The sequence below is a fragment of the Pyricularia pennisetigena genome, chromosome 1 (assembly GCF_004337985.1).
Source record: "Pyricularia pennisetigena strain Br36 chromosome 1, whole genome shotgun sequence".
Lineage (NCBI taxonomy): Eukaryota > Fungi > Ascomycota > Sordariomycetes > Magnaporthales > Pyriculariaceae > Pyricularia > Pyricularia pennisetigena.
Window position 1 is genome coordinate 1,098,661 of NC_043740.1, and position 72,089 is coordinate 1,170,749.

Here is a 72,089-nt window from a genome sequence, read left to right on the forward strand (position 1 = left end):
AAATAAAATTTATAAAAAAAGAACTTATATAAAGCTTTTAACAAATTGATCAAAGAATGTATCAAGTACAAATTTTTTCATTTTACCAATATTTGCGTAAATTATTCAATTTTTTAACAAATTGTTAATTTATATACGAATTTTAATAAAACTTTTATTTTTATCGATAATTGAATGCACTTTGCAGTATTAGGTCTACTAGAGTATAAAAACTGTAAGTTGAATTAAAGCTAATGTTATATACCATTATTTAAAGCAAGAATTAAATATAATGAAAAATTACAAATTTTACTTAATATTTTAATATCTTTCCCAATGCAGTGGTTATAAAGACGCGGCCGGCATTCAAATAATTAACAAACTCCAATGAATTTAACGCAAAGTACTTTATATTTTTATAATTTTTATTTATTCTTTTATTCGAATATTCAATTGCATACTATGGGTACACTATTTTCTTTTACCATTATAATGCGAAAATAATGTATATACCCGCTATAAACGGCAGAAGACCACAAATTATCGTTATATTAATAAAATAATAATTAGCGATATCGCAATATTAGGTATATTATTAAAAATACCGTTATAAACGGCGAAATGCGACAAATTATCGTTGGTGGTACCGCCATGAACGGCGAAATGCGACAAGATGTCCTCAGACTAGAACGAGCGCGATCTTTTCGGCCAATATAATTGGTCGAAAAGCCATGTGGCTGAAAGGTACATGGAGCGCTCGGTCCCCACTGCGAAGCAGGGGGGGCTAGTCTGAGCACTGAGACTAGCGTTTAATACCGTTATTAGCAGCGATTTGATTTATTCTCTTATCTGTTATAATGGCCGAATTGGTTACCACCTGCCCTTAATCCGTTTATGGCGGTACTGTTTTTTTCAATTTTTTTTTTCGATTTCCGATTTGCTTTAATATCATTTTTAAATTTTGACCAAATTTTATACTTTTTGCACGTGGAGGGTCGTATATATATATATATATATATATATATATATACCGTTATAATAGACTTTGGTGTATGTACTGCATTATATAAGCAGTTAAATAAACGGATAGGTAAAGTAAACAGATTTCTATATGTAATTTACAATAGAAACTCGTTTATATTTTTACCAATTTTAATGATAATAAAACCAAAGTTACAAGGATTGAATGATGTATATAAAGAAACGCTCACGCGAAAGCGATTCTATAATATTCGCTTTGAAAAATCTTCTATATAAAAAAATGCTAAATATATATTTTTCATCGAGTTTTTGCTTTATTTGGATAATTTTATATTATCTTGTTCCGCGGCCAACCTTAATGCATTTTGCACGTGTGGGATGGTGTATATATATATATATATATATATATATATATACATATAACACAATACTCCAATTTGGTAATTATATCGAGTCATATAAGCTGTTAAATAGGCTGATAGGTAAAATATATGTAATTGTATATATAATTTACAATTGAAACGCTTTTATATTTTTACCAATTTTTATAATAATAAACCCAAAATTCCAGGGACTGAATGAAATAAATATAGGAACGTCAACGTGAGATCTGACTTGTAATACCCGTTTATTTTATTTTTTTACAAAAGGAGATGTTAAATTTGTGCTTTTTTTCATTTTTTGCTTTTTTTTATTGAATAAAGTTTTAAAAAATAAAGTTGATGAACGATTATATAAAGGCCCATAACAGAATGAGAGTAATAAAACTTCATCCCATTTTAGAGTTATTTGCGAAAATTATTTAGTTTTTCGACAAACTAATAAAAAATATAAAGATATTAATAAAAGCTTTGTTTTAAACGTTAATTGCATGCACTCTGTAGTTTCAAATCCGCTTAAACATAAATAATGATACTTGCTTTAAAATCAATTTTGTATATTATTATTCAAAACAATAATTAAATATAATAATAAGATACGAGTTTTACTAAATACTGAAATTTCTTTCCAAATAAATTAGAAATGGGGACGCGGTTCTCAATACCGAATTTCTTAAGCTCCAATCAATAAAACGCAGGTTATTCTATATTTTTATGATTTTATTTTATATTTTATTCGTATATTTATTTGCATACCGTAATTACACTGTTTTTTTGCCATTATATTTTAAATATAATGTGTTAATTATACCGCTGTTCAATTGGTTACGCGTATAGAAAATGCAAATTATTGCATTTAACGAGCGGTCGCAGGGCGTTTTCAAGGCTTTTTTGTAATATAATGTATATACCCGTTATAAACGGCGAAATGCGACAAGACGTCCTCAGACTGGAACGAGCGCGATCTTTTCGGCCAATATAATTGGTCGAAAAACCATGTGGCTGAAAGGTATATGGAGCGTTCGGTCCCCACTGCGAAGCAGGGGGGTCTAGTCTCAGCACTGAGACTACTGTGATAAGTAGTCTAATCTTTATGAATAGGCTTTCAAGCCATTGTGCTTCACGCAGGGTTTCCGTTAAGGCATCGGTTTCGGTTTTTGGAGTGGTTAAAACTATAATATTAACCTTTTTGCATTTCCGCGTTGTTGGGCCCCCAAAAAGGGTAAACAAATATCCGTAAATGGATTTTGAATTTTCCCTAATCCCGGCAAAATCGCTATTACTAAAATCCAGTAATTTAAGGTTTTTAAAACCCTTTATTAAAAAATCGGGTGGTAATTCGGTTTTAAATACTTTGTTTCCGTAATAAATAAATAACGATTTAATAGCCGCTAAATAACATAATAAATTTTTAACTGCCGTTATATGGATTATAATAGTTTTTGTTAAAAAACGTGAAAACCATTAAACCGCAAAACCGATATCCGAGCCCGTTAATACTATTAAATATATAATGGTGACGATAATACGCCGTAATAATTTGATTTTTAGCGCATTTACGGGTTTAACCCCGCAATATTTTATCAAACCCGGTTATAAGGGAATAAATATAGGTATGCAATTAATTAATCCGAACGTTATTAATATTTCCTTTATATATTTATTTCATTGGAGCCAAATTAGGCGTTCAAACCTATTTTTCTTATTTGAGCGCCTAAACAATAGGTTGCAAGGCCCCTATCTTCCAACGCGTATACCTTCTTAAAACGGGTTTTTAAATCCTAAATATATTGTAATTTAGGATTTATTAGCAGGTAATCGTTTACAAAGGTAACGATAAAATGTTTGGATTTAACGTTATAAAAACCCCGGGATTAGCGATTAATGGTTTAATACCTTTTTTTAAAAAATGGGGTTTTAAGCTTATTTTACCATTTTTTGGACCCAGTTTCAAGCCGTATAGCGTTTTTTCCAACTGTATAACCTGCAATGTTTTCGGATTATAACCCATTTCCATTAAAATTTTAGCGGTGTTAGGGTTATAAAATTTGGTCTGTTCGTTAAAACCGTTTAGAATTTTCAAATATATTTTCGTCGGTAAAATCACTATTTCAAAACGCACCGATAAAATGGATTTGTTTTAGTTCCCAATTTTATGCATTAGTTATAACTAGAAATATACGCCAGGTAAATGGTATGTTAATATTAGCCATAATTATAATATAATCTAGGCCTTTAACCTCTAAAAAGGCCCTAATAATAAACCTAGTTTTATATTTTATAAGCTTATTATTTTCATCCTTTTTTAAATTTAAATACCGGCCGGGTAAAAACGAGTTTACGGCCTGCAGGTGATTTAGTTTTAAAGATAAAACGGAAGGTTCTTGCACTAACGATCTGGTCGAGTTTAAACGCTAAAACAGTTAACCGTTAAGCATTTTTAGGGTTATTCTGGGCCTGTTGGTAATTATTTGGTTTACCGTTTCTAATGGATTCTTTTTTATTTTTTTTGGTTTAAAAATAAAAATAATGCACGTAACTTATATCTATTAGATCTGGGTTTTCGAATTGCGAATTTAATTCCATATTTTGTATTTTAAATGCTAGAAACACCGCAATTTCCGTTATTTTAGGTACTGGATTAGGTACCGCTACCGTTATAGGTTTTAGGGGGTAAATCATAGGTTATAGAGACTTGGCGGGCACTGTATTTTCAAGGTTTGGATGCCTTATAACGGGTGGTGACTGCCTTGTAATGGGTGGTAAATACCCTATTCTTTCAGGGTTTTTGAGAGGATAATTATGCGCTGGAACGTTGTCAATTTTGCTTTCAAATTCAAAATTAAAATCCCCCTATGAATTTGTATTTTCCCCTTTTAAAATTTGTAACGTTTCCCCTGGAATGGCCAAATTTTCAGCTGTTATACCTTTTATTATTTTTACGGTAAATGTTTTATATACGGCCCGTTTAACGTGTGCGTAAACCAACGTTGTAAAATTTAATAAATAGTTTAAAAGTTTTACCGATTTGGTGCGGGGAGCCAATTTAATAAATATTTGGCGTTTTCCTAGCGGTATAATAGCCTGGTATACAATATCAATAACCCCATAATGCCCTAAATTGGGTTTGTGCGGTAATCCAAATTGTAGTTCGAAATAAAATTCCTCGAAAGGTGTTACATCCCTATTAATTACCGCTATACGGTTAATTAAACTAACTATAGTAGGTAGTATATAAAACTATAAATATAATGGTAAGCCCGCCGTTATACTGGTAAACCGGAATTTATCCAATGTAACTTTAATGGACCGTTCCGTTAGTCCGTTTTGGCCGTGGTTATAGGGATTCGAAATGCTAAAATTAATATTTTTGCTTGTAAACCAATTTTAAAGGTTTGAATTAACCTCGTACCCCCCATTAAAGTGAAACTTTAGGGGGTAACGCCCGTACGTAGCTTTTAAGACCTTAAAAAAGCTCTTAATAACCATTGAAACTGTAAGTCCAGCTTTATTTCGTAGTGGGATCGACCACCGAAAACGTGATTTTCGGTCCATTGATAATAAAAATACGGGTTTTTTATTGTAAGGATTAGGCCTAAAGGTTATTATATTACCTTTTATAAAATCGAAAGTATTAGGGGGTGTAGGGAATCCGATTTTATTTAGACGCTTAATAAAAATGGCTTTAACGCAAATAATATAGGTAACTACCCTAATTTTGTCGAAATTAAGTAAACCTTTTGTAATTTTCGCGGTTTTTTTTTGGCAATAATAACCCTATATGCCTTAAACGCCTATACCATAACAGGGTTTTTTGGGCCCAGATTTCGTTATAATTACCTGTAATTCCGTTTTTTTGAGGGTTAACCAGCCGTCCGTAGTTCGTTTTAACCTTAAGAAAGGTAATTTACAGGGCCCTGCTTTAAATCCGGTGATCAAAAAGGTTTTAATAACGGATTGTTTGTATGGGAAACCCCCTTTTTCGGAAATAGTCCTTTTTATATTAGGTTGCATAAAAACATTGCCTAGCGGCGTACCGGGTTTACGGGGCCCAATCTTACGTGGACTTTTAGGGCTTTTACCGCTAAGTTTTTGCGTTATAGGTGAATTCACGGTTATTTCCGTATTTTGTTCGGGATTTAGCTTTTCCGTTACCGTATTTTCTTCCGGTTCCGAATCGGTGTAAATTTTATAATCCTCGTAATTTTCGGGATTTATATTATTTAGTTTTATTTCCAGCGGGGTTGCGTAACCCTTTATAACCTCCTGTAAGGCCATGCTAGAAGCGGTGCTACATTTACCTATTATACAGGCGTAATTCGAAATAACGTTCTATCGAATCAGGATATCGCACCCTTTAACCTTTAAATAAAACGAATGTTTAACGGTATTTAGGCGTCCCTACGTTTTGCGATTTTTATGGTACAGGGTATTTTTTGGTAATACGCCCCCTATATTATAATGTATAAGGCTATTAACAATATTTATTCCAAACGAGGGGATATATAGAACGTTGTTTAACGTGATTTTTCTAGATTTGTTAGTTTTTTAGCCGTAACGGACCTGTATTTTCACAGTTCCGGTGCCTGCAGGCCTAATAGGGCCATTTCCGGTACCGATTTTGACTGCAGAGCCGGGGGTATAATCGGTAAAGAATTGCTTATTTGCAAAGATATGGTGCGTATTATTTGTATCGTATAGGATAAGGTAACCTAATTTCCAAAATCTAGGCTTTTTCTTCGCCGCGTCCAGGTTTCGTTTTAACCCTAAAATTAGCTGTTAAAACTTGAGGTTTTAGCGTTTTACCGGTATTATCGGGTTCCGAATCCGATACTGAACGTAATTTTATAATTCCGTTAATAGCGGAATTAACCTCCTATTCCAGGGGGTTATACGCAGCGTATTCGTTAACGTTATTTAGACTCGAACCCGTAAATAATTCGAAATTTATAAAAATTATGGACGTTCCGACGGTTAATTCGCTGGAAGAGGACTTAGTATTTGTTGCAGAAATAGAATTGTTAATTATATGCTTTATTTGGCATATAATGGGTCCACTTTTATTTGTATATAAGCCACAATAGATAGTGCCGAAATGGGGCTGTTGGGGCTGTCGGATTTTCTATTATATTTCATGTGTTGCAGGAGTTGCGATTTAAAGTTAGCCAGTGGGGTTTTACCCTGTACCGGGGTTAACACCCACCCTGCACTAACGAGTTAGCTACCCTATACCGGGTTAAAATTTTTACTAAATTAGCAAATTAGTGCGAACCTAGAGATGGTTTATATGGAAATATGGGTGTTTTTTCAACAACGGATACAAAATAATTTTGTCGGAAAATCGTATGCGGTACCGGAACCCTTTGCGGGGTGCGGACCCCCACTTCGATGTCGAAAAATATGTAAGGGAGACAAAACAAAATCTCCCCAACTAATAAATCAAATTTATTAATCCTAAAATTAGGAAACCATTTTAGTGAATTTAATGCATTTAAACCCTGTAATAACAGGCTTTTATAATGCAATTAGCACCACGCCGCCCTTAAGTTAATATTGAAACCCCTATTAGCACCTCATGTTGTTAACAAGTTTTAAGCCCGGAGAGGTTTTGGTTTGTGCATGAAAATGCATTTTGCATCGCTGGAAAGCCTGAAGTTTAGGTTTTATTTTGGTTATTATCGCATCCTTACAGCACGTATATTAACGAAAATATTGCTGTTTTTTGTGCGAAACTGTTGGTTTTAGGCGCTAATATAGCACCTAACCCCCCTGTATTTACAATGGGGATCGCTCAAAATTAGCGTTTGACTTAGGCCTTTTCAGCTACTGCAGCGATCGCTTGCATTGCAAATCCAAAATTTTTGGTGTGGTTTTTGTGGATCGTGCACGCCATTGTAATTGGTTCAAATTTTAGATAGGGTTCACGCTAGCGAGTCAGGGCCAAAAACCCCTGTATTCGCTCGTAATAACCCACAAAATTCTAATGCGTTTAATAGGGTTTACAATAGCCCACAAACCCATTAGCGGAAATCACGTTAATTGGTTCGTTACCCCGCACGATACCCTTTAGTTTACCCTGCACCCATTTAACGAATTGAATTCGTTACGTGCACCTGGATTGGTACAAATACCAGGGCACCCATTAATTGGGGATTTCAGGGATTCCAACCCTGTATTTTCATGGATTTTAACCACTGAAAATAGCAATAAACCCTATAATTGGTAATTACAGGCCTATACCCGTTAAAAGGCAAACGGTATAGCAAATCCTAAATTAAATAAGGTATTTACCCTTAGGTAATTAGGTAAGTTGATTATAGCTATAAATTAGCGAATTGCAATTACAGTTTAAGTTACCCTTGAATGGAAAACAGCCCTATATCGGGCCTTCCAGGCCCAATTCCAACAAATAGCGGGCCTAAACCCAGCCCAAACGAAGTTTTAACCGCTAAATTACAGGCCCAAAACCTGCAATTAAAAGCGTTAATTACGCAAATGGATTAATTGCAAAGGACAATTTAACAATTAATTGCCCTATTAACCCTGAAAAGCGGTAATTCCATTAATTTTAATGGTAGTTCGGAAAGCAAACCCGTTACCGCACCCCTTGATCCACCTGGTAACCTAATTTTAAGTGACGGGATAAATAAAGAATTATCGAAACGGGTATTTTCCTTCCCCGAAAATTGTAAATTAGTAGGGGTTAGCAACTACGATTTGTGGAAACAGGCGTTAATAGTATAATTTAGGGTTATAAAAACAGCGGAATTTATTTTTCATTTTAAAATTGGCTATACCCTACCGGAATACGAGCAATTAATCCTATTATTGTTTATAAAAGACAGTTTAACCAAGGAACCTTTGAAATTCATTACATGGTATTCCAGCCCTGTAACGGCTTATAAGACCCTGGAAAATAGCTATTCCGTTGCACCCGAAATTAGCCGTAATTCATTATATCGGGAATTCCACGTCTTAAGTTTTTCAAATTTAGAGGAATAATATTTGAGTTTAACAACCGTTTTAATTTATTAATAGATAAATTAGCGAATATTAACGTGCACACTAACCCCGTAAACGTACGAAATTAGTATTTACGGGCCCTGGAGGGAATATTCCCTATTTGGACCGAACGCCAACGCAATACCTAACGGGTTTTGCAAGCAATAGGCCAAAATTCGGAAAAGTTAAATTTGCAATACTTTATGGCGGATTTTTCATCCGAAAATTCAATTTCAGGTTTTACAACGGCTAAAACCGCTAATTATAGGTTTAAAGGCAGAAAAACGGGTAAAAATAACGCTAAAAAAGGCGCTAAAAAGGATAATAATGGGTAGGAAAACACGTTTAAATTACGAAAAAAAAGTAAAAACTTTAATTCGGATTTTGTTTCTACAAAAGATACTAAATCATCCAACTCCAGCGAATTAACCGCTGGAACGTCCATAATTTCTATAGATTTCGAATTTTTTACGGGTTCGATTCCAGGTGACGTTAACGAAGGCGCAGCGTATAACGCCTTGGAATAAAAGGTTAATTCCGCTATTAGCGGAATTATAAAATTACGTTCGGATTCGGATTCGGAAACCGATACCGGTAAAACGCTAAAACCACAGGTTTTAGCAGTTAATTTTAGGGTTAAAACGAAGTTTGGACGCGGCGTAAAAGGGACACCTAAACCATGGAAACTAGGTTACCCTATCCTGTACGATATATGTAATACGCACCATATTTTTGCAAATAAGCAATTTTTTACCGATTATACCCCCGGTTCTACAGTCGAAATCGGTACAAGAGGTGGCCCTGTTAGGCTTTTAGGTACCGGAACTGTAAAAATACAGGTCCGTTACGGCCAAAAAGCTGACGAATTTAGAAAGGTTACGTTAAATAACGTTTTATATATTCCCTCGTTTGGAATAAATATCGTCAATGGTTTTATACACTATAATAAAGGGGGGGTATTATTAAAAAATACCTTGTACGATAAGAATCGCAAGGCGTGGGGACGCTTAAATACCGTTAAACATTCGTTTTGCTTAAAGGTTAAAAGGTGCGATATCCTTGTTCGAAATAACGTTATTTCGAATTACGCCTGTATAATAGGTAAATATAGCAACGATTTTAACATAGTTTTACAAGGGGTTATAAAAGGCTACGCAGCCCCGTTGGAAGTAAAATTAAATAATATAAATCCCGAAATTACGAAAATTATAGAATTCACACCAATTCGGAACCGGAAGAAAATACGGTAACGGAAAAGTTAAATCCCGAACAAAATACGGAAATAGCCGTAAATTCACCTGTAACGCAGAAATTTAGCGGTAAAAACCCTGAAAATCCACGTAAAATTGGGCCCCGTAGGCCCGGCATACCGCTAAATAACACTTTTATGCAGTTTAATATAAAACGGACTATTTCCGAAAAAAGGGGGTTTCCCATATAAGAAATCCGTTGTTAAAACCTCTTTTATTATCGGATTTAAAACGGGCCCCTGTAATTTACCTCCTTTAAAACCTAAAACGGATTACGCACGGTTAATTAACCCCTAAAAAAGACGAAATTACAGGTAATTGTGACGAAATCCAGGCCCAAAAAACCCTGTTATGGGACAGACGTTTGGGGTATATAGGGTTATTATTGCTAAAAAAAACCGTTAAAATTACAAAAAGTTTACCTAATTTCGACAAAATTGGGACAATTACCTATATTGCTTATATTAAAGCCATTTCTGGTAGGCGTACAAATAAACTCGCACTCCTTATACCCCCTAATATTTTCGATTTTATAAAGGGTAATATAGTGACCCTTAAACCTAATCCTTACAATAAAAAACCCGTATTTTTATTATTAGTGGACCGAAAATTACGTTTTCGGTGGTTTATCCCATTAAAAAAGAAAACCGGACCTACGGTTTTAATGGTTATTAAAGGTTTTTTTAGGGTTTTAAAGGTTACGTACGGGCGTTACCTTTTAAATTTTTATTTCGATAGGGGGTACGAGGTTAATGTAAACCTTTAATATTGGTTTATAAGCAAACGTGTTAATTTTAGCATTTCGAATCCTTATAACCACGGCCAAAACGGATTAACGCAACGGTCCGTTGGGGTTATTTAGGATAAGCTTCGGTTTACCGTTATAGCGGCGGGTTTATTATTATATTTACAATGTTTTTATTACTTGCCGTGATTAATTTAATTAACCGTACAGCGGTAATTAATAGGGATTTAACACCCTACGAAAATATTATTATGAATTCCAACCTGGATTACCGCATAAACCCAGTTTAGGGTATTTTCGGGTTATTAATATTGTATATTAGGTTATTATACCGTTGGAAAAACGCCAAAAACTTAATAAATTGGTTTCCGGCACTGAAACGGTAAAACTTTTAACCCATTTATCAAATTTTATAACGTTGGTTTACGTACCCGTTAAACGGGCCATATATATAACCTTAACCGTAAAAATTATAAAAGGTATAACCGCTGAAAATTTGGTTATTTCAGGGGAAACGCTACAAATTTCAAAGGGAGAAAATACAGATTTAAAGGGAGATTTTAATTTTAAATTTGAAACAAAAATTAACAGCGTTCCAACGGATAACTATCCCCTAAAAAACCCCAAAAATACAGGGCATTTACCACCTGTTACAGGGCAGCTACCACCCGTTACAGGGTATTTAAACCCTGAAAATACGGTGCCCGCCAGGTATGTATAACCTACCGTTCGCCCCCCAAAACTTATAACGGTAGCAGTATTTAATCCAAAACCTAAAACAACGGAGGTTCCGGTGTTTTCAACACTTAAAATACAAAATATAAAATTAAATTCGCAGTTCGAAAACCCAAATCTAATAAATACAAATTACGTGCATTATTTTTGTTTTCAAACCAAAAAGAAAATAAAGAAAAAACCCATTAAAAATGGTCAACCAAATAATTACCAATAGGCCTTGACTAGCCCTGAGAGTACCAAATAGCTAGCTGTTTTAACGTTCAAATTCGACCAAATCGTTACTGCAAAAACCTTCCGTTTCATCCCAAAAATTAAAATGCCTACAGGCCGTAAATTCGTTTTTACCCGGCCGGTATTTAAATTAAAAAAGGATAAAAGTATTAAGCCTATAAAATATAAAGCTAGGTTTGTTATTTAGGGCTTTTTACAGGTCGAAAACCTAAATTATATCGAAATTTTTGCTAACACTAGTTTACCACCTACCTGGCGTATACTAATTAATTATAACTAATGCACAAAATTGGGAAATAAAACAAATCGATTTTATCGGTGCGTTTTTAAATAGTGACCTTACCGACGTAAATATATATTTGCAAATTCCAAACGGTTTTAACGAATGGGCAAGAAAATGTAACTTTACCACCGCTAAAACTTTAGTGGAAATGGGTTATAACCGGACAAAATTGCAGGTTATACAGTTGGAAAAGGCGTTATATAGTTTGAAACAGGGTTTAAAAAAATGGCAAAACAAATTTAAAACCCTATTTTTTAAAAAAGGTTTTAAACCATTAATCTCTAATCCCGCTGTTTTTTATAACGTTAAATCCAAATATTCTATCGTTATTTTCGTAAACGACTACCTGTTAATAGGTCCTAAATTGCAATGTATTTAGGATTTAAAAGCCCGTTTTAATAAGGTATACGCGTTGGAAAATAGGGGCCCTGCAACCTATTTTTCAGGCGTTTAAATTATAAAGGATAGGCCTAAACGCTTATTTCGGCTCCATTAAAGTCAGTATATAAAGGAAATATTAACAACGTTCGGATTTACTAATTGCAAATTGGTATTTATTCCCTTATAACCGGGTGTGCTAAAATATAGCGGGGGTAAGCCCGTAAATCCGCTGGAAGTCAAATTATTACACCGTGTTATTGGCATTTTTATATATTTAATGCTATTAACGCGCCCGGATATCGGTTTTACGGTTTAGTGGTTTTTACGTTTTTTAACAACAGCCATTGAAATCCATTTAACGGTAGTTAAAAACCTATTACGTTATTTAGCGGGTATTAAATCCTTATTTATTTATTACGGAAATAAAGTATTTAAAGCCGAATTACCACCCAATTTATTAATAGGGGGTTTTAAAGGCCTAAAATTACTGGGTTTTAGTAATAGCGATTTTACCGGGGCTAAGGAAAGTTTAAAATCCATTTACGGATATTTGTATACCCTATTTGGGGGCCTTATAACGTGGAAATGCAAAAAAGCTAGTATTATAGCTTTAAACATTCCAAAAGCCGAAACCGATACCTTAGCGGAAACCCTTCGTGAAGCACAGTGGTTTAAAAGCTTATTTATAAAGATTGGACTACCTATAAAAGGTTTTATTGCAATATTTGGAAATAATACAGGTTTTATAGCTAACGCACATAACCCTACGCACCATTAACGTATTAAATATACGTTATTAAAATTTCACTACGTACGGGAGTTAGTTACAAAAAGATTAGTGACCTTAAAGTACCTGGAATTCAAACAAATGCCCGGTAATGGCCTAATAAAATCTTTAACGTTTCCAATTTATAAGGTTTTTTTAAAGCTTATAGGGTTTAAACCCTTAAAAGTTTAGTTTTTACCTAGTGAATTTTAGGGCATTTAATTAGTTCGTTAGCTAATTACCCATTACATTTCCTTTGTTTGCAAATATTGGGTTTTTGTTAGCCCAATACCGGGCGTATTACCCGAATTTACCCTGTACAGGTTGATTAATAAGCGTTTAATACCGAACTTATACCAGAAGTTGAATTAAAATTGAAAAAGCTCGTATTTTGGGCGATTTACGCATTCGAAATACCTTATATAATATGCCTAATTTGGACTGTTACCAACGAATAGCCAAATTAGCTACCTGATTTTGTAGTTAATTCCGTGGGTTAATATTATGTAAGTCAGGGGTTCGAATCCGGGGCTTGTCACAATTTTGGGGGTTTTTTCCAATTCGGGGGTTCGTCCATTTCGGGGGTTACAGGTCGGTACATAGGGTTTAATTATCCTGGGGGTTTATATGGGGAGTTCGAGTCGGGTTGGGACATAAGGGGGATTTTTTTTTTTAGGGTTTTATTTTTTTATATATTTGTTTTTTCTGATTTTATGTGAGTAGTAGCAAAAAAGAGGGGGTGTTAATTATATAGGTTATTAAGCATGTAATGGGTCCACTTCTGTTTGTATATAAGCCACAATAAATAGTGCCGAAATGGGGTTTTTGAGGTTGTTAGATTTTCTATTATATTTTGTATGTTGCAGGAGTTGCGATTTAAGGTTAGCGAGTGGGGTTTCACCCTATACCGCGTTTAATACCCACCCTGCATTTACGAATTAACTACCCTGTACCGGGTTGAAAATTTCACCAAATTAGCAAATTAGTGCGAACCCAGAGATGGTTTGTATGGAAATGAGGGTGTTTTTTCAACAACGCATATAAAATAGTTTTTCGGAAAATCGTGTGCGGTACCGGAACGTTTTCTGGCGTGCGGGCCCCCATTTCGATGTCGGAGAGTATATAAGGGAGACAAAGCAAAATTTCCCCCACCAATGAATTAAATTTATTAATCCAAAAAATAGTGAACAATATAGTGCATTTGAACCCTGTAATTACAGGCTTTTACGACGCAACTAGCACCACGTCGCACTTAGGCTAATGCCTAACCCCCTGTTAGCAACCCATATTGTTAACAATTTCAAAATTAAAACGAAGCCTGGACGCGGCGTAGAAGGGACCTTTAACCCTTGGAAATTAAATTACCCTATCCTATACAATACAGGTAACACGCGCTATATTTTTGCAAATAAGCAGTTTCTTACCGATTGTACCCCCGGTTTTACAGTTAGAATCGGTACAGGAGCTGGCCCTGTCAGGCCTGTAAATACCGGAACTGTAAAAATATAAATCCGTTACGGCCAAAAAACTGACAAATTAAAAGAAATTACGTTAAATAACGTTGTATATATCCCCTTGTTTGGAATAAATATCATTATTGGTTTTATACAGTATAATATAGGCGACATATTATTAGAAAATACCCTGTACGATCAAAATTGCAAAGTGTAGGGACGTTTAAATACCGTTAAACATTCGTTTTGTTTAAAAGTTAAAAAATGCGATATCCTTATTCGAAATAACGCTATTTGGAATTACGCCTATATTATAAGTAAACATAATACCGCTTTTAGCATGGCTTGAAGAGCGATTACAAAAAGCTACGCAGCCCCGCTGGAAATAAAATTAAATGATATAAGCCCTAAAGGGGATCATAAAATTTACACCGATTCGGAACCGGAAGAAGATACGGTAACGGAAAAACTAATTCCCGATCAAAATACGGAAATAACCGTAAATTCACCTGTAACGCAAAAATTTAGCGGTAAAAACCCTGAAACCCCACGTAAAATTGAGCCCCGTAGGCCCGGCACACCGCTAGGTAACCCTTTTATACAACCTAATATAAAAGGGACTATTTCCGAAAAAAAGGGGGTTTCCCATATAAAAAATGCGTTGTTGAACCTCCTTTATTATCGGATTTAAAGCAGGCCCCTATAAAATACCTCCTTTTAAGGTTTAAACGGACTACGGACGACTGTTTAACCCCTGAAGAAGACGGAATTACAGGTAATTGTAACGAAATCCAGGCCCAAAAAGCCCTGTTATAGCACAGGCGTTTGGGGCATATAGGGTATTACTGCTAAAAAAACCGCTAAAATTACATAAAATTTACCTAATTTCGACAAAATTAGGGCAATTATTTATATTACTTACGTTAAAGCCATTTTTATTAGGCGTACAAACAAAATCGCACTTTTTACACCCCCCAATTTTCTCGATTTTATAAAAGGTGATACAGTAACTTTAAAATTTAACTTTTACAATAAAAACCCCGTATATTTGTTATTAGTGGACCGAAAATCACGTTTTCGGTGGTCGCTCCTATTAAAAAATAACATCGGACCTACGGTTTTAATGGTTATTAAAGGTCTTTTTAAGGTTTTAAAAGCTACGTACGGGCGCTACCTTTTAAATTTTTATTTCGATGGGGGGCACGAGGCTAATATAAACCTTTGAAATTGGTTTACAAGCAAAAATATTGATTTTAGCATTTCAAATCCCTATAACCACGGCCAAAACGGACTAACGGAACGGTCCATTAAAGTTATTCCGGATAAATTTCGGGTTACCATTGTAGCGGCGGCTTTACCATTATATTTATAATATTACTTACTATTTACCGTATTAAATTTAATTAACCGTACAACGGTAATTAATAGGGATTTAATACCCTACGAGGAATATTATTGTCAATTCCAACCTGGATTACCGCACAAACCCAGTTTAGGGCATTTTCGGGTTATTAATATTATATACTAGGTTATTATACCGTTGGAAAAACGCCAAAAATCTAATAAATTGGTTTCCCGCATTGAAACGGTAAAACTTTCAACCCATTTATCAAATTTTATAACGTTGGTTTACGTACCCGCTAAACGGGCCGTATATAAAACCTTTACCGTAAAAATTATAAAGGGTATAACCGCTGAAAATTTGGTTATTTCAGGGGAAACGCTACAAATTTCAAAGGGAGAAAATACAGATTTAAAGGGAGATTTTAATTTTAAATTTGAAACAAAAATTAACAGCGTTCCAACGGATAACTATCCCCTAAAAAACCCCAAAAATACAGGGCATTTACCACCTGTTACAGGGCAGCTACCACCCGTTACAGGGTATTTAAACCCTGAAAATACGGTGCCCGCCAGGTATGTATAACCTACTGTTCGCCCCCCAACACCTATAATGGTAGCGGTGCCTAATCTAATACCTAAAACAACGGAAGTTCCGGTGTTTTCAGCATTTAAAATATAAAATATAAAGTTAAATTCGCAATTCGAAAACCCAAGTTTAATGGAAATAGATTACGTGCATTATCTTTATTTTTAAACTAAAAAGAAAATAAAGAAAAACCCACTAAAAACGGTGAACCAAATAACTACTAACAGGCCTTAAATAACCCTGAAGATATTAAATAACTAACTACTGTAGCGTTTAAATTTGACCAGATCATTAAGCAAAAACCTTCCCTTTTATCCCTAAAATTAAAATACCTCCAAGCCGTAAACTTTTTTTCACCCGGCCGGTATTTAAATTAAAAAAAGATAAAAATAACAAAGCTATAAAATATAAAGCTAAGTTCATTGTTAAAAGTTTTTTACAGGTCGAAGGCCTAAATTATATCGAAATCTTTGCTAACATTAATGTTCCACCTACCTGGCGTATATTCTTACCTATAGCTAATACACAAAATTGGGAAATAAAACAAATCGATTTTATCGATGCGTCTTTTAATAGTAACCTTACCGACGTAAATATATATTTGCAAATTTCAAACGATTTTAACGAATGGGCCAAAATTGGTAACCTTACCACCGCTAGAACTTTAGTGGAAATGGGTTATAATCCGAAAGAATTGCAGGTTATATAAAACGCTATTTTCAACGATATTTTCTTTTTTCAATATTTTGCGTAATTGTGGAATAATAAAGGAGTGTCGGTCGAAAAAAGGCCAAAAATACCGCCATAAACGGCGAAAATCGACAAGTTGTCCTCAAACCTGAACCAAAACGTTCTTTGGATGGACCCACAGGTACATTGCAAAACCGCAATTGAGCCACGAAGTGGAGCGAAGTGGATCAATTGTGGAGTTCTGTGCTTTAGGGATGAGCCCTGAGACTACCGCGGGCTCCCATCAACCCGCCAAAAAATCCCGTGGGCAATTACGGGCCCCTGCCAAAAACCTGTAGGCTGGTGGGCCGGGCTAGGTTAAACCAGTTTTCGGGTTTTGGAATGTTTTAATTATAGTATATTTGCTATATTGGATAAATCAATTAATGATTATAGGATATATGTTATTAGTCCTAAATACTATATAACTTTTAATATTTATTTATTATAGCATTTCCCGGACCACGTATAATTATATAATCCCCTTTTAACGTAACCTCGTTTCTATCGGTCGGTAATTTCCTTGGGCAAATACCGTTAGGAGTGGTGTAACCCTACCTAATTTCCCTAATACGGGCCCAACCCTTTGGTTATAATAACGTGTTTAATCACGTAATTTCGGGATACGAGAGAAAAGTTTTAATACATTTATGCGGATGCGAAAATGATTACAAATTCAAATAAATGCTTATATAAAAATACTGTTATTTTATTGTATTTCTTTCCGAATTGCAGCAATTCTATAATCTCTATTAGTATTATGTTTATTAATATATAATGCAATTTTTCGTCGGCTATACAGATAATTATATTTTTATTATTACCAGTAAAAGCTTTTGCGATATTAAACTTGGTATTATATTACAAATACAATTATAATAATCATTCTTTAACATTTTTTAAACTCTTTAAACCCATTTCCTTGCACCACATTTAAAATTCCTCCAATTTGTTTACTTTATAATCCGAAACTTTTCTATCGTTTATTATCGACTATTAATATTTAGAAATAAAACTTTTATTATCTTTTATTACCATTGTTTTCGTTGGAACCCAGGCTTAATGCTGGTATGTTATTATCATTATTATTTTATCTACAATTTGATGCTTTTAAAAGCAATGTAGTAAATGTTTTATAAATTATAAACTGAACAGCTATTATACCAAGGCTTTTTGCCGCAAAATTGGTTTACTAACAATTGAAAGGCTTATTAAGCTACTGCTAAAAAGGTGTTAATATTATAAAGGAATGGATGGAAATACGTTTATTATTATAAATTTAATCTTGCTACAAGATATTAATTGTTTTTTATAGGTTTGTGCAAAAGCAGGGGTAAAAGGTGGGAGTTGCAACGATTAATTGACTTCTAAGGCATAATATTTATAACTAATATGCCGCGTACTTAGGCCAAAAACCATTTTTTATTACCGTATATATGTACGTGGGCTTTTACCAACGTATTTATTCGCGGGTAATAATAGGTAATGATATATTTTTGCTAAATAACTTGTTAAAATAAACTTATTTCATCTTTTAAACGATTTCTGATTGCCACGGCCAGGCATACATTGGAAAAACGCAATACGTTAGGCCCTATCAACGAAAATTTTAACTTTAAAAAAAACAAATTATAATTAACGACGCGTTAAAAAGGGGCGGTTCAATCCGAATTTAGTGAACCTTTCGCACGCCTTGGGCCAAACGTAACTGGTAAATAAAATGGTAATTTTAAAACTTGGACGAATTTTTAATAAATGGACGAACACCGTTAATAATAATAACAATTTACAATTATTACGATATTTTGAAACTCCTTTTGGAATAATGCGAAAAATACCGTCGCCTTTAAAATTTTCTACTTTTACATATTATAATAGTTAAATATATTAACGCGAAAACCATGTTAATATTCGTTTCGTTCCATTGTTTGTTAAAACTACTAAATTTAAACGGGTTAAATTTATGTAATACCCGCGGCGCAGGTATGCTACGGAGGCGTTAGAATTTAAGGCCTTGCCACGTTTTTAAAAGGTTGCTAACCGCTGTTCTTCACGTGCAAATTAATTTAAACTGTAAACAAAACTGGATTATTAATAAACTTGTTTCCAATTAACGTCTGGTGCCCCCTGCTTGGCTCCCCCCCCCCCCTGTTCGGTACCCCGAAAATCTAACAACGAAATACCTATTTTTATAAACTGATTCAAATATAAAACTGTCAACGATCAAAAATACAACCGTTTTCAGGTTGTTCCGGTTTATTAACATCTTTTTCATCAGTCAAAAGGTCCAAATTTTTTATATTATTTTCCTGCAATCCAATGATATTTTATTTATTAGTTAAAAACTCGTTTAGATCCGGAATTACACTCTTTTTTTCAACCGGCCGTATTGTTTCCAATTATGTTTCCAATAAATTAACTTTTTGCTGGGCGTTAGCCAAAAATGTACTTTTAATTTCGAAACTTTTTTAAATTTTTGCAAATAAAAAACGTGAAACAGCATTGCTTTTATTGGATTGGGAAACTTTTTACAATTAAAATCGAATATTTCGGGTCATTTTAAGGGTTTTCCAAATAAATAAAGACGGGTCGTTCATTTTTCAGGTTAAATTCTCCTGTCTTTTATCCCTTAATAAACCATTATTTTTATTTTTTATAACGTTAGCGTTGCTATCTTTTAACAAAAAAAGGCTTAAAAATGATTTAACCAAATTTACCAGCCATAAACCCGTTATACGCCACCCAAATTAAAGATTTTTTGCTGTAAATGTTTTCAATTTGGTTATATTATAGCAGAAAAGGAAATCTCATTTTCCAACAATTATTAAACGGTAAAATTAGTTAATAAATCAAAATTAACGTCGATAAACCCTTTTAACGGCCCAAAACCCGATAAATCCAATGGTTGGGGAACGTGTAACGAATAAAGGGGTAAATATACGAATTAAATATTACTTTGCAAATCAAAAAATACAAATTCGTCCGTTATATATAGTTTATAACCGTCGAAAATTAATAACCGCTTTTAAGGGGTTTAAAACTGGGTATACGGAACGAATCTTTTTTTAACTATTCGATAACCGTTTCGTTATTTGTCCACCCGTTTTCAGTTATATAAAATTACCAATTATCGAAAAAGTTCAAATCCGTTGGAAACTATTATTATTATACGTTTTTTCTTCTAAATATAACTAAAATAGGGAAAATAATACCCGTAACCGATATATATTCGATTGTAGTTATCCAACCCCGCGTTCCGGGCTTTTTTCGCTTTAACGGCCGAATTGCGTTAAAATTTTATGTTAGGCCATTAAACTTTTTACTTTTCATTATACCGATTTCGTCCATATTTCACCCATTTTCCGGTTTAATATTATTAATAACGGGGTTAATTATATAAAACCACCAAAATTTAATTATTTCCGTAATAACCCTATTAACCCGGCCGTTTTTTATTGGACGGGGTTTTTGGGTTTTAAAAATTGGATAACGAACCAAAAAACGGGTTATCCAACGTTTTCCAAAACTTTTTATTTCTCCGGCGGTTTAAAAACTTCGTTTGGTAAAAACACGTAATTTTTAATACCTTAACGGAAACTTTAAAATTGTTTTAGTAAATACTCAATTGAGTAAAGGTTTTTTTTATTCCGTAAAAAGCCTTTAAAAAGGGTTTTATGTTTATTTATAAGGTGAAACACTTTGAAATTGATGTTGAAATATAAATTTAGGTATTCCCCATTTTCCGGAGGTTCTTGCAATTGAATCGCCATTATTGACGTCGTTAATTGCAAATATAAACTGATTTTCGGTGTATTGTTTTATTGGAGAAAGGAGAATGAAAAACAGAAAAAAGTAAATCCAAAAGTGAAAAATTGGTCGAGATATTTATAAAAGAACATGAGAGGTGAGCGTGGCTGTACAGTTATTTTTGGGTGCCGAACAGGGGGTACCCGACGTTATTATTAGTTTGTCCATACGTCGCGTGATTCCGATTTCAGGGCGGTTTATGCTACCTGTAAGGTCGCGTTAGGGCTAGAAAAGGGTGCAAAAGGGAGGGCATTAGAAAAAAGTCTTTGCAAAATGTTAAAAGTGTTGGTTTATCCGGATCCGGCCATGCACCTGAATAAGTATATCCCATATTATATGCTGTGAAGCACGTGATCTCGGAACGGAATAAAAGCACGGGTTTTCCCTGAAGGTCAGGTTTAATATATTTATAAACCACCGATTCCTATCCACAGGCTCCTTAATCAAAATTTTCCCAAACGCTATATATTTCATGCCTCGCGATCCATCGGCAGCTGATTAAAAAAGTTGCGGACCCTTTCGAGTTTTTCGAATGCCTGACGATCCGTCTATACCCATGGCGTTTAAAGAAGCGTATGACCCATCGATGGCTAACAGTTTTGGAGGCAGGGCTTAAGCTGCTGCCTTGACGTTCACGAAGAATCGCGTCGGTAACATCTACAATCGCTTTTGGACGAACCGCGAGGTTTATCGAGTTAAAGGGATCGATATATTGGCAAATGGCATTTCCTTTGGTGCCGAAAAGTTGGAATTGGTAGGCTTTCTGTCTGTTCTTGCTCGACGACCCCCAAGCCGACCGCGAAGAACATTGCGCGATACAGTGAATTATCGCGCGACGGTCGCAATTTTGGCACCTGAATTTTCGTTCACATGTTGGACAACCTTAGAAATACGAGATTTAACCACCTAATTATTGGGCATATTAATAATAATCGAATAAACGCGTGTGGTTTAAAAGGTGGTTAAAAAAATGGTAATTACGCTGTCCAGCACCAGCTTATGGAGCTGGTGATGAACGAACCCGGAATAAATGGGGCGTGGCACGAGTACTGGTTAACCGAAATGTGAAAACTAATTGGTCGTGACGATCGTTGCCAGCCACGATACTTCCAGGGACTTGGGCTAATATTAAGTCCAAAATGTGTTTAGAAAACTTCATATTTGCTACTCTGTTAAATTAGGAACAGCTGCGTAATTAGGATTCTCCAAATCTCCCGGAGCTATGTTCTGAAGGTATTTTATGCTGTTGTTCGTTCTGTCCGTCCTGTTTTCTGCTTTTAACTTTTGGGGCCTAGCCAATACCGCGATGGTGACCGGGAAACAATTAAAAAGGATGGAAAGACAGATAAAAACGAAGTTCCAAGAGCCTGCCGATCCGGGTTTGCGGTTCCTGCGTTAACAACAGAATAGTAATTTTAATATAGCTATTGCAATTGGTATTGAGTTGTAAATCCGATAAAGGTAGCTAATACTTTGCCTCATTTAAAAGGTTAACATCACCCAAGTGTATGGTTCGCGGAGCTTGTGCCGCATGACGAAAACTATAGCGCTACAAACCAAAGCTTCTGTAATGCAGCTTAATATCCCATGTGCGAGCTCCCAATAAAGTCCCGGACATAAAGCCCAAGAAATGGCCGTTTAAAGTGTAATTAGAAGAAGGATAGGGAGTATGGTGAATGAATAAGACTGAAGTTGAAGATGGATCGTAGGTTGTTATATGGAACAGCCAAACGGAGAAAATGCGATAAGCTGAAGGATAAGGAGGCACATTGGAGCTTGTCCACAAACAGTTATTAAGTAATTTAAAAGGATTACCTTTGTACCAAATTGGAAGGTATTAGCAGGTATTTCCGTACAGGTTTTAACAATTTACCTGGGTCCTAAAGTTTGAACCGCCTGTTTGTTCCCATTCCTGGTAAACTATTACTGACTGCGCAATTACAAGTCCGGCCCCAACGAGGAGGAAGCTTTTGGAAAAAAAGTTTAATACAAGATATTCGACGATTTTTGATAATTGTTAGCGTGTGCGGCTAAGCTTTGTTTAAATGAAAAAATAGCAAAACAAGTACGTTTGAAGATATCAAGATAGCGAAAGAAAAAGCAATAGGGAGAAACGCCTTCGGGGCATTCTTAGTCTTATTGAGGAAGTTATATCAAATTAATAACAGAAACGCAAACAGCTTATTGAGCTACAAGTGAGTGAGGGTGAACGTAGCCTGAGCAGCTTGAACAGCGATTGAACACTCTGAACAGCGACTGAGCAGCGACTGAATAAGGTGAGCCACCACTGGGCGAGGGTAAATATAGCCTGAACGCGGCTGAATTCTGCCTAAACAGCCTGAATAAAAGCGGGGCGGATCACGTGGTAGATGGCAGGGATGCAGTGGTTCAGATTCGGCGCAGATACGGATCGTATTAACCATGAATTGGAGGGTCCACGACTTCTTTTCCAGGTGGGTCGTAACCAGAGGAAACCAGTTGGGCTTGTCCGGTTCCCGATTTGTATTTGCTGTACGGCAGCATAATGCTTGAATAACTTCCCCGAACAACAACGCCCCACAAAACGACCACTACTCTAGTCTCCTCCCAGTTCCTCTCTGACGAGGTTGGCTAGGAATGAGTCTCTTTTTATAAGGGTTGTAGCCAACTTTCGGAATAACTTGAACTTCATAGCCTGATGGCGCCGAGGGGTAAACCCAGACCAGTTGGCACGTGGTAATCCCGACACCGATTGTGTGGGTTTTGTAAGCAAATTCGAAAATCCCACTTTCATCCGTCTCTTTTCCAGCTACATGGTTTGGATTTCTGCCCCCCTTCTCATAAAGACCAACAAAACAATCTCCGAGTACGGCCAGGGCTGGGGCTGCGTGCGTGATCGCAACTGCGATGACGAGAATAGTTCGGAGCTGCATCTTAAGTCTCGAAAAAAAAGAGTCTTGAGGCGTTTAGAAATAGATGTTGTCAAGACAAAAGTGATCATACAGATGTTGATAAGGGTAGTGTCTATGGTGGGATGTTGATTTCGAGTGAAACCTTTGCTAAATAGGTGAATTCGAAATAGCCATTCTTATGTTTCAAATCTCGATCTGTCACGCGACTGGACCATCGGGTGGATCCCATGTTGACGTGGCTATTTTTGTGCCCAAGGATGGAACCCGGGTTCGCCGGCCGATCCTATTACTCGCCCGGCCGACTAAGCCGCCCGAACCGCCTCAGGGTCCTAAAAGTTTGTCAGAACAAGTTGTAGAAATAAATCTGGCATGTGTGCAAAACCAGAGCGACATTTCCATCATTCAACAGCCTCATAAAAGCCAAACACGTATCGGGTTTCTCACGGCTTGCTGCAGATGTTGAATTGGGCCAAACACAGTTTTACATGGAAGTTTGTTTCTCCAAATGAGCTGCGTCTGGGGTTTATCGGGACATACCCCAATAGCTGGACTAATATTCGCCCATTGAACTGAACGTCCAGCACGCAATACGGTTCAATATTTTTGACGGCTCCACTTTCACTCACATATGAATTTAAAGTGTAAATGGTCATAGTATCTAAATCACTTATATAACCCCTGTCTCCATCACGTCCTGGCGTTTTGACTAGGTATATGTCACCGATGAAATTCACATATCGTTTGAGACGGTCTGGCGCAAATCACAGGCGGGCCTGATGATGGGGACCAAATTAACTTTTGCCTGTCTTTATCCATGCCGAAACCCTCGTATTGTAGTTTTTGTTCCCATTGGATTATTGGAGGTATGAGAGAAAGTGCATTTGAACTTGTCTGATTTACATGCTTGTCCCGGGGTTGGCTGTTTATGAAATTGCCCCAACCTCATGTCACTATCTTGGCCTCGTTTGTCTGGGCAGCTGATTGAGCTCCACCACTTGGGCCCTGAGATTTGATGCTAATCATGGGTGGCTGGGGTGTACATTTATCCTGTTACCCTCCTTCAGAATGGGAGATCCAAAGCTTGGGGTTGATACACCGTTTAATTGACGAGAAATCCTGTCCGGCACCAGAATAGGAAATGATCTGACTGGTCACGTTGGAAAGAGCCGTGGCCGATTGTGGTTATCTCGAATACTTGATGCGGCGGCCCAAAAGACCCCGCGAATTACAGTTGCTCGACTGTGACGCTGTACGACGTGGTCGGCTGCAGTCGGCCACGTCACTCCGCACACCTTCCATTACTTGTCGAGACCAATCAAGTGAAGCTGGGGAAATTCAAAGCAGTCGAGCAACTGAGTTCTTGCATTCGAGACGCGTTCTGCGAGAGAGGAAAGGTACTAGGAGATTCCCCTGCATTTTAAATTGCCCTCTAATTCTTTTTCTTTTCTTTCTTTTTTTCCAGTCTTGTTTTCTTGGTCCGATCTACATGTATCGACGGCGCAAGTCAATTTTTCCTTGTCCCATCCATTGCCTTGAATCCTTGAATGGTTTAAGCGTAAATAACCTATTATTCTTGTTTGTTACAAGTCAGAAATCAGTTAGCCGGAACTTTTAGCGATTACTCTTTCGAAAAAAAAAAAAAATTTCAAAAGGAATACCAGGCCATGGATGCTCTTTTCAGCCGGCTCGGCTCGATGAGCCTCAGCCAGACCCCAGACATCACAATCGCAACTCCATCCGAATGCAGGCACTGTTCCGGAGACAAGATCCTATTGACAAGAGTTCAACAATCGAATCGCAACGGCAATGCTGGGCGTCCCTATTACAAATGCCTCTCTTGCTCCAGGTTTCTTACGTTCGCCGACAACCGGGGTATACGCTATCTCAACGAGGCATGCGACTGTGAGGAGCCGAAGCCGAGCAGGTGCCAGCTCAATGGACATGACCACAGGGTTCCCTTTGGCCTTCATCTGGTTTGCAGCTCCGGGGAGTGCGACTTTTACAGAATTTATGTCGGGAAGGACGGTCGACAGTTTTCTGCACGGGACCCCAGAGTGTTGGATGCAGGAAAGGAGCTTGGCTATTTCTAGGAAGAGCTGCCGGTCTCCATGTGCATCTTTTAGACTTGGGTCAAATAGGCCATACTATAGGCAGCTGGATGCATGCTTTCTTGGCAGGCTGCGTAATGTATAATTTGGCTTGCCTGCAAATCGACAGTCGAAAGCGAGGCCTGCGGTGTTTTAACGTGGCTCACATCTCTTAATTTTACGCCAGGGGATGGTGTCGCAGTCCTGTGTTGCCTTGCCCCGAGGCAACAACGTATTACGAGATCAACTGCAAGTCAGAATGGGTTCTTTATCATTCATCAGGATTGGTTACTTGATCCTCGGTTATTCCAAAAATTCCCCGAACCTGAAATTCAGGAGGGGATGTGCTGTTTTCAATTGTTTTTTTTTTTTTTTCGTCTTCTCTATTTTCGTTTGCATCACCCAAATAGTAGCCAACTAATCGATGCATACGTGGCCAATTCTTACAAACTTCATGGCGTCCCAAGGAAGCAAACATTCAAAGATCATAACGGACACCTAATTTTGGGCGACACCGATAACGTTGGGCCCCACATCTCCGACCCCCCTAAAGTCCGGCCCCTTTGAAAAATGTAACGACGAAATACCCCTTTTATAAACCGATTTAAATATAAAACTATCAACGCACAATAATACAGTCATTGTCAGGCTCTCCCGGTTCGCTAACCTCTTCTCCATCGTTCCAATCCTTTAAACAGTCCCTATTATTTTCCTGTGCTTTATAAACGTTTTTTTTGCTGACCAAAAGCTCGTTGGGATCCGGAATTACCCTTTTCCTTTTGATCGGCCGTACCGCCTCCAATTTTGCTTTTAACAAACTGATTTTTTGCTGAGCTTCAGCCAATAAGGTATCCTTGGTTTCGAAGCTTTTTTGGACTTTTGCAAACAAAAGCCGTGAAGTGGCGCTACTTTTTTCGGACCGGGAAATTTCCTGTAGTTGAAGTCGAATATCTCGGGTCGTTTTAGGGGTTTTCCAAATAAGTAAAGATTGGTTGTTAATTTTTTGGGTTGGATTTCCCGGTGTTTTATCCCTTTTGAAGCCGTTATTTTTACCTTTTTCGACGTTGACGTTGCTATTTTCTAATAAAAAAGGGTTTAAAAGTGGTTTTGCCAAGTTCACCAGCCATAACCCCGTCGTACGCCAACCAGATTGAATGGTTTTTGCTATAAATGCTTTTGATCTGGCTTTTCGATAGCAAAGTAGAAAGTTTCGTTTCCCAACAACCGTTGAACAGCAAAACTGGGTTACAAATCCCAGGTGACGTCGATAAGCTTCCTTTAACGGCCCAAAAACCGATAAATCCAACGGTTGAAGAACGTGCGACGAATGAGGAGGTAAATATAAAAGCTGAATATTATTTTGGAGGCAAACAAGCATAAACTCGTCGCTGACGTGTGATCCGTGGCCGTCGAGAACTAATAAACGCTTTTCAGGAGTTAAAGGTTGGGTATTTGGAATAAACACCTTTTTTAACCATTCGATACCTGTTTCATTATTTGTCCACCCGTTTTCTGTTGCATGAAATTGCCAGGTATCGAAAGGACTTAAATCAGCTGGAAACCATTGTTGCTGTACGTTTTTCCCCTTAAATATAACGAGGGGAGGTATAACAGCCCCCGTAGCTGATACACATTCGATTATGCTCGTCCAACCCCGCGTTCCAGGCTCTTTTCGCTGTAATGGCCGGATTTTATTACGCCCTAACACCAGGCCATTAGATCCTTTGCCTTCCATTATACCTGTTTCGTCCATATTCCAACGGTTGGCCGGTTTTATAGTATCGATAACGGGATTTTTCAAATAGGACCACCAAGATTTAATTACCTCGGTTGTAGCCCCATTAACCCGGGCATTTTCTATTCGCCGGGGCCTTTGGGTTTTCAAAATTGGATATCGGGCTATAAAACGGCTAACCCAATGTTTCCCAAGGCTTTTTCTTTCTCCGGCGGCCTGAAGAATTCGTTCCGCAAAATAGCGTAGTTCTTGATGCGTTGGCGGAAGGCCTAACGCGGCCTGCGCAAGTACCCAATCTGCCAAATAGGTCTCCTGCTCCTGTGAAAGCCTTTGACAAAATCTTTTCGCTTGTTGAATTGACTGGGCCCCCTTTAAACGATCGTGAAGGGTACTCCGAGGAATACCCCATTTTTGCGAGGTTTTGTGAACTGATTTGCCATTTCTTATGTCAGAAATGGCAGCAAGAAGCTGATTTTCAGTGTACTGTTTCATTGGAAAGTTTGGAGCAAGAATCTTCAAAATGCAAGTTCTAAAGTGAAAAATTCGTCTAGATATTTATAAAATAAAACAAAGGGTTGACGTGGCTGAGTAGATATTTTTAGGGGCCGGACTTTAGGGGGGTCGGAGATGTGGAGCCCAACGTTAACACCAACTCGGTCGCACAGCTCCCCGAATGAGTGCATAGTCGATTTCGATCACCAGTCATTCTCCGTCAAGTGGTCTGGCCCGCCTGACTACCCCGATCTCACGGGTTTCCAGCCCTGCACAATGCCGAGGTTCGCCCGATACATCAGAATCCAACAATGGCAAGAATATAAGGGATTCCAGGCCGCTCGAATTTGGCTCTTACACCTTTATCTAACTCAACAGTAACGGTAAATTCCGTGTAAATAAATTTAAAAACTGCATTACATTAATTCATTTTGGCCAAATTAAATCTTTGAATATCCATTTTTATTTTTTTGCGTTTATTCGATATTTATATTAGATTCAAAATAATATAAATAAAATAACGAATACCATATTTTCCCAAAATTGGTAACCGAGAGTATGATGTTACTATTTGTATTTATTTATATATCCTAATTTTTCTGTATCGAGAGTTTACATGACATTAAGCCCACAAAAGTTATATTACTATCCTTTTCATCCGCTATAACATATAAAATGTGTTTAAATTATTATAATTTTGCCACAAGCAAAATAACCGAATAAGCACTGCATTATTAACCGGGTTATTTTTGTGGAAACATATTTAACGAGCTAAAAATAGGGCGCAGGGCGGCGCGTACATCTGATAAGTTTCCAAGGTATCCAACGTAAATAATGTAACGAAAATTCAAATTTGCAAAAGATTACAAACTTTCTTTTTTTTATATTATGGAAATAGTTATTACATTGTGCATTTCATCCCTTTGTATTACACAGGGCTGGAGCTGCGGGCGTTATGGCAACTGCGATGGCGAGAATAGTTCGGAGCTGCATCTTAAGTCTCGAAAAAAGAAGAATTTTGAGGCGTTTAAAAATATATCTGATAAAAGTTATTGTACAGATGTTAATACGGTAGTGTTTATGCTGGGATATTGATTTCAAATAAAACTTTTGCTAAATAGGTGAATTCATAATAGCCATTCTTATATTTCAAATCTCGATTTGTCGCGCGGCTGGACCATCGGGTGGATCCCATATTAAATTACACAGAAACTGCCCTTTCTGGCCCCCAAACGCCCACACTGCTATTAACCCACACATTTAGGTTGCAATCGGGCTGGGTTTAATTGTGATCGGTCTCGTTCAGTTGCGATTAGTCAATTGACCCAATAAGGCCTAAAATTGTGGCGGTACAATAAGGATTTTATTAATAATGCAATTTTTCGTGAAAAAAATGTCTTTGGTTTAATAAAACCCAAAGTGGGATTTTTGAATCCAGAAACTTACCCAACCAAAGCCCAAATCAATTTCCGCTTTTTTTGAAAATAAAACCCAATTTTCATTGTAAACCCGATTTTTGCCCCGAACATCTTTCCAATTTTGCATTTTGGATATTAGAAAATAACTAAATATTTTCGCCCTTTATATTTTATACCCGTTTCATTTGAAGACATTGAAACCAAGATAAATACCCTGGTTGAAATGTCTTCAAACAAATATCCAATAAAAGGGGTGAAATAAGGACGGTAAAAAACAAAGAAAAATAAATCAAAAAAAGGTTTATATTTTGACGACGAAACCGATGACAATAAATTTCATTCACAACTTGTTTAAAAGTATACCGAAACTAATACATTATATAAGTCAAATTTTGGTGACAATAAATTACACTTTTCGTGGTTTATATGCAATGATAATTAACAGTTTGGAAACATTAATCATCATGCCCGAATATTATTTATAACGATTTAAGATTTTTGAAACGATTTGCCGAATTTACGACCACTTAGATTTCGAGGATTTTCCACCCGGAAAGCGAAACTATTATTTGTATTATACATGATTATTTCCGTCCTTTTGTATTATGTTAAAAACGCAATAACTTTAAATTATTAATTACGAAATTTGTACGGATCTTAGCATACATATAAGTAAGCCATTCCAAAACCCCCCCACGGGGGCCCGTGGCAGACCAAACCGGTGGGGCGGCCGACCCGTGGGTGGGTTGAATTTTTTGTGGGGGGACCCGGCCCGGCCCAAAACCGTACACGGGTTTTCTTGGCAACCCGCGGGCCCCCGTGTGAGAACGCGTAAAATTACAGATTTTCCATATTTATACTTTTGATTTTTTTTGGAATTAAAGGTAAAATCACAATGAAAAATAAAATATGATAAAAGTTCACGATAACGTTGGGCTCCACATCTCCGACCCCCCTAAAGTCCGGCCCCCTTGAAAAATGTAACGACGAAATACCCCTTTTATAAACCGATTTAAATGTAAACCTATCAACGCACAATAATACAATCATTGTCAGGCTCTCCCGGTTCGCTAACCTCTTCTCCATCGTTCAAATCCTCTAAACAGTCCCTATTATTTTCCTGTGCTTCATAAACGTTTTTTTTGCTGACCAAAAGCTCGTTGGGATCCGGAATTACCCTTTTCCTTTTGACCGGCCGTACCGCCTCCAATTTTGCTTTTAACAAACTGATTTTTTGCTGAGCTTCAGCCAATAAGATATCCTTGGTTTCGAAGCTTTTTTGGACTTTTGCAAACAAAAGCCGTGAAGTGGCGTTACTTTTTTCGGACCGGGAAATTTCCTGTAGTTGAAGTCGAATATCTCGGGTCGTTTTAGGGGTTTTCCAAATAAGTAAAGATTGGTCGTTAATTTTTTGGTTTGGGCTTTCCGGTGTTTTATCCCTTTGGAAGCCGTTATTTCTACCTTTTTCGACGTTGGCGTTGCTATTTTCTAATAAAAACGGGTTTAAAAGTGGTTTTGCCAAGTTCACCGGCCATAACCCCGTCGTACGCCAACCAGATTGAATGGTTTTTGCTATAAATGCTTTTGATCTGGCTTTTCGATAGCAAAGTAGAAAGTTTCGTTTCCCAACAACCGTTGAACAGCAAAACTGGTTTACAAATCCCAGGTGACGTCGATAAGCTTCCTTTAACGGCCCAAAAACCGATAAATCCAACGGTTGAAGAACGTGCGACGAATGAGGAGGTAAATATAAAAGCTGAATATTATTTTGGAGGCAAACAAGCATAAACTCGTCGCTGACGTGTGATCCGTGGCCGTCGAGAACTAATAAACGCTTTTCAGGAGTTAAAGGTTGGGTATTTGGAATAAACACCTTTTTTAACCATTCGATACCTGTTTCATTATTTGTCCACCCGTTTTCTGTTGCATGAAATTGCCAGGTATCGAAAGGACTTAAATCAGCTGGAAACCATTGTTGCTGTACGTTTTTCCCCTTAAATATAACGAGGGGAGGTATAACAGCCCCCGTAGCTGATACACATTCGATTATGCTCGTCCAACCCCGCGTTCCAGGCTCTTTTCGCTGTAATGGCCGGATTTTATTACGCCCTAACACCAGGCCATTAGATCCTTTGCCTTCCATTATACCTGTTTCGTCCATATTCCAACGGTTGGCCGGTTTTATAGTATCGATAACGGGATTTTTCAAATAGGACCACCAAGATTTAATTACCTCGGTTGTAGCCCCATTAACCCGGGCATTTTCTATTCGCCGGGGCCTTTGGGTTTTCAAAATTGGATATCGGGCTATAAAACGGCTAACCCAATGTTTCCCAAGGCTTTTTCTTTCTCCGGCGGCCTGAAGAATTCGTTCCGCAAAATAGCGTAGTTCTTGATGCGTTGGCGGAAGGCCTAACGCGGCCTGCGCAAGTACCCAATCTGCCAAATAGGTCTCCTGCTCCTGTGAAAGCCTTTGACAAAATCTTTTCGCTTGTTGAATTGACTGGGCCCCCTTTAAACGATCGTGAAGGGTACTCCGAGGAATACCCCATTTTTGCGAGGTTTTGTGAACTGATTTGCCATTTCTTATGTCAGAAATGGCAGCAAGAAGCTGATTTTCAGTGTACTGTTTCATTGGAAAGTTTGGAGCAAGAATCTTCAAAATGCAAGTTCTAAAGTGAAAAGTTCGTCTAGATATTTATAAAATAAAACAAAGGGTTGACGTGGCTGAGTAGATATTTTTAGGGGCCGGACTTTAGGGGGGTCGGAGATGTGGAGCCCAACGTTAACAAATGAGATATAATATAAAATTACAATAGTAAGTAAAATATGGTATAAAATTACGATAATAAATAAAATATAATATGAAATCCCGATACTAAATAAAATATAATATAAAATCCCGATAATGAATCAAATATAATATATATTCACGATTATAAGTCAAATATCATATAAATCTACGATTGCAAATAAAATATGAAAAGGAAAATAAATATATTAAACCTTTATTTAAAGATTGGGAGTTTCTCGGATTACGCCCATATACTATATTAACCCGTACCCGTTTCATTACCCTAAATAGGGCTTTTATTAACAGTTTGTTAATTTAAAACCCTTTTTAATTAAATTCGGGTAATGGGGGTTTGCGATTAATATTTCCCTGGATTGGGGTATTAGCGACCGTTACCTAAATAGGATTATCGTTATCCGAGAATAAATTATCGCTTAATTCCCCCAAATTGTATACAAATTGAACAAGTTCCTTAAAACGGTCGTTTTCAACTTTTTCGTTTTCCGTGGATATAAAACGTTTATTTACGATAAATATTTTGATGCCAATTAAAAAAGATGATTTCTTTTTATTAAAGCGTAAATAACAGCACGGTCCCGGATTACCGATAAAATTATTGAAAATTGGTTAAAAGTAATCGAATTGCTCAATTATAATTATTACCGTTTAATAAAAGTGGAAGCAACGGGAATAGCTAAAATATCGCGGGCGATTTGGGCGAATTCCGGGAATTTAATTTTATGGGTAGTCCATTAATTAAAAATGTTATTTTCGTTTTTTAAAATTGCGGTAAATAATCAAGGAGTAATTTATATATTAATATAACCATCCGTATACTTATCCGTACAAGTATCTGTATAACTATTCATAATTTAAACATAATAAACATGAAATAAAAATTATTCCAATTTTCAACCGGATATTTTTTTTAAATAAAACGATCGATGGAATATGGGCTAATTTTTGAATTTAAATTTTGGTTGGGAACATCTTTACCTTTTTTGGACTCGGTTCCCGCTGTAAAATAAATAAAACTGGACCCGTTCCCGGTTAAATTAATTCTATTCTAAAATGGAAATTGGGATTCCGCGTTTGCGAATATAATTTGGCCAAACGATTAGTGTTTTGGTTAATTGAGTTCTCCGTTTTTCGGTTAATGCATTTACGTAGTCTCGGAGTTTATCTTTTTCAAAATCCGTCCGCGTAAATGGGATTAAGATAACCGTTACAAAATATATTTTTTCGATTTTTTAACGTTAAATTAGGTTAATATATTTATCCAATTTTGCTCGTGCAATACGAACTGCGTTTTTCAAACTGGTATATTATCCCGTTTGTGGATATTTTTGGGCTTTTCCCTAAATGTTTCGTTCGAAATTGGTAAAAGCAATTCCAATAGCTCCCAACCCAAATAAAGCGTACGTAATTGTTTCCATTTCATTGGTGCCAAAAATATTAGTAAAAGCCGCGATAGTTTTAATCTTCATTAAAAACATTTAAAAATCGCCCAACCTTTTGCAAATATTTTACGTTTTGGATAAAATCAAATTTGCCCGGTTATCGTGGCCCTTTATTCGTCAACGGGACTATTTAATAAATAATTCGACGGTTTTACGCAGTTTAAACGCACGCGCGTTAGCCGAAATAGTTAAACTCCATTTCGTTTATATATTCTTAATCAAAAATGGGGTTTTATAAAGCCAAATCCGCCAGCAATTTGTTGCAAATTGCCAAAAGTATTCGGTACGTTTGGGGTTTAGGTGCAGTAAAACCGCCAAATACCGTAATTAGTATAAAAAATAATATATTTGATAATTATATTTTAAATTTTTTAATAAAATTAAACATTTATTTGGGCGTTAGTATATCTTGGGGATATATTCCATGTTTAAACTCCCTTTAAATTAGTAATCGCCAAATATTCCTCATTATTAGAATTTACCAAAAAGGCGCGGAAGTCAGTTTTGGGAATATTAAAACTTTGATATATAACCCTTTTTATTAGTTATAAAACGTAAACCATATAAAGGATTCGTAAAATGTTTAATTGCATTTGTAATTGGGGAATATTTTTTTCGAATTTCCGTAATAACGTCCTTGGTGCGGATATTAAGAGCATTATTAACTGTAATAACCAATATTTTGCCTTTTAATTTGTGTGTGAAAATAGTTTAAACGGTAAATTTTGCCAGCTTTACCCTCGTTTTGCTAGCGTTAATCGCAGGAAAATCCAAAACAATATACCGACGTACCCATTTATTATCGATATAAATGGCCACAATACCCTAAAAAACGTGTTTTAAACCGGGGTTTTTCCATCCGTCCACGACCAAAAAGGTAAAACTTTTTGGGGGATATTTATTAAATCTTGGGTAATAATATCTTCGGATGTATTTTTGCATTTTTTGGCGAAGGTTTGTGGCGATGGAACTTTTTATCGATCGTTTCGGGCTTTTACAAATATGTCGAATTCCGAACTTTTTACAATATTAAATCCTTTTCGCAATAAAATGCAAAATTGGACGTATAATTCCTCGACTTCGCTTTTTGTATATTTGTGGATCTTTTTCGCCTAAAAATGTAATTACATATTGATTTTTGCAAATATATGAATAATAATATAAAATGGATGGTTATATAAAATGGTTATATGGATGGTTATGTGGATAGTTATATTTTATTAATAAACTGAAAGAATTACCTTATGAAAATCCGTAGGAATTAAACTGGGGTTAAATGAATCGTTTTGTAATCCAAATTCGCTTCGAATATAATTAATTGTATTCCGATACCGTGTAAGGGTGCTGGTTCCATTATATTGGTTTTTTTCACTCAATTGGGGATATTTTAACATTTGCAAAGAATTTTGCAAATTAAACATGGTTCGCCGTTTTCTCGAAAAAACCCCCAATAGTAATATTGCCAGATTTCCACCAATTGAGGTTTTTAAAACCCTTCAACGGTTAAATCGACTTTATTGTCTGGCGGTTACCAACGCCGAAACAAATGTCCAGAAACGAACAAATCGAGGAAATTATTCCATAATTTAAGTGCGTATATATAATACGCATCCTTTTCCCCGCCGTTTAAAATAAGATCATCGCAACCAATGTTTTGATTATTTGCAAATACCGTAACAAACTCGGTTTTCACCTCCTAATTTAATTTGAAAGGGAAATTATAATCGTGCGAATTAACGCCAAATGAACGTGGGACGGGTGAATATATATTAAAAGTATTATTACAAAATTCGTTAATAATTTCAATATTCGGAAACACCAGTTTTTCAATTGAAATTTCCGGGGGTGGCGATGCGGCATCCATTACGATAATGTGGTTAAAAATTTAAAAAAAAAGGAGATTTCTTTTCGTTATTGTTTTGAAATTGTAGAAAAAATGGGATTAAATTTAATTTGTCCGTTTAACTAAAGAATGGAATTTTGAATAAATGATAACGGGGAAACATCGATTAAATTTCGGGTTAAAAATTTATTAAAATCAAAACTTTGTACGGCTTAATTGGTTTTTTGTGGCATCGTTATTTGTCGCCAGGTTTTGTTTTTACAAATATGGCAAAAACAAAACAAAGGAAACGTCGACAAATTGCTAATGTTCCCAAACTAGACCAAATACTGCCATATAATGAATGAGCATTTCTTTTTTAATTATCGGAGATTTACATTAACAATTTATGGATTTCCGGTTAATTTGCGTCGAACCTATTCCGTACCTTTCCATGTTTTAAGCAAAAGAAGCCCCGAATTACCCATACGATCACGGGAAATTCCAAAAACACCTTTACCTATTATTTATTTAAAACATAATTTACAATTAGAACGAGGGAAAGTTAAAAAGACCGTAAAAAAACAATTGGGGGTAGATTACCAAATCGAGATACCGGAAGGCTTAAAACACGGGTATAAATTATTAAATAACAGAGGAATAACTGTGCAAAACGGTTTAAAACTGTTGATAAAAGATATAAACAATTATATTAAATGGTTACATTTTGATACCTGTTTATAATAAATGCGTCAAAGGAAATCCGCTGATCACAATCCCGTATAAGCCTTTTAATCCCTAAAATCATTCCTCAGCGTGTGGTTAAAAATATAATATCCACAGTTGCGCTTGATATTATAATGCAAATATAAAAAAAGGTTTTAATGGTATTGCAAAAAGCGGCGGAAATGTTTTTGGTACAATTATTTACTATTTCAAACTTTACTGCTCTCCATGCAAAGTAGGTTACAATATCGACGAAACGAATATAACTGGTTTATTTAACGTTGAAAATAATGGATCATAAGATTTCTTTTTAAAATATTAAAATATAAAATTTAATAGACCGGTTGAAGATATTTTTTTAAATTTTGTTTTTCTTTGATGGGAAGTTTATTACGCTAACTAAATTGAGATAAACTTTACGCAATTAATAATTTCGCTGCTAAGACACCGTAAAATACGTAATTACAACTCCCAAATATTCCGCGTAATTAAGTTAAATAACAGGCAAAAAATCCCCCTCAAATTCCTTAAACACTTCACTGTAAACTGGTTTTATAACCAGTATTTATAACGCTTTTACCTAGCAATTAGATGCCTCTGGGTAATTAGGCACCCTAACCCAATTATTCGCAATGAATGGGAGCGTAACCAATCCATTCACATTTTCCTAAATTATTATTCGGCAAATGGTGCGAATAAATTTGTTTGACACAATTGTATAAATTTGATAGGGGGTTTACTTAGCCTAAATGCGTTGGACAAATGTTTTACGATTAAAAGCTTTGTGCGAATTTTAAACGCGGGATAGGGCGGTAATTTTAATATAATTATAATTTACAAGTGAAAGTTAAGGTACGCCAAAACAAATAAAAACGCGCAAAAAGATTGCTTTAACCAAGATAAAGGACTATATAAACGTAATGTAAGTCGCCCTGTAAAAAGTTTAATAGTTGTTTTAATTGGGAAAATTAAAATTTATAAAATTAATTTGGCTTTAATTTCAAATAATTGGGATATTTAATTTATATAAAAATTATTATTTGCGATATTTTTCGCTCAATAATGCATTTTAGTAGCCAAATGGGTTAACAAAGAATAGCAGCATTAATATATTATATAGTAAAACAAACCATGTAATAGCTAAAATCGTTAACCGTATATTTAAATAACTATCTTACATAACCATTTATAATTCACCAGTTTAACCAGTTTAATTTAACTTAAGTTGGCCGTTTTACCAAAATGCGCGATTTTGTGGCGGATTTGGCGCATTAAATTACCAATTTTATTAAAACCTTCAGGTAAAATGCCTTTTCCAAACCTATGGAAACTTTGGCGGACAAAGTAACTCGTTTTACTTTAATAAATGTATTATTCATATAATTATATTTGATAATTACCACGTTATCTTGGTATTAAAAAAGGTTATATAAAATCGTTATTCACTTTTTGGTAATAAAATCCGTTTAAACTTATTTTCCATTTGCTTTCGTACGAATTTAGTAAACGCAAAATATTTATATTCGCTCCGAGATTTTGATTTTTAACAAAATAATGCGGTATTAGAACGTTTGCGGACGCGGTCCACTATTAATCTAGATTCGTCGCCATTTTTTGCCTATGTTTTTAACCTTTTGTTGCGATCGCGCGAATTCTGGGTTTTAATCCTATTTCTTCGTCGTTTTTGCGTTTACGCGCTAAAACTTGCTAATTTTCAAGTTAGAACTAAAATATGTCGGTTAAATTAAAAATATTTACCCATATTTGCAAATATAAAATAATATTTAAGAATAATAAACTGCTCCAAATACAGTAAAATTGTAATTGAAATTTAAAATTGAAAATTCTGGTTAAATTCCAAATTTTTATTGTTTTGATAAATTTGATAAATTTAATAGAACAATCAGATTTTGCGTTTAAATTCCCAATTTGGTTACCCCACCTTTAATCTGTTTGTGCCTTACCCAACTAGGTCTACATTAAACCATACCCCGCTTTTATTCACCTCTTCGCAATTACCAAAACAAATTCGGCTTTTAACCCGACCATTTGTCCGCAGCAATTCTTTTTCTGTTTTTTATTTTTCGTTATCCACTATTCGCATTATTTGTAACCATTTTTCGTAATTATTCTTTTTTTTGTTAAAAGATTTATCGCCAAACTGTTTTTAATTAATTTGGTTAAAATAACTCCTCGCGCCCAGATTTCCCATTCGATTGCAGGCAAAAAACCTTAAACCTTTCCTCAATTTACACCAAAGGTTTTAAAAAAACATACCAGTGGGCAAATAAGGGCAAAATCGCCGGTTTAAACCTGGTAATAAACTTTATCCATGTTTTATTTTGTTAACAATATGGGTTACTAACAGGGATTTGGGCATTAGCCTAGGTGCGGCGTGGTGCTAGTTGCGCTATAAAGCCTGTAATTACACGCTTAAATGCAGTAAACTGTTCACTATTTTTGGGATTAATAGATTTAATTCATTGGTGGGGGAAACTTTGCTTTATCTCCCTTATATACTCTCCGACATCGAAGTGGGGCTCCGCACGCCAGAAAGCGTTCCGGTGCCGCACACGATTTTCCGAAAAATTATTTTGTATGCGTTGTTGAAAAAACACCCTCATTTCCATACAAACCATTTCTGGGTTCGCACTAATGTGCTGATTTGGTAAAAATTTCAACCCGGTATGGCGTAGCTGACTCGCAAGTGCAGGGTGGGTGTTAAAACCGGTACAGGGTAAAACCCCATTCGCTGACACTTTGAATCGCAACTCCTGCAACATATATAATATAACGGAAAATCCGACAGCCCCAACAGCCCCATTTCGGCATTATCCATTATGGTTTACATACAAACAAAAGTGGACCCATTACATGGTAAATAACGCATATAATTAGCATATTTTACACTTATATATTAGCTTTATTTTCATAATTGTTTTACACGAAACCAGGCGGTATTAAAAAACCCTTGAACTATTTATCCACAAAACTCCTTCCCGACGCTTGGTACGGGAAATGGTTTAAAATTATAAATATGGTTTCCGCTTCCAATTGATCGTTTTTATAGCTTTGCAAAAAAGAGCAAAATATTTTCTTACTATGTCTTTTACGATTAAAAACCCTTTATTATAAGCATTTTAATATTATTTAGTTACCGATTTTTTGCGTTAACCACATTGGCTGTATTATTATCCAAATTAAAAATATACATTTCGTCCAACATATTATAAATGTTATAGATATGTGGACATACCCCCAATATTCCAGCCAAAAAAGATTTTTAAATGGTAGGTTACTTCCGTATTAACCCCAAAAATAAGAAACTTATATCCCCATTACCCGTTGCTTCGACTTTATTTAGTCCTGATGGTTAAAACCTATTACACCCTGCATCAAAATTCCAAAAACTTACAAAATAGCGAAAAGTCCATTACCTGCCAAAGCTGTAGGTAAGAAACCTCGTAAAACTGCTGGTAAAACATTCCCCAAAACTGCTCAAAAAATTTTACCGCAATTAATTATTATTACAAATTCGTCGTTTTCGTGTTCGTTTACTGATTCGACTTCTTTTTCGCTTTTGTTCTTTTGTTTAAGAATTTAGGTGAAAATAATCAAAAGAAACGAGGAGGAAAAACAAAATAAAAAATAGGACAAAAAATAGGAAAAGCAGTAGAATAACCAGGTGAACATTATTAGCCCTAATATGGATATAAAAAATATTAATTAAATTATGTGGAGCACAAAATAATGGGTTTAAAAAAAGGGATAACTATTTAGCATGGTTACTATAATTTCCCTTCCATTATATTGCGTTGTCATCAAGTTTAACACTTATGGATCGATGGTTATATTAATGGATATATTTTTATTTATTAAATATTCATCCCAATCTTAACAAACTCGTTTTCCTTTTACATTATTGTTCCTTTTATATCGCCACAGCACGAAAACCCGCTAATTACCCAATATGGGTTAAGCCCGCCAGCCCGCGGGCCCCCATTTACCCGCCAAGAAAACCCGTGGGCCATTACGGGCCCCCGCTATGAGCCCATGGGTTGGCGGGCCGGGCCGGGCTAAACCTGTTTTCGGGTTTTGGCAGGGCTAACATATTAGTTTCCGAATTTTACTTCCATCTGTAAAACATTTATATTGATAAAATATAATTCTTTCAAAAACTATTTCAGCAAAATGTGGTGTTATTAAACGTTACAAATCAGAAAAATGTATATAATAATCGAGAATTATTTACATATATGTAAATGAGTTTTGGTAGAATGATAGGTATAAATATTTTGAGAATAGATATCGTATTTTATTTAATATAACATTAAAAAGACCATATATTTACTTCGATTAAGAGGGGTATACTAAAGGAAAGTTTTAGTTAAACGGGTATTGGGAATGGGTTATTCTGTAATATGGGTAGATGTTTTACCCACGCGTTCCAAATATAAACGAATATTTATACGCTGGATAAGTGAGCGGAAGCTTTAATGGTATATAGAAAGGATGACAAAATTGCATTGTAATTCAAAACGAAAATTTGTGAAAAACAATGTACAATAGAAAAAATTAGCGGTAAATAAATTATATTTGATGAAAGCAGCACAAAAATTCTTTTTTAAATGTACTGGGGTACGCTACAACTATTTTTCAATTATAAAACTATCAAAGAATAAACCAATTATACTTTACATGAACATTCACCAGGCCAACCTTTTGTTTTAAACCCAATCTTTTCTTTGCAGTTTTATACTTCGTCCGAAAGAAGGTGAAAACCTATAGCAATAGTCAATAAAATTTAGATGCAACAGTAATGTTTAACGAAAGATATTAGGTGTTGTGTTGGGTAAATTATGTTAAAAATCTACCAGTTTTCCAAATAATGATTGCAAAAGATCCAATCGATGAAATCTAAACGGCTGGTACGTCTACCGATCAGATTAAAGCTTTATTATGGCGTACAAGAATGAAACGACCTGTAGTACCGTATAAAGTCCGCCGAAAATACTAACTCCAAAATACAAGGAGAAATTTTAACTTTTCATTTTACAGTGTTCTGCTAATAAAACACCAGGTAACGGTTATTTCATAAATAAATTAATAAAGCTTACTATTTATATGAATCAGATTCAATTAACTAGGGATTATTTAAGCTTTGCCACGTGTATGGATAACCTCAGGTACCCTCTGATGGCCAGCCCCCCTCTTGGCCACCCAAAAATAACAACAATTTTATTTTTATGCTTCAACTTCTACTATGAATATCTCGACGAATTTTTCACTTTTGGATTTACTTCTTTCTGATTTTAATTCTTTAGTTTCCAATAAAGCAATATACCGAAAAGCAGATTACCTCCGCCATTAAAAACGTTAATAATGGCGAATCAATTGCAAAAACCTCCCGAAAATGGGGTATACCTAAAAGTAAACTTCGTCACCGTCTTCAAGGTTTTTAACCTTATAAACAAACACAAAACCCTTTTCAAAAACTTTCTACTAAATAGGAAAAGCATTTAGCTAATTGGGTATTTACCCAAACAGCTTTAAAGCTTCCACCAACGCACCAAAAACTACGCTTTTTTGCAAAACGTATTTTTCAAGCCGCCGGTAAAACACAAAATTTTGGAAAACGTTGGATAACCCGTTTTTTGGTTCGTTATCCAATTTTCAAAACCCAAAAACCCCGTCGAATGGAAAACGCCCGGGTTAATAGGGCTATTACGGAAATAATTAAATTTTGGTAGTTTTATATTATTAACCCCGTTATCAATGATATTAAACGGGAAAGTCGGTGGAATACGGACGAAGCCGGTATAATGGAAGTTAAAAAATCTAACGGCCTGGTATTAGGCTTTAACGGAATCCAGTTGTGACAGCGAAAAAAACCCGGAACTCGGGGTTGGACAATTCAAATCGAATGTATATCGGCGACGGGTATTACCCTCGCTCCCTTGGTTATATTTAAAGGAAAAAAATATAATAATAATGGTTTTTAATGAATTTAAACTTTTTTGATAACTGGCAATTTTATAAAACCGCAAACGGGTGGACAAATAACGAAGCGGTTATCAAATGGTTGAAAAGTGTTTATTCCGTATATTTAATCTAATACCCCTAAAAAGCGGTTATTAGGTTTCGATGGCTATGGATTATATATAACGGACGAATTTATGTGTTTTGGTTTGCAAAATAACATTTAATTCGTTTATTTACCCCTTTATTCGTTACTCGAATGGCAACCATTGGATTTATCGGTTTTTGGACCGTTAAAAGAGGTTTATCGACGTTAATTTAGATTTGTTGACCAATTTTGCCGTCAAACAATTCTTGGAAAACGAAATTTCTTTTTTTATTATAATATAGCCAGATCAAAAGCATTTACAGCAAAATATATTTAATTTGGGTGGCGTATCACGGGTTTATAGCCGGTCAATTTGGTTAAACCATTTTTAAGCCCTTTTCTCTTGAAAAAAGCAACGCCAACGTTATGAAAGATAAAAATAACGGTTTATAAAAGGATAAAACACCGGAGAACCTAACCCAAACAATTAACGACCCGTTTTCACTTATTTGGAAAGCCCCTAAAACGACCCAAAATATTCGATTTTAATTCCAAAAGTTTTCCCATTTTAGTAAAACCAACGCTATTTTACGTTTTTTATTTGCAAAAGTTTAAAAAAGTATCGAAGCCCACAATATATTTTTGGTTAACGCGCAGCAAAAAATCAGTTTATTGGGAGCAGAATTGGAGGTAATATGGCTGGCGAAAAAGAGAAGTGTAATTCCGGCTCCAAACGAGTTTTTGGTTAATAAACAGAATATTATTTGATTGCAGAAAAATATTATAAAAAATTTGAAACTTTGAACTGATGAAAAAGAGGTTTATGAACCGGAACAGCCTAAAGATGATTGTATTTTGGTGCGTTGATAGTTTTATAATTAAATTAGTTTATAAAAGTAGGCACTTTGTTGTTAGATTTTTAGGTGTGGCCAGCAGGGGGTACCCGACGTTAATTGAAGAAATGTTTTGAAGATGTTTTTACGGAGCGATGAAACGGATGATCTCCGTTCAATAATTGTTATAAAACCCTAGTTCTGTTTAATTTGGAAAGGTAGAAAAAAAATTAAAATAATAACCTAATCATATTATTGCTAACAATATAATTGTAAGCAGGGGGTTAAGGCATTAAACCTAAGTGCGGCGTGGTATTAACCAGTGTTATAAGCCCTGTGAATACAGGGGTTAAATGCACTCAAACTGTAATTAATAGTTTTATTAATTGGTGGGGGAGACTTTGTTTTATTAACTTTAAATACCCTGCGACATACAAATGGGGTCCGCACGATAGAAAACGTTCCGGTGCCGCAAACGATTTTCCGAAAAACTATTTTATATGGTTAAAGAACACCTTCATTATAATACAAACCATGTCTGGGTTCGTACGTATTAGTATAGGGTAGCTGACTCGTAAGTGGAGGGTGGGTGTGAACCCGGCCCAGGGTGAAACCCCATTCGCTGACATTTTGAATCGCAACTCCTGCAATACAAAATATAATAAAAAATCCGACAGCCCCAACAGCCCCATTTCGGCACTATTTATTAGAGTTTATATACAAATAAAAGTGGACCCATTATATGCAAAGTAACGCATATAGTCAACACCCCCTTTTTTGGTACTATTTACATAAAGTCGGAAAAGAAAATAACATAAAAATAAAACCTTAAAAGAAAAGATTCCCCTTGTGTCCCAGCCCGATTAAAACTCCCGATATAAACCCCCTAGATAATTAAACCCTTTATACCGACCTATAACCCCCGAAATGGACGAACCCCCGAATTGGAACAAGCCCCCAACATTGTCACAACCCCCGGATTCGAACCCCCGATTTGCATAATATTAACCCACGGAACTAACTATTGAGCCAGGTAGCTAGTTTGGCTGTTGGTTGGTAATAGTCCAAGCTAGGCATATTATATAGGGTATTTCGAATGCGTAAATCGCCCAAAACACGAACTTTTTCAATGCTGATTCAACTTTGGGTATAGGTTTCGTTATTTTAGGTGTATGGTCGGTATAACTTATTTAATAATCAACCTGTACAGGGGAGATTCGGGTAAGACGGACGGTATTGGGTTAACAAATATCCAGTATTGCGGACAAAGGAAATGTAATGGGTAATTAGCTAACGAACTAATTAAATACCCTAAAGTTTAATAGGTAAAAACTAAGTTTTTAGGGGTTTAAACCCTATAAACTTTAAAAAAACCTTGTAATCTGGAAGCCTTAGGGGTTTTCTTAAACTATTAGCGGGCATTTGTTTGGATTTCAAATATTTTAAGGTTATTAGTCCTTGTGTAACTAATTCCCGTACGTAGTGAGATTTTAATAACGTATATTTAATACGTTGGTGGCGCGTAGGGTAATATACGTTAGTTACAAAACTTGTAATACTTCCAAATATTGCAATAGGGCCTTTTATAGGTAGTCCAATTTTTATAAATAAGTTTTTAAACCATTATTCTTAAGCAGGGCTTCCGTTAAAGTATCGGTTTCGGCTTTTGATATGCTTTAAGCTATAATACTAGCCTTTTTGCACTTCCACGTTTTAGGGCCCCCAAATAAGGTATACAAATATCCGTAAATGGATTTTGAGTTTTCCCTAGCCCCGGTAAAATCGCTATTATTAAAACCCAGCTATTTAAAGCTTTTAAAACGCTTTATTAAAGGATTGGGTAGTAATTGGGTTCATAATACTTTATTTCCGTAACAAATAAATAAGGATGTAATAGCCCTTAAATAACGTAATAGATTTTTACCTGCCGTTAAATGGATTATATTAGTTTTTGTTAAAAAACGTAAAAACCATTAAACCGCAAAACCGATATCCGGGCGCGTTTATAGCATTAAATATATAAGGGTGCCGATAATACGCTGTAATAATTTGATTTCCGACGCATTTACGGGTTTACCCCCGCTATAATTTAGTACACCCGGTTATAAAGGAAAAGATTTAGGTTTACAATTAGCTAATCCGAACGTTACTAATATTTCCTTTATAAATTGATTTTAATTGAGCCAAAATAGGCGTTTAAACCTATCCTTTATAATTTAAACGCCAAAAAGTAGGCTGCAGCGCCCTTGTTTTTCAACGCGTATATTTTACTAAAACGGGTATTTAAATCCTAAATGAATTGCAGTTTAGGACCTATTAGCAGGTAATCGTTTATAAAGGTAACGATAAAATGTTTGGATTCAACGTGATAAAAAACAGCGGGATTAAAAATTAACGCTTTAAAACTTTTTTTTAAAAAATAGGGTTTTAAGTTTGTTTTGCCATTTTTTGGACGCTGTTTCGAACCGTATAGCGCCTTTTCCAACTATATAACCTGCAATTCTTTCGGATTATAACCTATTTCCACTAAAACTATAACGGTGATAAGGTTACAAATTTTGGCCCATTCGTTGAAACCGTTTGGAATTTGCAAATATATGCTTACGTCGGTAAGGTCATTATTTAAAAACGCACCGATAAAATCGATTTGTTTTATTTCCCAATTTTCTGTATTAATTATAGCTAAGAATATACGCCAGGTAAGTGGTATATTAATGCTAGCAAAAGTTTCGATATAATTTAGGCCTTCGACCTGTAAAAAACGCCTAATCACAGACCTGATTTTGTATTTTATAGCCTTAATTCTTTTATCCTTTTTCAATTCAAATACCGGCCGGGTAAAAACGAGTTTACGGCCTGCAGGCATTTTAATTGTAGTCATAAAACGGAAGGTTTTTGCAGTAACGACTTGGTTAAGTTTAAACGCTAAAGCAGCTAACCACTTAGCATTTTGAGGGTTATTTAGTGCCTGGTGGTAATTATTTGGTTTACCGTTTTTTTGGGCTTTTTCTTTATGTTTGTTTGGTTTGAAATCAAAAATAAGGCACGTAATTTATGTCGATTAAATCTGGGCTTTCGAATTGCGAATGTAATTCCATATTCTGTATTTTAGGTGCTCAAAACACAGGAATTTCCCTTGTTTTAAATACTGGATTAGGTACCGTTACCGTTACAAGTTCTGGGGGACGAATAGTAGGTTATATAGGCCTAGCGTGCGCTGTATTTTCGGGGTTTAAATGCCCTTTAACGGGTGGTAACTGCCCTATAACAGGTTGAGAATACTCCGTATTTTCAGATGGTAAATACCCTATTTTTTCAGGGTTTTTTAGGGGATAATTATCCGCTGGAACGGTGTTAATTTCATTTTCAAGTTCAAAATCAAAATCCCCATTTAAATTTGTATTTTCCCGCTTTAAAGTCTGTAGCGTTTGCTTTTAAAATACCCAATTTTCAGCGGCTGCACCCTTCAAAACTCCTAAGGTAAAGGCTTTATATACGGCCCGTTTAGCGGGTGCGTGAACAAACGCTGTAGAATTTAATAAATGGGTTAAAAGTTTCACCGTTTCGGTGCGGGGAGCCAATTTATTACATTTTTGGCGTTTTTCCAACGGTATAATAGTCTGGCATACAGTATCAAAGGCCCGAAAATGCCCTAAACTGGGCTCGTACGGTAATCCAGGTTCAAATTCGGAATAAAATTCCTCGTAAAGTGTTAAATCCTTATTAATTATCGATATACGGTTAACTAAATTACGCACGGCAAAGAGTAAATAATATTATAAATACAATTGTTAGTTATATGCGTTATTATGCATGTAATGGGTCCACTTTTATTTATATATAAGCCAAAATAGATAGTGCCGAAGTGGGGCTGTTGGGGCTGTCGGATTTTCCGTTATATTATATATGTTGCAGGAGTTGCGATTCAAAGTGTCAGCGAATGGTGTTTTACCCTGTACCGGGTTTAACACCCACACTGCACTTGCGAGTCAGCTACGCCATACCGGGCTGAAATTTTTTACCAAATTAGCAAATTAATGCGAACCCAGAGATGGTTTATGAGGAAATGAGGGTGTTTTTTCAATAACGTATATAAAATAATTTTTCGGAAAATCGTGTGCGGCACCGGAACTGTTTGGGGGTGCGGACCCCCATTTCGATGTCGGGAAGTAGGTAAGGGAGATAAAACAAAATCTCCCCCGCCAATAAATTGAATTTGTTGATCCCAAAATTAATAAACCAGTTTGGTAAATAATTTAATGCATTCAAACCCTGTAATTACAGGTTTTTGTAACGCAATTAGCATTACGCCGCATTGAGGTTAATGTTTAAACCCTTGTTAATAACCCATATTATTAACTGGTTATAGACCCGGGGAGGTTTTAGTTTGTGCATCAAAATGCATTTTGCATCGCTGGAAACCCTGAAATTCAGGTTTTATTTTGGTTATTGTCGCATTTTTACAGCACGTATATTGACGAAGATATTACTGCTTTTGTGCGAAATTGTTGGTTTTAGCCGTTAATTTGGCATTTAACCCCCTATATTTCCAGCAGGGGTTGTTAAAAATAAACGTTCGATTCAAGCCTTTTTAATTATTGCAGCGATCGTTTGCGTTGCAAATCCAAAATTTTTGGTATGGTTTTTATGGATCGTTCACGCCACCGTCATTGGCCAAAATTTCAATAGGGCTTACGCTAGCGAATTAGGACCAAAAACCCCTGTATTCGTTCGCAATAACCCACAAAATTTTAATGAGTTTAATAGGGTTTACAATAACCCATAAACCCATTAACGTAATTACGTTAATTGGTAGTCTCAGTGCTTAGACTAGATCCCCCTGCTTCGCAGTGGGGACCGAGCGCTCCATGTAGCTTTTAGCCACATGTCTTTTCGACCAATTATATTGGCCGAAAAGATCGCGCTCGTTTTAGTCTGAGGACATCTTGTCGCATTTCGCCGTTTATGGCGGTACCACCAACGATAATTTGTCGCATTTCGCCGTTTATAACGGTATTTTTAATAATATACCTAATGTTGCGATATCGCTAATAATTGTTCTATTAATATAAGGATAATTTGTGGTATTATCCCGTTTATAGCGGGTATATACAAAATATTCGCATTATAATGGTAAAAGAAGATGGTATACCCATAGCTTGCAATTAAATATTTGATTAAAAAAATAAACAAAAATCATAAAAGTATATAGTATTTTGCGTTAAAATGATTGGAATTTCTTAATTATTTGAACACCAGCCCCGTCTTTATAACCACTGTATTTGGAAAAATAATAAAATATTGAGTAAAATTTGTAATTTTTCCTTATATTTAATTGTTATTTTGAATAATGGTAGATAATATTAATTTTAATTTGAATTGCAGTATAAATAACCTAGCAAGCCTTATACTGCAAAGTGCATGCAATTCTCGATTAAAACAAGAGTTTTATTGATTTTTTTATATAAATTAACAATTTGTTGAAAAACTAAATAATTTACGCAAATATTGGTAAAACTAAGATATTTTTAATTTTTGCATTCCTTTATCAACTTATTGCTAAATCTTGCTTGAGTTTTCTTTTATAAATTTTATTTGATTAAATAAAGCAAAAAATACAAAATAACACAAATTTAACATTGTTTTATATAAAATAATAACAAGGACCGGTATTACAGATCGAACTTTACGTTGACGCTTGTTTATATACGTGATCCACTTTTGCAAATTTTGGTTTTATTAGTGTTAAAATTGGTAGAAATGTAAAAGCATTTCGATTGTGAAATATATATAAAATTAGATATACTTTACCTATCCGCATATTTAACGGCTTATATAATCGGATATACGTACCAAAATGTATTATTGTATTAAATGAATATGTACCAGCCTCCACGTGCAAAAACTTCAAAATTTGGCTTCAAAACAAAAATAATATAGAATAAATTAAATAAAGCAAAAAGATCTATAAAATGCATATTTAGCATTCTTTTTTATTAAACAGCTTTTAGAGCCGATATTATGAGCTGGATTAAAGCTGGACGTTTCTTCAGATACTTAATCGAATCTCTGACATTTTGGTTTCATTATCGTTAAAATTGGTAAAAATATAAACGAGCTTCGATTGTAAACCATAAATAAAAAAATATATACTTTGCTTATCCGCTTATTTAACTGCTTATTTAATATGGTATATGCACCAAAATTTATTTTAACGATATACATATATATATATACGACCCCCCACGTGCAAAATTTATAAAATTTGGTCAAAAATTAGAAATAATATTAAAATAAATCCACAATCGAAAAAAAATCGAAAAAACAGTACCGCCATAAACGGATTAAGGGCAGGTGGTATCGAATTCGGCCATTATAATGGATAAAAAAATGAATCGAATCGCTGCTAATAACGGTATTAAACGCTATTTTCAACGATATTTTCTTTTTTCAATATTTTGCGTGGTTGTGGAATAATAAAGGAGTGTCGGTCGAAAAAAGGCCAAAAATACCGCTATAAACGGCGAAAATCGACAAATTGTCCTCAGACCTAAACCAAAGTGTTTTTTGGATAAACCCACAAATACATTGCAAAACCGCAATTGAGCCACGACGTGGATCAATTGTGGAGCTCTGGGCTTCGGGAATAAGCCCTAAGACTAGAAAATACCGTTATGAGCGGCGAAAATCGACAAATTATCCTCAAACCTAAATTAGAGCGTTTTTTGGATGGATCCACAAATGTATTACAAAGCCGCAATTGAGCCACGAAGTGGAGCGAAGCGAACGAAATGGATCAATTGTGGAGCCCTGGGCTTCAGGGATAAGCCGTGAGACTAGTTAATTGGTTCGCTACCCTGCACGATATTTGCACGTTACTTTGCAGATTACCCTGCACCCATTTGACGAATTGAATTCGTTACGTGCACCTGGATTGGTATAAATATCAGGGCAGCCATTAATTGCGTATTTTAGGGATTCCAAACCTGTATTTTAGTGGATTTTAACCATTGAAAATAGCAATAAGCTACTCTTAGGGCTCATCCCTAAAGCTTAAAGCTCCACAATTAATCCACTTCGTGGCTCAATTGCGGTTTTGCAATGTACTTGTGGGTCTATCCAAAAAACGCTCTGGTTTAGGTTTGAGGATAATTTGTCGATTTTCGCCGTTTATGGCGGTATTTTTGGCCTTTTTTCGACCGACACTCCTTTATTATTCCACAACCACGCAAAATATTGAAAAAAGAAATATCGTTGAAAATAGGAATTGTTAGGCCTTTTTCATAAATCCAAAACTTTTTGCACCCGGTACGCCAATTAAAAGTTGGATATAGCCCGCCCTTAATCCGTTCATGGCGGTACTGTTTTTTCGATTTTTTTTCGATTTTCGATTTTTTTTAATATTATTTTTAATTTTTGACCAAATTTTATACTTTTTGCACGTGGAGGGTCGTATATATGTATATATCGCTATGAGAAATTTTGGTGCTTTTATCGGATTATATAAGCAGTTAAATAAACGGATAGGCAAAGTATATACTTTTTTATATATAATTTACAATCGAAACTCGTTTATATTTTTACCAGTTTTAACGATAATGAAACCAAAACTTCAGAGATTCGATTACGTATATAGACAAACGTCCAAATCCAATCGCACTTACAATATCGGTTTTGAAAACTGTTTAATAAAAACAAATGGTAAATGTGTATTTTATAAATCTTTTTGCTTTATTTAATTAATTTTATATTATTTTTGTTTTGCAGCAGAATTTTGTGGTTTTTGCACGTGGGGGGTGGCATATATATACTTAGTATAATATCACATTTTTGTACGTATACCTAGTTATATAAGCCCTTAAATATGCGGATAGGTAAAGTATATCCAATTTTATATATATTTTACCATCGAAATGCTTTTACATTTTTACCAATTCTAATATTAATAAAACCAAAATTTGAAAAAGTGGACTATATATATAAATAAACGTTAACGTAAAACCCGATTTGCAATACCGGCCCTTCTTATGTTTTTATATAAAAAACTGCTAAATTTGTGTTTTTTTTGTATTTTTTGCTTTATTTAATTGAATAAAATTTATAAAAAAAGAACTTATATAGAATCTACTAGCAAATTGATTAAAGAATTTATAAAGTGAAAATATTTTCATTTTACCAATATTTGCGTAAATTATTTAATTTTTTAACAAATTGTTAATTTATATAAAAATATTAATAAAACTTTTGTTTCAATCGATAATTGCATGCACTTTGCAGTATTAGGTTTACTAAGGTATAAAGGCTGTAAACTAAATTACAATAATTATTGCATACCATTATTTAAAACAAAAATTAAATATAATAAAAAATTACAGATTTTATTTAATATTTTAATATCTTTCCAAATACAGTAGCTATAAAGACGCGGCCGGCATTCAAATACTCAGCAAACTCCAATAAATCTAACGCAAATTACTATATACTTTTATAATTTTTATTTATTTTTTTATACGAATATTTAATTGCATACTATGGGTACACTATTTTCTTTTACTATTATAATGCGAATATATTGCATTTACCCGCTACAAACGGCAGAATACCACAAATTATCCTTATATTAATAAAATAATCATAAGCGATATCGTAATATTAAATATATTATTAAAAATACCGTTATAAACGGCGAAATGCGACAAAATGTCCTCAGACTAGAACGAGCGCGATCTTTTCGGCCAATGTAATTGGTCGAAAAGCCATGTGGCTGAAAGGTACATGGAGCGATCGGTCCCCACTGCGAAGCAGGGGGGTCTAGTCTGAGCATTGAGACTACCACGGGGGCCCATAGCAGCCCAAATCGGTGGGGCGGCCAACCCGTGGGTGGGTTGAACTTTTTATGGGAGGGGGGGGGGGGGCGGCCCGGCCCAAAACCGTACACGGGTTTTTTGGCAACCCGCGGGCCCCCGTGGGAAAACCCGTAAAATTACAAATTTTAGATATTTATACCTCTGATTTTTTGTTCGAAATATAGGTAAAATCACAATTATGAGTAAAATATAATACAAAATTACGATGGTAGGTAAAATATACTATGAATCTACGATTGCAAATAAAGTATAAAAGGAAAATAAACATATTAAACCGTTATATTATAATTGGGAGTTTTTCGAACTACGTTTCTAAATAATATTACCCTGTACCCGTTTTATCCCACGGGGTTTCCAGGCCAGCAGAATGCGGGGGTTCACCCCATACATTAGAATCAAACAATGGCAATAATATAAGTGATTCCAGGCCGCTCGACTTTGGTTCCTCCACCTTTATCCAACTGAATAATAACGGCAAATTCCCTGTGAATAAACTTGAAAACTGCATTATACTAATTTGTTTTGGCCAAATTAAATTTTTGGGTGTCCACCTTTGTTTCTACATTATTTGATATTTATATCAAATTGAGAACAATAACAATAAAATAACGAAGACCATTATTTCCCAAAATTGGTAACCTATAATACAGTATAACCATTGATATTGATTTATATATCCCCATTTTTCCGTGTCGAAGGTTTAAGTTATACTAAACCCAAAAAAAATTATACTATTGTCCTTTTTGTCCGGCGCAACTTGCAAAATCTTTTTGGATTGCTATAATATTATAAAAGGTAAAATCACGGATTTTATCTTTTTCTCTATATTATGGAAATAGTTAACACATTATGCATTTCATCCCTTGTTGTTACACAGGGCTGGGGCTGATGTGAATGAGAAGACCGTTTCCACGGCCCACTCTAGACGGTCCACATATCTGCTTGATTGAGTCCTGATGACGGCAAGCCGCAAGATATATCAATCCATAAATACGCTTTTCTGCCTCATTTTTTGTTTGTGTTTGGACTCCCGAATCTTCGACAACAGAAATTTAGTGCCGAGTTGCTCAAAGGGACGTTTTTGCAGTCGCTGCATTCGGATTCCCGTGCCATCTGAATCTGCGGTATGTCAAGCTTGACGGCAAACGCTCTCCGAAATCCATAGATACTCGCGGGCTAGTAAAAAGCATCTGGTGAAGGTGCGTCGTGAATCTAATGCTAACATCGTCTCTCCATCCCGAAAGACCAAACCTTAACATTCATCCCACGGCAATCAAGAACAATGGTTAAAGTCTGCAAAAGGGAAAAACCATGTCCAGAGAGCTCCGTTCAGACCTTCCTCACCACCCAAAGGCCCTAGAGACTATGCTGGCTGTGGTTGTTTGTGAGCCGCCTTTGCCACGGCATGGCAGGGGCTGGACTGAGCCGGGATCCAACCCGGCGACTCGGTGGCTGTCTTTGCAGCCGGCCCCGGTCGGCCCTATGTGCGCGTACAACGCCTTCCTCCGCGGCGCGTCCATTGGAGTTTGCGCACCGAGGGAGTGGATCGTGATTTTGAAAGAACCTGCCGTAGATTTAAATTCATTTTTGAGTCTCACTGAATCAGCTTACAGTGCAAATGTCGACAACTACTTTACGTCTTTTCCCACAGTAACTTTTGTGCCTGGAGTCCCTTCAGTAGATGCCCCATCACTCTGGGCATCCTCCCCGCTGGCGGTAACTCGCGCTTTGTATGCCCTAATCCCCAAGGTCAAGTTAGTCAATGCCAACCAAAAGGAAAACAGGCAAGCGAGAAGAATTCTTACTCCTGTCGTTTGAGATAAACATCAAGCACATGCGTCGCCGCCACCAACGCCAAGGCGCAAGCCAGGCAGAAGCTGAATCCCTTGGGGAACCGTGGGCTTTCGACGGTGGGGAAAGTCAGCAGGGGAGTCCAGGCGGTGGACGACTGGGCGATGATGGTGATGACGACGAGGGTAAAAGACCGCTCCTCCGGCGAGTCGCGCAGCAGCGTGTTCACCCAACCGTGCAGGACGCTCGACAAGGCGTTGGCCCAATACATGGTGGAAAAACCGTACCACATCGCAGCCTCGGGCACGTCCCAGATAACGAGGATGACGAGGCCAGAAGCGTTCAGCAGCGAGGACGCCGTGATGGCCCAGGCCGGACCGAGTATGAGATCCGAGGCGAAGCAGGCCAGCAGGTTATAAAGGATGCCGAGGGCCGGGGCGATGGTTCCCAGCTCGTTGATCTGCGCAGGGCTGTACCGGCCCAGGCTTTTGATCCAGAGAAGGAAGCTGCCGGTCGTTTTGTGAATGCCTGCGTTCCAGAAGAGGATGTCGACCAGGACGACTGTCCAGAAACGCGGGCTCAAAAGGATCTTTTTCAGGTTTCCCACCTTGAACTTGCCTGCCGTGACGTGGCCGTTGCGCTCGAGGCGATCCCTGCCGATCTGAATGTCCTTTTCGTTGAGGACCCAGCGGTTGGGCTGCTCGATGGTGCCGGGGAGGAGGAAATAGCCCATGATTCCGACGGGGAACGTGATGAGTGCGCAGATGATGTACATCCATCGCCAGCCCGAGAGCCCGTTGACGCCCTCGAGGCGATGCGAAGCCCCTGCTGCCACCAGCCCGGCGGTCAGAGTCCCCAGGTTGAGGCCGGTATAGAAAAGTCCACCACGGCGGGCAATCTCGTGTCCGCGATACCAGGAACCTGCAGGGAGGATTTGAAATGATCAGCACTCCAGATAGCAATCAGGGGTTCAAAGCAGAGGAACGAGTCCGAAAAAATACTGACCAAAGACGTAATGCATCGCCGGAAAGAAGGCAGCCTATATAAAAGGGAGCAATGGTCAGGTACAATCCGGGCTGGCGTCATCTTGCCCATGTATTTTTCTTACTTCAAAGAATCCAACCAGGAAACGGTACGCGGCCATCTCACCAAAGCTCTGGGCGCGGTATTGAAGCAGTGTAAAAAGACCCCACATAACGTCCATGAATGGGATGGACCAGTACATGGGGATGTACGTGAACAGGAACATGAACGGGACCATCCCAACCACCGCACCTATCGTGTACATGGTCTGCAGTTGAACGAGCTCGTTTCCCTGGAAGTTGAGCTCCTCTTTCATGCCGGCGACATAAGCATTGTTGAGATTTGCCTGGTCGATGTATTTTACCCAGTAGGCCAGGACGGCGTACGGAACGACAACCATGTCGAGCTTGATGATAAAGCGACGCTCCTCGGGCGTGTCGTCATCCGAATACCACTGAATCCTCCACCATTTTTGGCGAGGAACTGTGGATTCCACCATTTTCGCGGCGTCAGACTATGGCAACTGTTCTTTTCGCCGCTCGTCTAGCCAAAGTTCATGTGGGTGTTTCCTGAGGCTGCGGACACGTAAACAGGTCAATGGCGTTGAAGTAGGGGACCGTTTCTGTTGAGCAGAATGCGGTGCTCTAGTGTAGTCCTGACGGGACGGGGCAGAGGTATCGGAAAACGTGTACATATACGTGCCTGTCCGCCAAGCAAGCAACGTCCGAGACTCCAATCTTTTTGTTCGGTGCATGCCTTCCTACATAATCGCGATACAGGCAAAAAAAAAAAAAAAAAAAAAAGAGGGCCGAAATTGCACCATTGTGGATATTTCCTGGTTTGCCTGCTCTTGGCTGCCGACTAGAATGATAAGAGACGGAGAGATAGTCGGCGGGGTTTTTGCTTTCAGCTCAGATAACGCAAATTACCCAATGCGGTGATCACGAAAGGGTGGGCTGCTGTGGCGTGATCCGAAACCACGGCCATCATCCGAAACTCGGCTTTTCGATTCGGGGTGCATTCCGAAATCGCGAGATCTTGCTCAGGTTTATTTCTTTTTTATGGATCAGTATATAACTGTATCTGTGACAAGGCGTTGTAGTAGGGCTGACCGTTGGGCACTTCTGCGTCCTCTCAAATTGACTGCAGCACCGCACATGGCAACATGGACAGTCAACCTGTACTCAGCGTGGCCATTGTCGGCGCCGGTATAGCCGGTTTGACTGCCACCATTGCGCTTCAGGGCAAACCGGGCATTGATGTGCGCATCTACGAGCGCACAAAGGAGCTACGCGAGGTAGGCGCAACTATCGCCCTGGGACCGAATGGGCTGAGGACCTTGGAGAGGTTGGGGATCAACAATGCGCTGAATGATTCAATTGCTTTCCGCAACAAATCGGGGCACCCCATGATATACCGGTAAGTAGGCAGATGACAAAAAACGCCAAGCGACGTGCTAATTTTCACCATCAAAAGTCACGCCCAAACAAACGAAACCGTGTCCGTCGACAGCCACGCCGGCCACATTGAGCCGCGCCATCGCACCGCCCGCTTCTTCAGACCGCACCTGCAGCGCGCCCTCCTCCAACACGTCGACCCGGCCCGTTTACATCTCGGAAAGGCTTTTTCTGCAGTCGAACCGACGCAGGACGGTTCCAGGGTTGTATTGAGCTTCGCCGACGGAACCACCGCCGAGGCAGACGTCGTCCTCGGTGCCGACGGCATCCATTCGGCCGTCCGCCGCGCCTTCGTCCCAGAATCCCGCGCCCGCTGGACCGGCTGGGTCGTCTTCCGCTCCGTGTTCCCCCGCTCCGTCGTCGCCCACATTCCGGACCTGCCCGACGAGGCCGTCCACTACTGGGGCGTCGACCGGACCCTCTTCCTCTCTCCCCTCGCCGGCGGCGGCGGCGGCGGCGAGGATCTGTTTGCGATCGTGGCCTCAACCCAGTGCGACCCGGAGGCAGCCGGAGATGGCCAGGACCCGGTGTGGAACAGGGAGGGCAGCCTGGAAGAGGTACAGGAGCTGTACAAAGACTGGCATCCCACGCTGCGCGCAATCATTCAAGCAAACCCTCACACGCGAGTATACCACAACGCCGCCGCCGACGGGCTGGACTCTTGGGTGTTGGGCGGCGGCAGGGTGACCCTGGCAGGGGACGCGGCGCACGCGCACGGAGGAGCCTTCGCGGCGGGCGGGAGCCTGGCCATCGACGACGCCTGGGCGTTTGCGCAATCCATACTGCACGTGTTTGCCGGAGAGGTGTCTCCGGCCTCGGTCGTCGTCGACGCTGGCGGCTCGGCGAGGTGGGTTTCGCCGACGCCGCCGCTGCAACCAAAACAAAAGGGTGACAAGGTTGCCGCTGCTCTGAGGCTGTACGAAAGGACACGCAAGCAACACACGGACCGCGTGCAAAAGACTGTGGCCAACAAGAACGAGGCGACTTTGCAGCGGCTGAGGACCGGTGTGGTCGAGACGGACCAGGAGCTCCGGCGGCGGATGCGGACCAGGCAGGACCTTGCTTGGATTCACGAGCATGACGTGGTGTCAGCATTCATAAAGGCAGTCGGTTCCTCCGAAGAACAGCAAGCCAGCCGCCTCTAAATTAAAGTTGGTGGAGATGCTTTACCATCTATTAATTGTGGGTTGAGCTACAGGGGGTCCGCGAACCTCAACCCACAAGCATAGTTTTCTTGCTCGGGCGCCGCATGGAACGGAACATTTAATCCGGGACTATGAAAACTTCCGCTCCATTCACCGACCTCCTGTCAAGTAGCTATTACTAAAACCCTCCACCTTGCGACACCTCCATTTTTTAGCATTTTTCATTAATCCCTACTATGAGTCGTATAAGCTGGGGAACCAGAAATTTCTTTTTTCTTCATTCGATCCCTTGTGTTGGCAATAATTGGGGGACTAGTCTAATACGTCGAGTTGACTTTGTAACTCACGTGTGCCCTCGGTTGGCCGAGAAAAAAGGGTCATGACTGCGGTACATATAATGTAATTGGTAATATATTATTTGGCTTTTGGGCGGCTTTCCTCCCCAACAATCCATCGTAACGATGACCTTTTCTTTCAAATAACGCCTGCCAAAACCCGAATACAGGTTTAACCTAGCCCGGCCCACCAGCCCATAGGTTTTTGACGGGATAACAAAAAAAGAATAGAATAGAAATTTAATTCATATATTCCATATTTCATCTTTTCTACTTTATGTCTTAAGTATAAAGTTTGTCTTTATATTATATCTTGATTAATCAAGTTACTTGGACTAATACGCAATATATATATCTATTTACGGGCTTTGTAGGGTGGGCCGCAGGTTGTCATTTGTTAGATTGCTGTTTACATTTTGCTTCGTATAGTTGAACTGATTAGGGTCTATCGTTAAAAACTCCACAATATTCTCAACGGGCGGAGTTTGTTACAACTTTTATATTTTAAATATACTAAAATGGTAGCTGGAGACTGTTTCTACCTGAAAGGAAAAAAAACCCCCCATGATATGATGTCGAACCCATTGAAAATCACCACGGGAAACCCAAAACTTCCAGATGTCCACCATTGGCCAACTTTATAAGCAGCTCCTTCACCCGCCTAACCATGGAGAACATTGGCTACCTCCACACAAAAATTGCTGCGAGCGTTGTGATCAGGCCAAAGTTCGATGTTTAGCGGCTGGTGCATACAATGCTCATACGCTTGGTCCCATTCCGGTGATGGTCCCTTCAGTCTGCGGTGTAAGCGGGGCGTTTCAAGCGAACCATACTTGCTTTCGCTCGTGGAGCCATCGGCACCGTGATTACCGATGACGGCGGCGGTGGCCACTGTGAGGAGAGTAAAGATGGCGAAAGTCTTCATTGTGAAACCAAATTCAAGAGTAGCTCGTTTATCTGAGAAATTTTATGGAGAGGCTTGGGTAGAAATGGCAGAAGAAGAGACGTGTAGGAGGCTCGAGGAGCAAATATAACGTGATAGTAAACAATAGGAACTGCTATGTTGTATATTTCGAAGCGTGATGATTTCGGAGGAGATTCCTGTAGTTGGATGACTCTCCGTGCCCTTTATAAATGTGTAGAAATTGAAAACTTTTATATCTAATCTCTATACTAATATGTGTTTCTCTGCGCATTTAATTGTTATCAATTTCAGACTTCATGCGTACTTTGCGCTTAGCATAAACAAATAAACCCAACGCATATATGTGTACCGACTTTTCTTTTCGGCCCAATCCCCGATTTAGTGATCTTCTTTTTAGCTTATATGCGGTTGTAGGCAGACAATAAGCTGAAAATCGTTTTCGTGGTGACGGTCTTTTAACAAACACTTACTATTTGTATATAAAAGCTATCGTTTCCCAGTCCCTCTTTACAAAGTGTAAGAAGGTTTGTAAATATATACTTAAGTATTATTTTTTCACGACGTCCTGTTATATTTTAACCTGCCGGAAACTCGATAGTGCTTTTCTAAAAAAAAAAAGTATATATCACTGTTAATATACTATAAACCATACTTTTAACAATAATATATGTATTGGAATAATAGAGACTATTGCTCATAAAAGAACATGGCAGTACTATGTAGAATGTGCGGTCCCTGGAGAGTTTAATTATAAGCGCCCGCAGGCCCGCACTAGGGCCTATCAAAACCCGAAAACAGGTATAACCTAGCCCGGCCCAACGACCCATAAGTTTTGAGCGGGGACCCGTAATAGCCCACGGGGTTTTTTGGACGGGTTCATGGGTGCCCGCAGGTTGTGTTTTGAAACGGATATAAAGAAAAGAAAAGAAAAGAAAAGATTTCATTATAAAATGAAATTTAGTAAGCATAGTCCGTATTTTTTAGTCCAAATATAGTTCTTTTATATTACACTGTAATTAATAAGATTATGTATATTATTCGCAATATGTATACTTATTTAATTATTCATTTATTTACCGGCTTTGTACGGCGGCCGGCGTCTTGTTGAAAAAGCCCGCGTTCAGTTTGCGGCCAGGGCAGGCCCTAGTCCCAGGGCTCATCCCTGAAGCCCAGAGCTCCACAACAGATCCACTTCGTGGCTCAATTGCGGCTTTGCAATGTACCTGTGGGTCCAAGCAAAGAACGCTCTGGTTCAGCGCGATTTTTCGGACAATGTAGTTGGCCGAAAAGCCATGTGGCTGAAAGGTACATAGAGCGCTCGGTCCCCACTGCGAAGCAAGGGGGTCTAGTCTGAGCACTGAGACTAGGCGGCCCCCCCAACAAAAGATTTAACCCACCCACGGGTCGCCCGCCCCACCAATTTGGGCTAACACGGGCCCCCGTGGGGGGGGGGGGGGGGGGGGGGGGGGGGGAAGGTTCGGAATGCCTTAGCCTGCCCAAAGTGCTGTTTCTTTTTTTTTAAAGTAAACCTCATCGCAAATAACTTGATTTGTTATTTGCTTGCTTAGTCTAGAATCTTCTTCTTTCCGTAATCTACTACCTACACGCCTGCAAATTTGCCACCACTGCTTAGGGGTGGTGTCCAACAACTAATTTGCAGATTAATTTATATATTTTTGATTCATTAGGATTAATACACGGTCGGTATATCCTATTTTCACCCCTACCACCATCGCACATAAAGTTTTACACTGTGCAAGGAGGGCTGAATTTTTCGCCAGATACCGTGGTAAGTTTAAGCGGTAACAACAAAGTCCCAATATCTCTGTCACGATTTGATTACACAAGGGATAAATGATGTGAAAAAGTTTTCAATTTGGAAAAACTATCTTTTGAATCAGCAACTTCCACCTCGACCAACACATTTATTACGACTTTTCCTCTTCAATTTCCACGTTCGTACGTGATTCAATTGCATTGTCTTTTCGTTTGAACTTTTTTGCCTCCATTTCAACTCTTTTGTAAGTTACGGACGCATTATTTGGTAACATGCAGACTTTCACCTTTATCAATGTATTGCAATGATGGCGGCCCCTGCTTCCAGCTAGTCCAGCCGGAGTCTGAGATCCGGGCTGTTGGGCGATTGTGATTGCTTGTGACCATTGCCTTACATAAGGTGTGCTTCCCGGGCGGCTGCGGTCATTTGCACCAGAAGCGGCAAGCTGTGTAAATGCTTGATAAACCAGTACCGGAAAGCTAAATACAAAAAGCGGTCGTGGTACACTTATTGTAGGCAGCCATGCCGTGCCCCTAGACTGGACCAACCCCATTTCGGGCCAAGAGCAAACCGCAAGCCAAAGAATCCATGTGTCCATGCCAACTCGGTCATCCTTAGTAGTGTGCAGACCGGCGACGAGAGGTGGGCAGCGGGGTGCAATCGCCATCGCTAGGCTTCCCGAAGAGGTTGGTGGTGTGGTCCTCACAGGCGTTAGGCCAGGTGACGGGGCCCGGGGCGGTGTAGCTCGTCAGCGGCGGCCAGTAGATGTTGATCTTGATCCCCGGTTCGTTGCCCGTGTAGGCGCCGGGGAACTTGACGGTCGGGCCGGGCTTGCCGCTCCCGCTGCCCGTGACTTTGAGCTGGGCGCATCCAATGTAGAACTGCGCGCCGCCGAAGCTGCCGGCGCCGTGCAGCCCGATGTGCTCCGCACGCATGAGATAGTCTCCCGGCGGCAGGTTCTGCGGCAGCTTGAAGGTGAAGCTGCTGGCGCCCTGGCTGCCGGGGAAGGTGGCCCACTCGATGCCGGTGCTGGCGTCGATTTTGCCGCTGGTCAGCGAGTAAACCTTGAACCAGTCGCCGTCGCCCTTGTACTGGTTGGCGGCGACGCCGTCGGGCGCCCGCGAGAGGTAGACGGCCTGCGGGCCCGGGTGTCCGAGGTTCGAGTTGACAAGGAATCCGACCTCGTCGCCCGGCGCGACCGTGTACGTCTTGGTGGCGGCCATGATGGAGGCGTCGAGCCCGCCCTGGTTGCACACCATGTTCTGCGACTTGACGTCCTCGATGGGCGAGTTGGAGTTTGTCGTTCGTCGCACGTACTCGTACGGCCCGGTCGACTTGCCGTTGACCACGAGCGACTCGAAGTTGTAGTGTGCCAGCGCCGTGGGGATGAGTCCCACGGCGGCGACGATGGTGGCCAGGACGTTGCAGTGCATTTTTGCAACAGCTTCGTGTGTGGTGGTGGGACCGGTCCAGGCAGGTGAGAGAAGGAATTGCAGGTGGTTATTGAAAAAAAAAAGTGCGGCTAGGGTGAGGGAGAGCAAGTGCTGGACTGTTGTTTATATATCCATCAGGCACCCTCTGGAAGCAAATACGACGCACGCAAATGCTGAAGTCAACGTGAAGGAGGACGGCCCAATGTCAGCCTGTATTCCGTCAGTCCGACATTACTCAGACGGAGGACTTCGTATTTATTCCGCTAGTACACTGGGGTAACATAGACTTGCTCGAATCCCCCAGCGCTTTCGGATAAACGGATAGAAGATCGCCGCTGCCTTTTCCACAAAGTCCAATGCTTTGATTAGTGCTGATAGCAGCTAGTTACCACACACACACACACACACGAGCATTTAGTACCGCGGCGAAGGAGACGAGTTTTCCGGAGTACAAGCATTTAGCGACGCTCCGCCAAGATATCGACGGCCCGCATGTCCATCCCGTTGATCAGCAGCAGGACAATCTCTTCAACCTTTGGTTGAGAAAAAAGGACCCAGCAGTCTATAAAAAGTTGATCTTGTGTTTTAGGATGGTGCAGGTTAACCAAATCGGGACACGCGGCCCAGCTCCCACCGTCCAGTTCGGAGGAGCCGAGGATTGTATTGCCGCCAATCAAAACAGGCCTTGGAGGGATCCCAATGGTTGGTCTTGGTTGGAAATGACGGACTATTCGCAAAAAGGTGAAGGAAAAGAAAAACTCGCATGAGATTCGAAAACCGAGAGGTTCAAGCGCACATTGATTTGTGTGATTTTAACGTTGCGAAAACTGAGAAAAATAAAACAATGTCTCGATTACAAATTTGTTGTCACATATTTATCTTGGTTTCTTGACGCGTCAAATAGTATAATATAACTCCTGGAATTGGTAATTTTATAATATATATAATGCTCGCCAAGTATCAAGAGTTTGAAATTTATATTAAATCGAAATAGAATATCGTAAAGTCGAAAAAAAATTAGAAAGGATAAAAGAATACTACTGTTTAAAAATCATAAATAATTGGTTGTGCATTTCATTAGTTTACAGTATAAAAATCTGAATCAAAACGTTGTTAACAATTGTGGTCATTGTTATATCCAACGTATAATCCTTGAGTTTTGCGATTTTTATTTAATTAATTATAGCGGAATATTAAGCGCCCAATTGTCGACAGTACCACCACAAACGACGAAAGTGCAGCTCTGGGCGTCAGGGAAAAGCCCGGAAACAAGTGCAGTTCAGTGCGGCTCAGGGCAGATTCAGGGGCGCATCAGAAAAAAATGGAGATTTTGCGTCTCGAGATTCGGCGCAGATATTACCCGGATAACCTTCTCCTCGGAGCTCTGCAATGAATCACCATTTCGCAGCACCAGACTTCCATGACCTGCTCCTCAGGTTGGACCGTTCATCCGCCACCCGGGTACAGGGGAAAAGCCAGAGGAGAAAAGGCAGAAGAATAAGGGCGTCTCTTGTGAAATTTCGTGTCACTGTTGGTCTCTGAGGCTGTGCTCTGGAACAGAAAGTAGTACCCCGTTGATGGTCATCCCGGCTTGTCCTGGAACAAGTGATTGCATGTGCTGCTATGTTACAAGCCTCAGGCGCCTAGATGCGGTGCCAAGAGATGATACGAAAGCATGGGCCGAGTGATGCAGTGAATTGATAGGAGCAAGCAATCTATCTGCTACGCCCTTTTCCATTCCATGTAGCGCTCCTTGGTTGACAGACCACTCGCGAGGGCCAGGTCGAACTCCTGTTGCGCCCCCGGCTGCCCAGGTCCAAGTTTCAGTCTGTACGGCCATTTCTCAATGATTGTGTGGTGTTCCTTGATTTCAACCTCGGCAACTTCTACCAGTTTTTGAACTTCGAATTTGTCCATGAAGCTATTCGCGGGTTAGATCCGACGCAAGCGGCGTTTGCCTATGTACCTCAAAACTTACCGGTCAAAGTATTGATCATACGAAGTGACGAGATCCCTAGCGGAGATGAATTTAACCAGATGAGGGTCGCATTTGCCCAATAGTGGTCTATTTGGCGGAAGGTATTTTAGCAATCTTTGGGTTGAATGGCTGTTCTTGGCTTCGGCAATGTGGTCTTCCTCGGTCCTGTTTTCATCAACGGCATTCATGAACAGCGTGATCAGTGTTGCGTGTGGGTTTGTTGCCGGATCTTGAAGCAGGGGCGCCATGAGTGCGACTGTGAAATGTGGACCGAGGTAGCCGCAATCCGATATGTTTGCGACCTTGACGAATCATATCAGCATACCATCCCCCGCCTCCCAAAACAAAGCAGCTTTAAAAAAAAAAAAAAACCTCGTAATTCTCATACCTCAATTCGACTGAAGGACTTCTCTGACTCAATGTAGCTTTCGAGATGGCGAGCGTCGACTTGCAGTAGCTGGAAAACGGCGGTGAGATTTGACAGGCGGCCAAGGAATGACGTCAGCACGCTGTGTACGTGGCAGAACAGTTTTCCATATAGATCCGCGGTTGCTGGCCCGCTGGAGGTGGCTTGGATATCTCTCCGGAGCCACCCACTGAGTGGATCGGCATTGTCTCGCAGGGGCCAAGTGTCGGCAGTCTGGAACAGGGTGCTACGAAAGTCAGCATCGCAGTGCTTTCTTCCACAGGGACTAACCAACACTTACGGGTTGGGCTCGACAAAGTCATCGCGCCTCAGCCCAAATGGGAGGAGTATCCCGTCCTCCCAAAACCGATGCTTGGCGACTCGATGAGACGGTGTGTCCAGCAACAAGTTCCGGTGACGATAATCCTTCCTGGACTCGGCGAGGGTTACTGCTCGGCGTATGCGGTTGGCGCCCTTGTTGTCCATGCCAAGTGGTACATCCAAGTACGATAGCAGGCGAATCCAAGCTGACTGCACTAGCACAAGCCTCAGGGAGTGCCGTCCAAACCTCCACGTCTTCCCTTGAATGCTTTCAGGCTTCTTTTTCTCAATCTTTTTGCAGACATCCTCGATGAGTGGACGGATCTTCTTTTGTAAAATTTCAAGATGATGTTTGCGGATTAAAGCAGAGTACCACACATGTATAATGCAGTCAACGGCCTCGTCCGCGTTGTCGACAACCAATGCAATAAGAAGCATAATGACGTTGCGAGCCACAATGTCAAGGTCTAGGTCGTTTAGAGTTATGTCGACAGTATGGCAATAGCCGGCGGGGATCTGAGCAATGGTCTTTACGGCATTCCGGAGATCGCCAGATGCTAGAGTTCCACAGGGAAAAAAAATAATTTGATCAATTCCAACTGAACTGAATGGAAAGCAAATAAATCCCAGACATACCGGCGAATAAAAGGTTCAGCTGTTCGTTGTAGTCTGTCCCCTCGTTGGACTTGAGCTTCAAGACATCAAAGGCAGGCATGTTGCCCCAGAGATATTTCTTCCCGCCAAAATCCTGTCCTCTGTCCTCGCTAATAAATGCGGCCTTTCGGTTTTCTAAAACCCAGTCGGGCTGCCATGTTTTCTTGCCCAGACACGACTGGCAATCGACCTTGTGAATCGGCCAGTGAGATCTCTGGCAAGCAGGCCCGCAATACTAAGTTACTGTCAATGATGTCCCGGTTAGTCAATCAAGATGCGTTTGACATACCGAGATTAATAAACAACCTTTGCAGGCAAAGTGAGCTTGTCTCTGACAGGCTGTGTTTTCAACGCTCCACGCAGCGCAAATAAATCCTGGTGTCACCATATTTTATCTTGATTCCAAGTAATACAACTGAAATAAGAGTGGGAGTATGACGAGCCCAAGAGGAAAGTTTGGGGATGTTGTCAAGGGCGCAGCCGCCAGATATAACATTTGTACACCTACTGCAGTCCGTCACCTGTCTGGCCTAGACGTGGTGCCCAACTACGGATATGCAGTTTTCAACACACGCCGTGGTACTATTTTCCGTGTGTCAGACTATTGGGCCGTTGCCAACACAATAAACATGCCAGACAGTTGATTCGTGCTGACGGAACGCTGCCTGACGTATGGAATGCGGCACGCAGAGTTGTGGTTGCTTCCATTCCACGGCCTACCCCTCATTCGTTCGACTTGATTGGTGGGATACGGCTCAGTGTCCTTCATAATCATCGCATAATCTTTCCAATGGCTAGCTCATGCATGAGGGGCCTACCGCAGAGGAAGTTATCGCCAGCACAAACATAGCTACCTCAGTTTCTTCCCACAGATGACGAATGGGAAACGCACAATCCGTCGCAGATTATATCATGATCAATTGCGAATTCAACCATCAAAGTGACCCATCTTGTGCGCTGCTCAAAATGCATTACTGTTGCATAGTTGTTGTCAAACAAGGTTCAACAGGTCAGGCGCGGAAGAACAGGCAGCCAGTCGTATATTAAGACAAGGGCGAGCAGACTTGGGTACAATGATGCTGCTTTGAAAGACAAATTGGCCGAACCGTCAAATGATTGATTGGCCCTTTGTACATTCCAGCGTCCATGTTGTGTAGCCAACCAAATTGCCGAGAAACTAGGATTGCTGCTAACACTACCATTGTGCATTAGCTTCTTCCGCAGCCGACCAATTTCTCCTGAAGCGACGAGTTTCTTTGACTGGTTGATAATGCTTTCATTGGTCATGCATGGGACCATCTTTGCCGAAGGTGCAAGTCGAGCGTTGGTTGGCGTGATTGGGCTTTTCGGGGCGGGGAAAGGAAAAGAAAGGTCAGTTATAACAACACCACGTCGACAGCGCCAAGTTGCAGACAAACGCGTCGTTCGGCGTAAGAGCTGAGGACTGATACGAAACAAACTCCTGATTCGATCATATCGCCTTTTCCCGGCGCCGTTGGTGACACTTGGGTTGCAACGGAGCTTGTGCCTCTATTTTTGGTAGCGAGCAAAATCCTTTCACCCAAATGGTTTACAATTAATTACAGTCCCAATGCTTGGATATGTGGTTTGCTTGGCTAACAAAAGTGATCGTGCTGCTGTCAATCAGTGCCATGTCAGACAATTATGGGTCAAAATAGACGTCTCTGATTACAGGATACGACGTCCCGCCATCGCAGACCAGCTCCGGGCAAAAAAAGAAAAAAAGAAAAAAAAAACCCCCCAGAAGGCTAGGTCACTCCATTAGTGCAGCGCTCAGCATGATGGGAGATGCATCTCAGACATGCCGCATTATATTGTTTCAGGTCCCCCAAACTAATCCAGACTCAAATTTTGGAACCCGGCAAGGATATCATCGCGGTTTCCTTGCCGACAATGGCCTTGAATACATCCCTCGCAAAGGTGAGCCATATGTGGGGGACCAGCTTTCTCTCGATAGGGTGGCAATTCCTGCGGAATACCTGCCCACTTCTTCAGCCGATAAGACACTCTCTCGACATAGTGCACTTCGTCGAGCTTCATAATCCCGAGGTTGTTGCATGCTTTACAATGCTGGTTGTAAACCATGGCACTGTAACGATGGCCTTTAAATGCCGTTATTCGTATGGCCACCCGTCCGCTGGCCCAGCTTTTGGAGCATGCCGGATTGGAACACCGGAAACGACCAGAAACATTCGTGTTGTACTCGTTGGTATATTGACCAGCTTGGACTGCATTGCCTTCCCAATCTGGACAAATCCCTTCGCCGACGGCCTCGACAACTTGGGGATGAAGCGACGGAAACATCAGTGACACTGTGGCCACATTCTGTCGTGAGCGGCCGGCCTTTCTCCTCATGGTTGGGAAATTATCGACGGGGATTGAACAAATCGGTGCCTGGGCGGGAAGCAAATATCAGAATAAGGAATTTGACACAAGATAAAAGCAGTGTAATAGCCGCAAGGGAACAGTTTATAATGACGTTGATGAAGCTGATATACCCTTGCAATGAACCGACGGAAAGAAAGTTCGAGTTCATCAAAGAAAATCCAAATGTTGACAGGAATGTGAGGGGGTGCCCTCCCCTTTGTACTTGAGCCTTGAATTCTTTCACCAGCAACCAATTTGCTGCTAGTAGTTAGCTTGAATGGATTCTGGCCACAGTCCTCAGTTTTGGGTATCCCAAGTGTCCCCCACGTTGCATTACAGCGGAGCCATAATTTGGAGGAAAAGGTATGGCCGTAATTCGTCATGGACTTGATCTCCAGCCAATTGCTTGCGAATGAAAGCCTGAGAAAGGGTGTAAGGCCCTCCATAGCAACAACGAGATGCAGCCGGTCCAGCCCCAAAAGGTCCATTGGTTCAAAGTCATGCGTTGTAGAGCCACTTCATGCCAGTCGTTGCATGCATTCTTTGTTCGCCCGGTTGATGCCTGATTTCATTCCACTACCGGCACCCGAACTGATCGCCTCATGCTCATTTGCTCGACTTGATTAATGATAAACGGGTCAGCATGTCTTCGTAATTACCGTTTCATCTTTCAAATGGCTAGCACAAGCATGTGGGATTTGCTGCAGAAAAAAGTCATGGCTAGTCCACAAACGCAGCTATTCCGCTATGTTTCTGTGCAGATTATTCTATAGAAGGGGTACTTGGCACATCTGGTATCCTATTTTGGCTTATCACAAGGTGACAAGGTATGTTATCGCCAAATCGCTCCATATGTGTGTTATATACATATCAAAATTAGCCGGATCAATTGTTAGCTTTCTCAAAACACACAAAGAAGTCAGCAAAAGCTCACTTCTCAGGGGCATGGGTTGAAGGACGGATCTATTTTTATAGGTGCAAAGGCTTGTCAATCCTATAACATCTAAGAAGTTTGAACAACCAATTCAGAATGGTTCAAAAATGGCCGTCCGTAACACAAGGCCAACAGTACTAATAGCAAGACTGGGACTGATGGCTTCGTCTCTGCTTATTGATGTGTAGGGCACGTATTTGATAGAACAACGAAAGGCGAAACCCGAAACCGAATCGCATTTCAGGGGCAGATTGTTCACCCCGCCTTTCGCCGCAACAAAGACGCCGGTCAATCGCAACCGCGGATTATCGCCGTTCGGCAGTGGGATGCCGAGCAAAGAGTACTTCCGGGAGAGTACCAGGGCTCCCGTATGGCGTGGTACCCTTATATACATACATAACCAATCACATGAAAAGTGGCCTATAAATATGCGTGGCAGAACGTATGTTTTCCAGCCCAGCGCATAAAAGGCCTTTCGCGTAATAGACTGCAAAGGGTAACAGGATGCGATTTCCGTACACAAAGCGTAGAAGAAGAAAAAGGGAAAAAAAGACAGATTTACAAGAATATACGGATATTACGTACTACCACATTTGTTAACAACCAGTCGACCACTCCTCTTTCCGACGTGACCCATGCTGATAAATAACTACGCATATAATCGCGGCTTATCCTAATTAAGTTAAATAGCACTTTTCTTTTGCGCAACCTCATCAACATCTTGTTAAACTTGGAGAAGATTACATTTCCGATGCTGGGCGGCACTTACCACAATTCCCGCAGGATTTAAAAAACCCCGTTGTTAGAGCTGCAAATATAGTCCGAATATTCAGCCCTGAAACGAGCTCCACATTTGAGCCACTTTTCGTAACTTAATGGTGGTTTTGCGTTGTACCTGTAGGTCCATATAAAAGTCTTTCTGGTTTATGTCTGAGGATGATATGTAGTCTCAGGGCTCATCCCTAGTCTCAATGCTCAGACTAGACCCCCCTGCTTCCCAGTGGGGACCGAACGCTCCATTAGTCTCAGGGCTCATCCCTGAAGCCCAGAGCTCCACAATTGATCCACTTCGCTCCACTTCGTGGCTCAATTGCGGTTTTGCAATGTACCTGTGGGTCCATCCAAAGAACGCTTTGGTTCAGGTCTGAGGACAACTTGTCGATTTTCGCCGTTTATAGCGGTATTTTTGGCCTTTTTTCAACCGAAACTCCTTTATTATTCCACAACCATACATAATATTGAAAAAATAAAATATCGTTGAAAATAGCGTTTAATACCGCTATTAGCAGCGATTCGATTGATTTTTTTATCTGTTATAATGGCCGAATTGGATACCACCTGCCCTTAATCCGTTTATGGCGGTACTGTTTTTTCGATTTTTTTTCGATTTTCGATTTTTTTTTAAATTATTTTTAATTTTTAACCAAATTTTATACATTTTGCACGTGGACGGTCGTATATATGTATATATCGTTATAAAAAATTTTGGTGCTTATACCAGATTATATAAGTAGTTACATAAGCGGATAGGCAAAGTATATATTTTTTTATATATAATTTACCATCGAAACTCGTTTATATTTTTACCAGTTTTAACGATAATGAAACCAAAACTTTAGAAACTCGATTACGTATATAAACAAACGTCCAAATGTAGTCCCACCTATAATATCGGCTTTAAAAACTGTTTAATAAAAAAGAATGCCAAATGTGTATTTTATGAATTTTTTTTGGTTTATTTAATTAATTTTATATTATTTTTGTTTTGCAGCCGAATTTTGTGGTTTTTGCACGTGGGGGGTGGCATATATATATATATTTAATACAATATCACATTTCTGTACCTATATCTCATTATATAAGCCCTTATATATGCGGATAGGTAAAGTATATCCAATTTTATATATATTTTACCATCGAAATGCTTTTACATTTTTACCAATTCTAATATTAATAGAACCAAAATTCGAGAAAATGGATTATATATATAAATAAACGTTAACGTAAAACCCGATTTGCAATACCGGCCCTTTTTATTTTTTTATATAAAAAGATGTCAAATTTGTGTTTTTTTTGTATTTTTTACTTTATTTAATTGAATAAAATTTATAAAAAAAAAAAATATATATAGAATTTATTAACAAACTGAGTAAAGAATATATTAAGTAAAAATTTCTTCATGTCACCAATATTTGCGTAAATTATTTAACTTTTTAACAAATTGTTAATTTATATAAAAATATTACTAAAACTTTTATTTTAATCGATAATTGCATGCATTTTGCAGTATTAGGTTTACCAAGGTATAAAAACTGTAAACTAAAATAAACTAAATATTGCATACCATTATTTAAAACAAGAATTAAATATAATAAAAAATGACAAATTTTATTTAATATTTTAATATCTTTCTTAATACGGTGGCTATAAAAACGCGGCCGGCATTCAAATACTCAGCAAACTCCAATTAATTTAACGCAAATTACTATATATTTTTATAATTTTGATTTATTTTTTTATACGAATATTTAATTGCATACTATGGGTACACTATTTTCTTTTGCCATTATAATGCGAATATATTGTATTTACCCGCTACAAACGGCAAAATACCACAAATTATCCTTATAGTAATAAAATAATTATAAACGATATCGTAATATTAAATATATTATTAATAATACCGTTATAAACGGCGAAATGCGACAAATTATCGTTGGTGGTACCGCCATGAACGGCGAAATGCGACAAAATGTCCTCAGACTAGAACGAACGCGATCTTTTCGGCCAATGTAATTGGTCGAAAAGCCATGTGGCTGAAAGGTACATGGAGCGTTCGGTCCCCACTGCGAAGCAGGGGGGTCTAGTCTGAGCACTGAGACTAACGCTCCATATACCTTACAACCACATGGCTTTTCGGCCAATTACATTGTCCGAAAAGATCGCGCTCATTCTAGTCTGAGGACAGCTTGTCGTATTTCGCCGTTTATGGCGGGTATTTACACTATATTCCCACTGTATTTGCACTGTATACGCAGAAACAACGATATAACCACTGTACGCAACGAGATACTCGAAAAAAGAAGATAAATAAAAATCGTAAAAGTACGAGATAACCTGCGTTCCAATATTTGGACTTCTGTTATTCTTTCTGCAGAAACACCGCTATTATACCTTTTACAGTTATATTAATATTTAAATATTAAGTGTATTGTTTAATTCTTAATTTTTGTTAAGTATATCGAATTTATCATAATAAATAATAATATTTAATATAGATATAACATGATAATAAAAAATTAGACTTTTACCCACTGGACGCTAAAAAGTGCAAGCCATTATGGTTTAAAATAAATATTTTATTCATTCTTATATTTTAATAAATATTTGTTAATTATATGCTTTATTTAGTATGTAATGGGTCCACTTTTATTTGTATATAAGCCATAATAGATAATACCGAAGTGGGGCTATTGGGGCTGTCGGATTTTTTGCTATATTTTGTGTGTGTCGCAGGAATTGCGATTTAAAGTTAGCGAATGGGGTTTCACCCTATACCGGGCTTAATACCTACCCTGCATTTACGAGTCAGCTACCCTGTACCGGGTTAAAATTTTCACCAAATCAGCAAATCAGTGCGAACCCAGAAATGGTTTGTATGGAAATGAGGGTGT

General features: G+C 38.5%; 8 protein-coding genes across 8 annotated transcripts; 2 read left to right on the forward strand and 6 right to left on the reverse strand.

Annotated features, from left to right (window-relative positions):
• Positions 1-23,226: 23,226 nt before the first annotated feature.
• PpBr36_06918 (uncharacterized protein) lies at positions 23,227-23,568 on the reverse strand (the record flags this gene model as incomplete). Its single annotated transcript, XM_029894060.1, has 1 exon — positions 23,227-23,568. The coding sequence occupies one exon, from the start codon at positions 23,566-23,568 to the stop codon at positions 23,227-23,229; it is 342 nt and encodes a 113-aa protein (XP_029748085.1).
• Positions 23,569-25,353: 1,785 nt separating this feature from the next.
• On the forward strand, positions 25,354-25,740 carry PpBr36_06919 (uncharacterized protein; the record flags this gene model as incomplete). The annotated part of the gene is made up of 1 exon (XM_029894061.1): positions 25,354-25,740. The coding sequence occupies one exon, from the start codon at positions 25,354-25,356 to the stop codon at positions 25,738-25,740; it is 387 nt and encodes a 128-aa protein (XP_029748087.1).
• A 27,736-nt stretch (positions 25,741-53,476) lies between these two features.
• Positions 53,477-55,161, reverse strand: PpBr36_06920 (uncharacterized protein; the record flags this gene model as incomplete). Its single annotated transcript, XM_029894062.1, has 4 exons — positions 53,477-53,585; positions 53,654-54,560; positions 54,645-54,678; positions 54,748-55,161. 4 exons carry the CDS (start codon positions 55,159-55,161, stop codon positions 53,477-53,479), a joined length of 1,464 nt encoding a protein of 487 aa, XP_029747829.1.
• Positions 55,162-55,827: 666 nt separating this feature from the next.
• PpBr36_06921 (uncharacterized protein) lies at positions 55,828-57,264 on the forward strand (the record flags this gene model as incomplete). The annotated part of the gene is made up of 2 exons (XM_029894063.1): positions 55,828-56,081; positions 56,139-57,264. 2 exons carry the CDS (start codon positions 55,828-55,830, stop codon positions 57,262-57,264), a joined length of 1,380 nt encoding a protein of 459 aa, XP_029747828.1.
• Positions 57,265-60,915: 3,651 nt separating this feature from the next.
• On the reverse strand, positions 60,916-61,734 carry PpBr36_06922 (uncharacterized protein; the record flags this gene model as incomplete). The annotated part of the gene is made up of 1 exon (XM_029894064.1): positions 60,916-61,734. One exon carries the CDS (start codon positions 61,732-61,734, stop codon positions 60,916-60,918), a length of 819 nt encoding a protein of 272 aa, XP_029747955.1.
• Positions 61,735-63,456: 1,722 nt separating this feature from the next.
• PpBr36_06923 (uncharacterized protein) lies at positions 63,457-63,960 on the reverse strand (the record flags this gene model as incomplete). The annotated part of the gene is made up of 2 exons (XM_029894065.1): positions 63,457-63,655; positions 63,713-63,960. 2 exons carry the CDS (start codon positions 63,958-63,960, stop codon positions 63,457-63,459), a joined length of 447 nt encoding a protein of 148 aa, XP_029747954.1.
• A 455-nt stretch (positions 63,961-64,415) lies between these two features.
• On the reverse strand, positions 64,416-65,154 carry PpBr36_06924 (uncharacterized protein; the record flags this gene model as incomplete). Its single annotated transcript, XM_029894066.1, has 2 exons — positions 64,416-64,996; positions 65,076-65,154. 2 exons carry the CDS (start codon positions 65,152-65,154, stop codon positions 64,416-64,418), a joined length of 660 nt encoding a protein of 219 aa, XP_029747827.1.
• Positions 65,155-66,947: 1,793 nt separating this feature from the next.
• PpBr36_06925 (uncharacterized protein) lies at positions 66,948-67,418 on the reverse strand (the record flags this gene model as incomplete). Its single annotated transcript, XM_029894067.1, has 1 exon — positions 66,948-67,418. One exon carries the CDS (start codon positions 67,416-67,418, stop codon positions 66,948-66,950), a length of 471 nt encoding a protein of 156 aa, XP_029747826.1.
• Between the last annotated feature and the right edge of the window lie 4,671 nt (positions 67,419-72,089).